The sequence below is a fragment of the Thermobia domestica genome, chromosome 10 (genome assembly GCF_964235325.1).
Source record: "Thermobia domestica chromosome 10, izTheDome1.hap1.1, whole genome shotgun sequence".
Taxonomy (NCBI): domain Eukaryota; kingdom Metazoa; phylum Arthropoda; class Insecta; order Zygentoma; family Lepismatidae; genus Thermobia; species Thermobia domestica.
In genome coordinates, this window is record NC_137463.1 from 63,608,138 (window position 1) to 63,680,226 (window position 72,089).

Below are 72,089 nucleotides of genomic sequence, written 5' to 3' on the forward strand. Positions count from 1 at the left end.
GGATAGTATGAAGAATTTTTTTATTAGTGCTACATTAATATATACAGGATATGAAGCAAGATAACAAATAACTTCTGGAGATGTAACGTCTTTTAGGAATCAAGATACCTCAATCAGCAGTATTCCCCCCTTTTCCCCTCGTCATTACCACATAGTGAAAATCTTAGCATAATACGAAGAGTGAATATATAGTGCTAGTGATATTCAAACAAGGGCTATATTTCTAGTGTTCATATAGAGTGTGTGCATATTTACATCTACCATGCAGTGTTAAAACTTTATTCTTTATTTTGCTTATTCGATTGCCGTAGAGCAATTTCTTCTGTTTGAGCATTTAGCTCTGCCAAGTGAGAATTTTGTGTGTTGTTAATATATATATATATATATATATATATATATATATATATATTTTGTTCCGTACCCACATATATCTATACTTAATAAATAGGAATTTACCTAAGTAAATATCACCATCTTCATTCATGTGTGTGTTAATTCCTGCGAGCAGACGGCTTGCCAGTTACGTGTATGTATGCGTGTGCATACGCAAAAGTAAGTATAACACAACCTGAGTCTCAAAAGCATCAACGTGGCTCATGTCAAATCACTGTTCACATTTCAACATTATCAATCTGCGCCCAACAGAATATGAGCCTGGATTAGGATTGTTATCAGCTGTTTTCTTAGGGAGTTCTTCGTGAGCCAGCACCCAAGGGAAACGGTAGGTAGCAATTTTAATGGCGCCCGAACAGGGTCACGAGCCAAGACCGCCAGTTATTTATGCATGGAGACAGTAGTTATATATGAATAAGTATTAATAATATTGAAACAGGAAATTTTACTAATCATATTTTCTTTTTACAGGTTGTAACAATACAAACAATAATAGTAAAATTTAGCATTTTCGTACCCATAGAGTGTTCCGTAGTATATGTATTTTATTTGAATTTCATTTACATTTATTATTTGCGACTAGTAATTGTATTTTCATTATGGCTCACCAACAAGTTGATTTACTTAAAATACTGCAACAAATAAAAGCAGAAAATAGAGAACATTTTAAGAAAACCGAAGAAAAATTAGATAGTCAGGAAGTAAAATTAGATAGATAGGAACAGGCACTGAATGAGAATAAGGAAAACCTTGCAGAAATAAGAGAACAATTAGATAGGCAGGAAAAAAAATGGGATAGTCAGGAAGAGAATCTTGTCAAATTACGATCACAAATAGAAGCAGTCGAAATAAAATGCGATGAAGGAACCACAAAAATAGCTGATAGAATACAAGCGTTAGAGAATAAAGTAGACCAACATATTGAAAGAGTTCAGAGGGGAATCGAACATAATACAACAGCTATTCAGCAGAACAGAGATAACATAGAACTTATAGTCCGCGACGTACATTCAATGGGAATGAAAGTAACCAAAAACACAAATCATTTAATGGGTATATCCGAAAGGTTAGAATTGACACAAGGACAGATAGAGGCTAATCACACCATTTGTAACGCTAATAAAGAACGTTGTCTCGTAGCGCACAGAGAAACGGAAAGTCACTTAGACGAAATACACGACGAAGTCGTAGATTTGAAAGAACAGGTTCGAAAGAACGAAGGGTCACTTCAGATGTGTTACCAAGAGATTAGACAGTTAGATTATCACATCAAAGTTAAAAATGAACAGACTTTCGAGAACAACGCTGAAATTGAAACACCACAGCGTGAAATAGGAGAAATTAGGCACGATTTGGCGTTAGTATACCAAAAAGTAGAAAGAATCGAAAACAAATAACGGGAATCGGAACCTAATATCGATAGTGACATCCATGTTAGAACTGGATACCAACCTAACAGTGATTCAGCTTATACTGAACATAGTGAAGTTAGCAGTAGTGACGAAACTCATGTTAAGCTCATTACTAATAGAAATTTTAGACGTAATAATCATGAAACTAGACACAGGGAAGTAGAAACAAGTAAATTAAAAGACCATCTTACACCGAAAATTATTGCGTATTTACCTAAGTTTAAAGGTGATCCCGCTAATGAGTCAGTACACACATATTTGCGTAAGTTAGCATTAGCTGCGGGAGTTGCAAAATTGTCAGAAAAAGCCTTAGTACAAGCCATACCTCATGTATTAGAGGGTGTAGCCTTAAGCTGGTACTATACACGTAATGAGGAATTTAAAACTTTAGAAGAAGTTAAAAAAGCGCTAGTCGAATCTTTCGCTGGAGACGCGACGATACAGCACAGGCTGTCAGCTTGTAAAGCAACTCGATTCAATCCCAAGACCCATGATTCAGTACATGCTTTTGCTTTAGATCAGTTTAATAAACTTAGAGAACTGACACCGAAATTACCAGAGAATTTGATATTAACAGACATCATACATATGCTACCTCAGAGATTTCGTACAGAACTTTATTTACATTCTTGCACTAATATTAGGGAATTTTTAGCGTCTATTCAGAAATTAGAAACATTGTATTTCCAACAAACTAGAGAGGAAAAACATTCACAGGGTAACAATTCTAACAATAGACAGAATCAAACTTCTCAGAATTATCAGAGATCTTTCGGTTATGGTAACAATAATCAGAATAGGTATTACAATCAGAAAGTTAATAATACCAAGGCTCAAAGAAACGGTAATTGGAACAGGGGACATGCAAATGATCGTGACAACAACGATCGACGACCACGTTCTCGTAATCAGAACACTAACCACGAGCAAAATCGGAATTGTAACCCCCACGATTACAATAAACGACCACAACCACGTAATGGTAATACCAAAGATCGAAGAAATGACAACCGAAATAAGAAAGGTAGAGGTAATAAACCATTTTACGCTCGTAATAATGATAAGCAGAATAGGAATAACGAACATGATTATAGAAGGTCAAATCATCGTAACGAACGAGACTCTGACTTTCAGGAAAACTAGATTTAATGTTCAATTTTCGTTTTCAGGTTACTTAGGTATTATTTAGTGTATTTGTAGATTCTTAAACTTTATATTAATACTTATTGATCCACAACAGGTGAATATATAGGTTTGCACTCCATGGACAGGACAAAACTTTGGAATCCGACGCCTGAAACCCGCAAAATTTGGTTAACTTTGGCACAAAAGCAACTCCCAGAACACATCTTGCGAGATTTAAATTTAGTAACACCTGACACTTCCAATGATCTTACTTCGCTTACTCCTAGTGGGAAATTTCATTTATCTAAACTCAATGAGGAAACAGAAGAGGAAAGTGTGAATGGTAATCCGAAAGATGATTCCCAAGTAAAGCAAGTTCATACCAATAATTTAACATCCACCCGTTTGTTATCTTTATATTTAGGAGATGCTTTGTTGAAATATTATTTCAACACTTCTTACTGGCAACCTTCATTTGTCAAACTGATCGTTCCGAACTTGACTGGGGGACTTTTATTGAGAAGAGGCCTATTTTGAAAAAAAAAAAGAAAGGGACAGATTCAGCAGACTTTTTATTAAAGTTTTTGACTTTTAATATGATTAAGCGTGTTTGCGGAATATGGTGCAAATGTGTCTAATATGGTACATTGATGTTCTATATCGAGATATGTCAAACAGTGTAGACTGTTTAGTCTTAAGATGTTTTATATTAAGATTTTACGTAGTTTCTTCCTTGTCATAGGAAACACAAGAAGATATGTATTCAAGACGTACGGTCGTATCCTTCGGTTGCGGTATTCACCGTAACTAAACATTTCTTTTGGAATCTATCCAAACTATTTGGGTTTCTTATTAACATTTCTTTTTGCTTCTTTAGCATCTTGATACGACCGATCCTTCGGGAGGGAATTTTAGGGTACATTAATAAGGGATGATTAAATTTATTTTCCAAGCTACATTCTAGGTAGACATGGCGTGGTGAACCATGAAATACTTGGACACCCCAGTAATTAACCCATCATTCGGTAATTACTGGAAATTTTCTCCTTCCTTGATGCACACATTGAGATTTCGTTGTAACCTGTGTATTCATATCTTGTATTTTAGACATATGTTTCTGTGTATATTGAATATTAAAATTTAGTGATGTTTCATTGTATTACTTTTATAATGTATTTTATGCTTGATGAATATTTCAATATTTGTGAATTTACCATACGTATTGATGCTATTTTCATATTTCAACAGATTTCCACGAAGAATCTGAAGTATTTCTGTGTAACTGATATTTTGATTTTGTGAAATATTCGTGTATGATATTTTGTCTCATGTATTTTAAGACTATGTTAGCATGTATTGTGATATATTTCAAATATTTCTTTTATTGCATTTCAGTAATCGTAACTTTTGTCTATTTAGTGGAACAAGAACGCATACAATTTGAAGAACTAATTACTCATACCATGCCAACTAGTTTCCATTAATTTTGTCGATGCCGAAATTTAAAATCTATCTAGATGAAATAATATTCACGTTAATATTCTTGTTGTTAACCATTTATTTAGATTTACAGCTGAAAAGTCAAAACAAAAGAGAAATATTATTAGAAGTCTTTATCTTATTTCAATGTTTCGACTTACAGCAACCTATTTTCATCGATAATGAATATTTCAGGAATGTTTACATCTTGTGTCTTTATCTTGATATTCTAAGGAATTACTTGTTATTGTACTTCTATACAATGAATTGCTAATAGGATTTTGTTTTAGGCATACGTTAGTTAAATCACGATTCGAGATGGCGAATGTGTGAATGTTACGATAAATATACATGTGTCGTTGATGAACATGTTGAAGTATACTATTGCAGACTTTGTGGACATTATGGAAGTGCCGATGAGCATCCATTACGCCCGGGCGAGGCGTTTGCTTACGATGGAATTTTGCATCATGAGAGATGATTGCATTTATAATATGCCTATATATTGTTGTCATGCATTGTTGATTTTGTGTTAATAAAATTCCATTATCCTATTATAAGCATTAGGGGTTGGACTTCAAGAATTTCCTTGGAAGTATTCAAGATCACTATTCCTTTACATTTTTATATTTTGTTTTAAACATGATTATGTTCTACTGACGTCTTGTGTAACATCTCACTACCACATAAACACTAATGAATATTCTTTTATATGTATTTTTCGATAATGGTTAACTAGTTTACTTTAATAAGACTAACGAACTGTTTAGATGGAACCCGGCATCTTCATCAGTTAATGGATGAGATTAGTTAAAACGAGTCAACGAGATATCTACGTACTGGCATGCGAACTCGTAGAGTGTTTTGGATACACTTGGATGAAGAAATAATTCGTAAATGTTTTTCAAGAGAATTCTTCTTTGTTGAAGGTATATATGTGTGTCTTACCCATATTTTGGAAATTTAAATTTTTTTGGTTCATTAGTATGCAAGATTTTGTGTTCTCAGTTCACACAAAATTATCTCACGAATGTTTATTCGTCTCAACCTTCAGGATTGTTACGATTTACAATCCGCTTACAGGTGAATTAACCTATATTTTACGATTATTCATAATCAGATTAATAAATCGTTTTTTTAAATTCTCTTTGAAGTTAACATATTCACTCGATATATTCCAGTATTTTGAAAATATTTAGCGTTTTCCATTATTACATTTTATCTATACTTGTCAATTTTTATTTAAATATTTTAACTATTCAAGCATGAATACTTTTGAAAAAAAAACTGACGAACTAAATATATATATAAAAATAAATAAATAGAAACAAAGCTATATAGCCCTATAAACATTTTCACACATACAGGTGAAACCACGTGTTCGTTTTCACGTAATCAGTTTAGCCCAAAGTGTTATACGCATCACAAACAAATAGTGAATATACCAAAGCGTATTTTAAAGCTAATGTTCACAGTGAAGCGAGAATATTTATTCTCAGTGTTGAAAAAAAATAGAGGTTTTCACTTATGTGCTATAATTGTCTTCGCACACCATAACCCCAATTGTCAAGAAGACTGGATTTCACCGATTGGAACTTTCCTCGCAGAAGAAAGAAGAGAGAAGACATCTGGATATGGAATTTTCAGGAACATCTCAGGGAATCTGGAATCAACTGATAGTCATGCATCTGGATCAACAGTGTTCTAAACGAAATAAATAGCCCTAGTGATTCATAGCGAGAAATCAATATTATTTTCGTTATTCACTGCGAATAGTGTTCATCGAAAACAGTGTTACCAGTGTTTTCCCCATAATCCTCCATACACGGTGAACCAAGAACAGTGTTGCCAACTCCGTATTTTGGAAAAGAAGCCACAACCTCCAAACTTGTTTTCCCATGTGTGTTTGCCCAGAATTCTCAACGCATTACTTCGCTAACTCGTAATGTATTGTTCCCTTGCGGATCGCCAAGTTGTGACCGTCTGCCCGGCCACAAAACTATGTTTTTGGACGACCAGTGTATTTCTTTTTAACTTTTATTCATGCAACGAAATTATTATTTTACTCAACTAAAAGCTATTTCTCTTTTGGTGAGAATTTCAACTCGTTCTGTGTATGCAGGTGTTCTTCAGTCGTTCTTATCGCTTCTCACGATAGAACAAAGAAGTTGTTGTTTTCCAATGCAACGCTCATCGTCTCAACAGAGTATTTCGTCGTAGCGAACTTATTTTTTTCTTTCTGTAAAATAGTTTCCAACTTATAGTCTTCGTCACCATGACCGTTTTGCATATACGTTTTTTTAATTACATTTATTAACATTGGGAATATTTTTGGATACGAAGTTGATATTGTGTATGAATGATATTGTATTTATCGTGTTCTCATGCTTTCGCATTACGTCATCCGTCCTGCCGTGAGAACAAACGTTCCTATCCTGCAGGAGTCGTAGGTGGGATGACTCATACACACCGTTACCATTGTTCGCTTCTTTCCACTGAACAGTTTTACCTATAACAGCAATGCATAAAAATCTATAACCATGGGAAGAATTTATTAGTTAAGACTGCTACACATTTTCAACTATTATTTCCAAGCTTCTTTCCCACGGGATCAAATTAAATGTTGCCAGTATTCTTTATTATAAAGTCGACACGTTGGCAATGTCTATGAATGCGGCAAACATCAACATTCTCTTTATAATTTTACATAGTGCATTGTCAACCCTGAGTATCGAAACGGGTTATTCCCAAGTGTGAGCAGAAGTGAGGAGTTAGCAAGGAGAATCCGTTGTAGCGGGAGTGTGGAAAAGTTTGCCGGAGGAATAGGCAGTGCAAGACATCGTAAAGAAGGATAGTATGAAGAATTTTTTATTAGTGCTACATTAATATATACAGGATATGAAGCAAGATAACAAATAACTTCTGGAGATGTAACGTCTTTTAGGAATCAAGATACCTCAATCAGCAGTATTCCCCCCTTTTACCCTCGTCATTACCACATAGTGAAAATCTTAGCATAATACGAAGAGTGAATATATAGTGCTAGTGATATTCAAACAAGGGCTATATTTCTAGTGTTCATATAGAGTATGTGCATATTTACATCTACCATGCAGTGTTAAAACTTTATTCTTTATTTTGCTTATTTGATTGCCGTAGAGCAATTTCTTCTGTTTGAGCATTTAGCTCTGCCAAGTGAGAATTTTGTGTGTTGTTAATATATATATATATATATATATATATATATATTGTTCCGTACCCACATATATCTATACTCAATAAATAGGAATTTACCTAAGTAAATATCACCATCTTCATTCATGTGTGTGTTAATTCCTGCGAGCAGACGGCTTGCCAGTTACGTGTATGTATGCGTGTGCATACGCGAAAGTAAGTATAACACAACCTGAGTCTCAAAAGCATCAACGTGGCTCATGTCAAATCACTGTTCACATTTCAACATTATCAATCTGCGCCCAACAGAATATGAGCCTGGACCAGGATTGTTATCAGCTGTTTTCTTAGGGAGTTCTTCGTGAGCCAGCACCCAAGGGAAACGGTAGGTAGCAACGTATTGATGACGTGTTAGCTAGTGTGTCTATTGGGAGAATCTTCTCCGCCATGATATAAATAAAGCTTAATTACATTTAAGATTAGCCTAAGGATCTTATAATTATAGCGCGTTTATGACGCATCAAGGTTATTCGAATTCATATATTTATATTTCGGATTTTCTTCTGGAATTTTAATGTTCTCGAAGGTGTTTTTAGATATTCAGTATCATTAAAACATGAGAGACTAGAATGGTTCTACAATGATATATTGTTATAGAGTTAAGATGTGAAGAATCATAAACATTTGTTTGATAAGATTTTGAATAAATTTGAATAATGTGGAATAACAATTTATTTAAATAAAACTAAATTATTTCAAATAAAATTCCATATTTAGGATATATATGAGAAGGTATTAATATGTATTTAGAATCTTCTAGGATTCAGGTTATACGGAAGTTACCGGCTCCAAGAAACAGCAGCAGCTTAAAGAGTCGACTTTTTTCTCCAATATCAAGCAAAAGTAATACATTATTTTCAAGAAATTGTGAAATAATTAAACAGGATGACGTCTCCTAATGTCCCATCCATTTGGGGAAAAGAAGAACAAAAGGCATTGGACTAGGTTAAGGATTTATTTGAAGCTCATGTAATTAAAAAATACCCAATATAATCGTGAAGTGCTACAAAAGCTCAATGCAATATTAACAGTTTTTCGGGGGAACGATCCAGCGATATGATAAAGAAAATATCTTAAGACCAATTGGGTTCTTTTCTAGACGTTAACGTTAGTACGAATTAAATAAACCAATTATTCTACTTGAAATGATGGCCGCGGTCGAGACCATTGAGCGTTTAGAACATATTTGCATGGAAAATTTGACACTAGAAAATCTAGGATTAATGTGTGTCATAGAGAACATTAAACGAATTTTAAAATATCGGAGTTTATGATATCGATTGTTTTCATTCGATTTTGACGTTAAACATGTTCCATCAAATTCTAATATCTCTTCAGAATATATTTCAAAGATCCATGATCGGGAAATATTCGAAACTGTGGATATAGAATAATCCCATAAAATGAAGTAAACTAGCTATTATTTAGTGAGTATGTGGGATATGTCTTATGCTCGTTTGTCCATCAAGGAGCATCTGAGGTAGGATACAAATTTGAACAGTATTATCAATAAGTTAGGGAAGAAAGTAAATGTTGAAGGTTAAAAACTAATAAAGGGTATGAGGACTATTAAAACTCCTTGGATATTATGTATTCCGAAATAACTTGCTACACCGGTTATGGAATTCTAACATAATTCGATTTTACCCGGAAATCACATAGAGACAAGAACACCATTGCGCGAATCTCTAGTAGATAAATCTCTTTGGTGGATAATGGAAGAGGATATATACATTGTTTTAAATTGTGTCAAACAAAATCGATAATCAGAAAATGATGGGTCAATTAGTGTCGACTTATGACAAAATCATAAATGGAAGATAATGTACTGGATCATTAGTTACGTCTCGTTCAGGCAGTAATTTTCTTATTGTATTGGACTCTTGTCTTAGCGTGTTTACTTGGAAGCAATAAGACAGTTTTAAGACATGCTACAATTAAAACATTGTATAATATCTCGTGTAGATTCGGATTCCCGCATGAAACCAATCACGACAAAAGGTCTGTTTATGTATCAGCAATGTTTAAAAGGTTCTCTATAAAACCATGTTATACAATACATCCTGAGTTCAATGTAACATTGTGGATCGAGTAATGCCGAAAGATATTTAAGGGAAATTGTGGACTCTTGGAATATATTTTGATAATAAGGAGACGATGTGAGATAAGAGCCTACATGAGATTGAGTTTGCTAATTATTCAACTGAACACTCTGGGTAAAAATGTACTCGTATGGAGATGACCTTTAATTATTACGTATGAGACTCTTTGGATGTTCGCTAGACAATAAACGAATTAGATGTACGCAACAGAGACCCAAATGTCTGGGAGAATGCTATGAAGAACACGGAATTAGCTTCGTCTAGACGAAAGCGCATGTACGATAAGACCAGAGTTCAAAATCATACTGTACAGGGGATCAGGTCTTATGGTAATCTTAGTTTAAATCTCACTTGCTGACAAATTAACTCGCAAATTGTGTCCATGGAGAAAGGGACCATTTATGATCAAGGGTTTCTTGAGAAACAATACTGTTCGCTTAACCTTTCGAAATTTAAGTTAGTGCCGACCTGGGGTCCGTGCGGACCCCAATCTATATTATTGTTAGTAATAACCTTTTCATTATATTTATATTTTATTTTTTGTTGAAAATAATTTACCAGCACATACAGGGTGGATTACGTAGCTGTTTCACATGTCCCGGGAAAGCTGGATTACCGGAATTAGTACGGCGTGTTTTAACTTTTGTATCCTTATCTCGTGGATAAAGAATGCATCTATGGCTCTTGTCGTGGGCCATTTCAGATCGTCTTTTAATGTACTTCAGAATACTAATCGCAGTAAGAGCCTGTTTCGAATTACTTTGCAAGCACTGAGGATTTTAAAAATACCTCTCGATCTCTTTTTTCACTAACGTCCAAAGTTCTTTAGGAATATTTTTCTTTTTTTGAGTTGTTGTAGCAGTCTGCGAAAGCACCTTCGAAACAATTCCTGCACAATCAATAACATTGGAAAGAAGAAACATAGGCCAATATCTCACTTCGTTTGGCACGTATAGAATCTCCTGAGATGATCGACTGTATTCACACCCTACTTAAGTTCAGTTGTGCTTTGTGATATGATGTCCGAATTGTTCTTTCCGGGAACTACGGTCTTATCATAGTGTATAGAAGAGTGCTGGATCAGTCTATCCTCCTTGGGACATAGTTCGCAAAGATAAACTCTCCTTCAAAGCTCATGAGTGATGTATTTTCTGGTCACTAGAGGATTTTAAACTTTCCGCACTGATGTCCCTTTCGCACTTTCTCATCACCAAATTCTGTAATTCTTTGAAGAAGTAACTCTTCTGTAAGTTCGGTGCTTTTACATGATTATATTTGTTTCATTTTCTTAACCATAACTTCACAAGTCGCTTCTCAAGGTCTTCTACTTTGCCTCGTTCAAGTGTTACTTTCTGGCCAACATATTTCTCCATATATTTTTCTGTCTGCTGAATGAATAAGAAAAGAAAACCGTTGGGTCCGCACAGACCCAAGGTTGGCTAAATACTTTTTGTTTCTTAACTGCTGTTATAATTTCTAAATACAAAAGTGTACAATAATTAAATTGTAATTGGTCAATTGAAAACACCTTAAAAATAGATGTTCTGACTCATAGACAAGAATGTGTGACAAACAGAGAAAACATATGATCGCAATGAAGCCTGGGTTCCGCAGGGACCCCAGGTTGCCGTCATAACGTTAAAGTCACTGACCTATCTTATGTTCGTAAAACCCAAGTTTCTAAAAAAATGTACTAGGCACCGCGTAATTGGCTTATAACTTAAGAATACATTCATATTGTAATTACAATGGATATTTTTGTAAAGCGTAGCCTATTAAAATCTTGTATATTGTTAAAAGAGCTGGAATAAACTACAGTCATTAAATTCTGCAACTGGATTTTGTTGGACATAATAACCTGTTTTATTTGTTCCTTTCTAGTGAAACAGATTTGAAGATTTAAAGTTTTAGTAATTTTTTAGAGTAATTCCTAAACAAAATGTTTATTTTGTATATTGTTATTGTTGTTGCGTATTTGTGTTATTTTTGTGCTAATGGAGATATTTTTAAATAAAAAAAACTTTGGGACAGAAACAGTATAAGTCCAAACAATGTAAGTGTAAACATTCAAAGAGTGACACGTATTTTTGTGCCCTTTCTGGAAGTAGGTTAAGGAGGCAGAGGTCCCCTTTTCAAAAAAGGGTCCCCTTGATTAAAAGGGCCACTATAAAGAAAGGAAACTCTCCCGATGCAAAGATGACTTCAAAGTATTAAATGAGGGTTTTGTCGTTTTTAGCGAGAAAAGAGTTTAAGGGGCAATGGCTCCCTTCGAAATGACAAAGAACCTGCACAATTTTTACGGAATTAGATAGCATAAAATTGTGATATGTTGTAGATATTGTATACTTGAGAAAAGTATTAATGGTCACAGAAAAAAATCACTGACCGTTTAGCCACTACACGTTCACTTTTTTAAAAACAGACAAAAATAACGATATTCTGGATTTAAGTAAAAATGATTAAAACCGTGATATATTCTACATATTTTGATGCTGAAAAAATTCTTAACGGATACAACCACCAATCACTGAACGTTTGGTCACTACACGGCCACTTTTTTGAAAGCAGCCGAAGATAGTGATATTCTGGATTTCGATGAAAATGACTGAAACTGTATTGTTTTGTAGATATTATGATTCTGAGAATAAGTGTCAATAGACACAGCCACCAATCACTTAAAGTTTGGCCAAATGTTTGAAAACAAAGAAGGTAACAGTATTCTGAATTTCGGTAAGAATTAAGAAAACGAGATGTTCAACGATACGTGTATTCTTACCTGCATTTTTATACTTATATTTCAACATCTTTGGTCAGAATGCATACTTAATTTATAAACAAGCTTTTTAAGAAAATGAAGAAGAAATATATAAAAAGGATACATGAAAGAAGTAGTTGTTTTTGCTATTGATATACAGTGCTGTTTTTTGTTAAAATAGAGATTCGTTGTCATGCCAACTAAATATCAATACAATATATAATTCCAGAAGGATCTTCTAAAAGGCTATGGGCGTGATCTTTGAGGTATATATTTAATTTAGTAATTACGTGCCATAATAAAAAAGGAAAATATTAAATGTAATATGAAGTTTTTATGGTAGTTTCAGTGCCTAGTTTAGGTATAAATATAACCGATGACCTTTATATAAGTGTCGTCTTTATGTGTTGTAAATGTTGTGATCCTCAGAAAGAGTCTCAATTTTTACAACCATCCATCACTGAACGTTTATCCACTGCAGAACTTTTAATTTAAAAATAAAGATCAGAAGGTAACGGCATTCTGAATTTCGGTGGAATAGCTTGCAACTGTGATGTGTTGTAGATATTGTGATCCTGAGAAAACGTCTTAAAGGACAAAAAAAAAAAAAAAAAAAACAATTTCTGGTAGTTTGGTCAGTATGAGGCCACTTTTATGAAAGCTGCCGACCCAAACATAGTGATATACTGGATTTTGGTCAAAATGACAGTAACAGTGATATGTTGTAGATATTCACATCCTGAGAAAAACTCGTAATGGACGCAACCAGAAGTCACTAATCGCTTGGTCACAACATGGTTACTTTCTTGAAAACATCCAAGTATAATGATGTTCTGGATTTCTGTAGGAATGAGTACATTTGTGATATGTTGTAGATCTTCTCATCGTGAGAGAAAGCCGTATTGGACACAACCATCAATTGTTGACCGTATGGCCACTACAGGTCCAGATTTTTTAAAACAGCCACGCGAACGATATTTTTGATTAAGGCGAAAATGAATGAAACTGTGATACGTTGTAGATGAAATGATCCTGAGAAAAATTGACTTCCAGGGTTTTCATTTTTCCCTCAAGATGATCATCAGAATGTAGTCTATGCTTAAATGATGTTACACGCTACTCTCCCCATCCCTTTTCCGGGTTGTTCTATAGGACTTTTTGTGGCTTCATACAATTTCATCTAACTTTCCAACAATGTGCATTTCGTCTACATCGGGGGTCCAGCAAGGTGAGGGTAGGGGAAGAAGTTGGATGTACAAGTTTTCCCTCCTCCTCAGCATTTGAGGGAGAGACTCTCCCTCCAAAGGAGCTACAAGAATAAGGGGGTTTCAATAAAGATAAACTAACATCCTAACTAATGATAAACTGTGTATGGTCATTCTTGCGAAAGACAAAACAATGTTGCCAACTTCGGGAAAATGTATATTTTATTTCCATTTTTTAAATTTCTTCTTCAACTTCTTTTACGGATTGGACACGAGGAGCAAAGAATTTACCTCCTTCAAATCCGTGTCTCACCAGCTTTCAAATTAGGTATGGCTTATATCTATGTGCCAATTAGGGACATGAGGGTAGACCAAAATATTTCGAAAACTATGTACAGGGTGATTCTCGTAGAAAGAAAAATCGCAATTTTTTCTCACTTGGTATTGAACTTTCGCCCTTCACTTTTTCATGATTGTACCCAATGCCTGGCGTACACGTGAAAATGTTTTTCCTGCGTACGACAAGTAACAATGTTGCCAGCTTTTTACAAATTCCAAAAACAAAATATCTCATTTTGTTCATAACTTTCGTCTTCTTCTTCTTCTTCTTCATGAGAGGCGCAAAAGTTAGCACGTTGGAATCTGAATTCGATATCCTTTAACACGAGGTATAGCTAATGTCCTTGTGACAATCAGAAGTAGTACTAGGGCCCTCAACGTAAAGGTCTACCAATTTCTTGGAACCCCTATCCGTCCTGTAAAAAAATGTGGCCCTATAGTGGGCAAACGGTAAGTGATGGATGGTTGTACAAATTGAGACGTTTTCTTAGGATCAGAATATCTACAACACATCACGGTTTCTTTCATTTTACCAAAATCTATAATACCATTACCTTCAGCTTTTTACCAAAATGTTACCCAGTACTGAACGAACGGCCATTTATTGATGGTTGTGCTTATTAAGACTTTTCTTCACTATCTCAATATCTACAACATATCACAGTTTCCGCCATTCTCATCGAAATCCAGAATATATCTATCTTCGGCTGTTTTCAAAAAAGTGGCTCTGTAGTTTCCAAACGGTCAGTGATTTTTGGCTGTGTCCTTTGAGACTTTTTCTCATGTACACAATATATACAACATATCACGATTTCAAACAATTCCACCGAAATCTAATTTCCGTAAAGGTTGTGCGAGTCCTATGTCGTTTCGAAGCTTACTTAGGCTCTTTTCTCGCAAAAACGACAAAATCTTTATTTCCTACTTTGAAGTCATCTTTACATCGGCAGAGTTTCGTTTCTTTAATGTGGTCCTTTTAATCAAGAGGGCCCACTTTTGAAAAGGGGGCCTTTGCCCCTTAACTTATTTTCCGAAATAAACAAAAAATATGCGTCGATTTGTTTTCTGTTTATTACATATGTGCCAAGTTTGATGAAAATCGGTTGAGTGGAAACCATCCTTTACATTTTCTTTTTTGGACTTAAACTTTTTTTGCCCCACAGTCTTCAATTCCAACCCTGGAATATCTTAGTCATTTGTTGTGCGGGTATCCGTTAGTCATTTTTTGTATGGAATCCCATACTCAATTGTTGTATGGGATTGGCGTAACGTTTTGTTATATAGAAACATTTAATGTAAATTCAAGAAAGGCTATGTGTTTTTCATATTGAGATTGTACAAATTTATGTATTACATTGAAGATTGTATGGTAACGACAAATGTAACCATTGTAAATCTGATTCGATTCTTTTCCATTACTTTTCTCAACATATGAAGTAAGTGGCTTACTTATTATGTTTACAAAATATAGAAGTATGGATCTTGAATAGTTTAAATGTATGAATTTCCAGGTTATGATGTAGAGAGGTCTTTAGTACTAAAACTGATGAATGATTGTTGGGTATAGTTGGTTGTGGTTATTAGCAATGATTGGTTGAATGATTGGATTATTTGGAGGAATATTTTTACTTTCTTTTTGTTTCTGAATAAATGATTGTATGTTTGGTGTACTAGTATTTACTTATGGAGGTTCTTGGAATACAGAATTATAAAGTGCAAACAAACTAATATATCTCATCGGAAAATAATAAAATTTTAAAGAAGTTATTGTTGTAATGTGGTGCATTAATTTAGGGTTCAGAGGGAAAAAAGGAGAAAATCTCTATGAGTCGTATCGTACGAGGAATTACTGGCGCCATTAGTGGCCACTGATAGAACTACATTAGTACATGTAGCACGCTACTGACCCAACTGAGAAGTTAAATGGAGGGGATTTTTTCTAATACGTCGTTATTTCATGAGTTACTTGCTATGTGTTACGTCGCTATAATTCTGATATATACCAAGGTTCAGTTTGGAATGTTCAGTACCAATACAAATTGAAAAGATATGCGCAATTTATCCAACTAGATTTTTGAAAGAAAATGTGTTGTTAATTGTTCCAAAATATCGATTGTAAATGCTTGTGATAAATCAAATTGATAGTACCTCGTGAAAGTTTGGAGTGATTTGGTTAATGCCCTACATATAGAGTATGTGGTATATTACTTCCATTTACCAATTATTGAATGAATTTGATTTTCATACTTTATCTGATATTAATCATATAGATTCTGCATTTAGTACAATTGATTAGTACAATTAGTACAACGTATTGTTCATTCTGCATTTCAAATGTCCCGATATTACGTACCAGCGTAATTGAATTTTGTATGACATATAGCTGGGTTGGAGTATATATATATATGGAAATTTGCTTTATGCATTTAATGAATGTAGACTAAAGCACTTCAGATAATTTGTAAGGTCCAATTCAAATAATCATATATTTACTGGTTTTTGCTTCAAGTTTTCGTCGCATTATTTTGTTTACAAACTTACATTGAAAGATTACGAAAATAAGATCCAACTCATTCTCGTGTAATCGAAGAACTGGGTTCGATGCTTTTACGAAACGGTAATTTCGAATTTTAATGCTGTATCATTCCAATGTACATGCCTTTATTATAACTGTTTAATGGAGGAACTTCTTATACTATCTCTTTTATTGGAGATAGTGAAGTCTAAGCAGTTAGGTAGTAGGTACATTACATTGTGTAGAAAGTTTATGTTGGTCTGATACGTTCTATTATCTTGCCCTATTCAATGTCATTAAAGAGATTGTATAACAAGAGTTACTAATGATAGGGAGCGACTTAAGAGACTCTTTTTAGACATTATTTAATAAAATGAAACAATAACTGAGAGTATCGTTTATGATACTTTTTGAATGTCGAAAAGAAACTATGAATTATTAGAACAATCTCTAGAACTGTCCCGCATTATTTACAAACTAGAAAACTATTCCTACTAATGTCTTTTTTTACGATTTTGCGACAGCCATATACTCGTGTCGAAGCACGTGTAATTATGTGCGAACAATACATATTTGTACCTAGTATATATTTGTCAACGATTGTTGGCATTTATTTTATACATATCTGTCTCCTGTTCTAAGTACCTCAATGTATAGAGTAAAAGTTGGTTATTCCGATCGATTTCGTAGGGCGGGTGTTTCCAGTCGCAAGCAATATCTTGGCGCCAAATGTTGCCCTTTGTCTGGGATTTAATTTGACGTCAGTGTAGTAAGGAGTGTCAATAAATATGTCCTTGTAGACTTTGGAGTTATATGTTTGTAATTACTGTTTAAAACTAATTTGTGAGAATGTACGCCTTTTGATACGGGTGGGACTAATATATTGGCAAACAGATATACTTGTGTGAACAATGTGCAATATGACGCATAACCCAATGCTGAAAGCAGAGTTACCAACCCAGTGTTCAAATGTATCTATCAATGCCGTGCGATTCCAATCCATTTTTTTTTTCAGATGCTTTAGATCGCGTGTGCTAAGTAGTTTGTAGAATTGTTCTCTTGGAATAAGGTATTCCATCATAAAATTTACAGGGGAAATCTATTTTTCTAGTTGCAGATGGGAAGTTCATCAGAGAAAAAAGAAAATCGCTGGAGTAACGATGATATTCAAGGTGCCCTTAAGCAGTACGGTGTGGCTTGGGATTAAAGACAGCTGTCATTAAGTTTAATATTCTTTATAATACCGTCCAGAATATATTTGCTGAAGTAATGGGTCGTAAGCATGGAAAACATGAAAAGGCTGGGTCCATGGAAGTGTTTATATCTGACCAAGAGTAAACGTTGAAGCAAGGCATAATCGTGTTTGCGAAGTTCGGGAGTGGTCTTCCACGAAACTACATTAGGAAAAGGGTGCATGTGCTTTTACGGTAGCTAATGATAACTATTACAACTGGACATGTTATTGAAGACATCCTGCAGACTTTTGTGAAAGAAACACTGCCGGCGACAATCAGTCCAGCTCTATCACACCATCATCAGACGAGTCATTGAAGAACATTCTTCCATTACCCAAGAAAAGGGAACATGAATATTTGTCACCTACGAAGACCGATACAGTGCCAATATCTTGACATCAGCACATCATATTACTTCACTGAAATTAAAAACTGGTCGGAAGAGTTTGGTTGCTGTCACCTAACCTAAATCAAAGGAATAATCAGGCAAGTCTAAGTGGACTAAAAAAGGTTTCAAGACACCCTTGATGTCACGAACAATGACTCCGATTTTTCTTACGAACCAGCTGCCGCTAAGTCCACATTTACATCATCGCAACGGAGACCTGCACATGGCTTCTACAACTTCTGCTTATTGTAATATTCTGAACCAGGATGTGGTAAAGTAAGGGACTGGATTCAGTGTCAAGGGCAAAGCACGCGAATTGTATCACAAAGGCTGTGCGGGATCTAAAGTGAAAAAAATATTTGCGGTAAATTTCGTATCCAAGATCATTCTTGACATTATGAGATCATTTTCTTCTTCATGTTATACTATAGCTACGTCTATAATTAGCGCATTACATATTGTGTTTTGTGCATTTCCTATGCTATCAGTCCTATCTGTTGTGTGTTCTACGCTATCACTTTCATTATTTGTTTGTTCTCTGGTATTTCCATGCTGTATGCTTAATACTAAACATAGTAATCTATTATTTTTCGTTTTGTGTATAGCAATCGAAATCATCCACCTACGTGTCGAAATCATACTCATAAGGCAGGTATTTCCGATCAGCAATAGATATTTACAACATTATATAATCTATCCTATGTATAGCGTGATGGTGTACCGCTACTATCTTGATAACTTTTGAGAACATAATCATAATCTGCTTTTGTAAATTGTGTTCTTTATATTCAGCTGAGAGCTGTTTGTCCCCAAAACGATCGGAATTAGCCTCCTTTTAGCTATTCCTGATAAGCCTTGCATTATTTTTATATATTGTCGTTTAACAGTCTAGACTTTAGAAAGTATTTTATTGTTTTGATATCCTGTTTCACTAATTCACTGTATGAAATATCTATCTGGTGATTCGATTTAAAGTTTTAGCTTTCACAACAAAGCCAAACTTGATTTTTTTATGAACTATATTTTTAAGATCAGCTTTCTTTCAAAATACGCTATGGTATGAAGAAAACTCTGTCACACATATTACACTTTCTACAATGTTTCTTTCTTCAAAACAAAAGATGAATGATTTATAGTATTTATTGAGAAAACAATTATATGCATCAATGTTATGTACAGTGCTCAAACACATGTGCATATAAAAGTTTCGGTGTAATTTTACGGTTTACTGTTCGTGATAAACGCATAAGTGTTAATTCTTTTACTATAGTTTACGTAATTAATGGGAAGGAAATTATGTAAGTAACAATGTTTACAGAATTTGAAACGTAATTTGAAAATAAAGTAATAATTGTAGCACCTTGGCGAGTATGATAAAAGCTACATTTTAGTGATTTCCAGAAAAACGAGAAAAAGAAACTTTTATACTATATTTCAGAAGTACAATAGAAAATCATAAAACCAGATGAAGCACTGTGCTTGTTGAGGAACGCAATCTCATATATATATATATATATATATATATATATATATATATATATATATATATATATATATTTCTATAGTTGAGTTAGTCAAACCTATTCTATATACATCAGAGAAAATACGAGATGTAAGTTAAAAACATAGCAATATGGCAGGGTTCAAACCCTGCTCCCGCCAATTGAACTTTGTGGTGGACAAACACCGTGTGCGTTTGTTTTCTCGGGGTTATCCCGTTTCCTCCCACTTTCTTCATTCCACTAATTCATTCATCTCTCATCATCACCGTCTCCTTTAACCTAAGCGGTATATGCGTGAGACGTAGAACCCAAAAATTTCATTTCGTTTATAGCAATATGGCAAACGAAGTATAAAAATATACACGATGTTAAAAACGTTCATCAAGTATTATGAAAACTTGTGAGGTTTAGACTTTAGATCGTGTTATACAAATTCGAAGAATGTTACTGTAGAAGTATGCATAAGAAATCGAAAGGAAAGGCCTCACTAGAATATTTAAAACTTGTTCCCATCAGTTTCTTTTCTATGAGGACCTGTCTCGGTTGCATGATTTGAATGAAATCACCCCTTGTACTACACTATCACAACTATAATAATATATTTATTTTTGCATTGCTAAGGGCCAACGTTTTACAGTGGTATAACGCTTAATTCACGTGAATGACGTAACACGTGTGATCCCAGACCAAGGAAGGTAACAGTAGTCAACATGATATTCGTGAGCTCTCTCTGCTCATAATGTTCCGACTCCTTTGCAATCAAGTTAATAAAAGTGTGACGCTAAACTGAAATATTTTCTTTCATCTTTAATTTTAGAAAGCGTTGGAAAAAATCTTATAGTTACGAGTAGGTCCTTCTCTGATTTTAGTGTGTTGATCTCATAAGTATATTAAAATGTAAGGAAAAGCAAGGAAATCCATCAACATACTAAAAATTAACATAAATTAAGCGGAACAATTCTTAGGATGAATATAAAGTATTCAAGATTTCTCTAGTTCCTTGTTATATATAAGAACAGCCTATCAAAATGTTGGATTAAATTAGGAAATAATTTTACACCAAGGAGATAATTGCTAGAATTAATATATCAAAGACGTTAGAAAATTTTTAAATAATACTCGTTTAACTAAATAAATAAAGATTTCTATTATTCAAACAGAAATTCGTATTTATATAGTTAAACAAGCGTATTTTAAAGATCTCAGACATTCTTTAGATAATAAGCAGCTAAATGCTCTTAAAATTTACATTCCCTTTTTCTTTGCTATGACAACTTTTTTTATGTAAAGCGCTCTATGAATTTCTTTAACTAATACGGTGATCACAATTTTGAGAATTGTATATCAAATTCATTTTTAAATGTATTTGTCTTATAAAATAAATTAACACTATTTTATGTTTGTCAATTTTACTTAAGTGGTAGCTAAAATTTCATATTTAAATTCAAACAGAAATTTGGAAGTAAATTGCACAGACACTTTTGATGTTTTTTCTTCGAACATTAGATCATTATTTTGAAATATGTAATTACGACTGACAATATTATGAATATTTAGCATCAATATTGCAACGTACTCAGTTTCTTACAAGGAAACAACACGAAATCAACAGCAACCTCTCGGATCGTAACTTAGAATAATCGTTATTAAGAAGTTAAACCTTGTCATCAAAACCAATTTTTAAAATTTTAGTGTTTTATTCAATCTTTACTTGGAGAAAGTACTATCCAGTAAGGAATATTAATTAAGTTAGCTCAATCTTAGACATTCAAAATACTCATACTGCAGTGTGAGTAGCGTATGATGTCGAACTTTCAATTTCAAATATGTTGATAGTAATGTATCAATGTTTTTAAAACTCAAGATATAGCTACGTGATTAATATACTTTTGTGCTATCTAGATTGTGGGTCAACAACATATATCACAAACTGAAGAAAAAGAATATATCTTGTGTCTAAAAGTTAAAGATATGAAAGTGCAAAGATACTTAATTAATTATAAGATCGCTTAAAAGTAAAGGGTTTATTAATCAATATAAAAATAAATCGGCTGTTAATTAGTCACAGTACGGAAAGTGGTTGCGTAGTGATCTATCTTTTGTATGTCTCACAAGTTAAAAAACCTCTCATAACAGCAACATATAAATTGGGAAAAAACTTCAAGTATATGGGTAAGTGAACAGTGAGTCCGATCTATATGATAAGAAAGTGCGAAGACGTTTCTTTGCACTTTTATTATGTGCAGCAAATAAGACGTATTATTGTTGGTAGTTATGTAATATATTACGTATTTTAAGCAATATTCTGTAGAGTTTTTTAAAAAAATAAATTTAAGTCGGTATATAATTATCGCAAGTTGGTGATACGTGTGTGTGACTTTGTTTAATTGTCTAACAGTGGTGATGAGAAAATTTCGTTAAAAATAAAAGAATGGCAGATTCCTACGCAAAGGGCAGACAATTCTTTGAACCCTATAATCCAGAGAACGGTGATATAGAACTTCGTTTGAAAATATTTTAAAATATTACATTACAAATTATATTCTGGATAAAAGAGAGTATGCGTTTTAATCTCGGTAATACGTCAGACAATATATACAACAATCACACAACTGGTGTCAGCAAGGAAGGTAGCAGATCTAAAACATGCTAATTTAATAGACGTATTACTCAACAATACTAATAATGTACAAATTATGCTATAGAAATTTTCAAATTTAATAATCGCTGCACAGAATAACACTGTATAGTGACTTTTTCCTACTTCCTTTTCATTGTCCAATTACCCATATCCTTGAAATCTATTTCCCAATAATATTTGCCCCCATTATTTTAGATTAACCATATCCTCCACGTATCATCATCGTCCACCACTTTCTTCCCACTTTTCTATTTTCGTGGTTTATTATCTAGTCACGTTTTCAAAATTTCTTCCTCGTTCACCTTTTCTTCGTTTTCTTTCCCCATGTTTTACTATCCACTCACATGACCAAACTTCATCGCTGTCCTGAATCACATCTCTAGTTCTGTCCATATTTGTTCGCCCAGTCTATTCTCTTTTTCTCATTTTGTTTTTTCTAGACCTACTTCATTTCAAATCGAATTGGCATTGATATATTTTGTATACAATCGTTAGATTATGGAATGAATTTTTGAATTCTTCTCTCCATTCGGGATAGTTCAGGTTAATCCAATAAGTCCTACAATATTGTTATTCCATCTGCATTAGTCGCAATAATTGGCGACTCTTTAAAACCTATCCTTGAATTCACCCGATCTTTGCCCCATAAACGGAATCATCCTTTTATCAGCCGTAACAATGGTATATGGGCTTGCTTCTAATTTATTTTTCATACATGTCTTGATATATGTTTATTTAGGAACAACAATAACAGCGACTCTAGTGTCCAACTGAAAATTCCTTTCCCAGAAGGAATGGATACCCTACAGCATTTACTTATTCCAGAAAATAAGTTTTTGTATGTCAGCGAATTTAATCTTAATAAACCTAACGTCTAATTTACATTTTCTTCGTATATTCCTTTCTTCCGTTTGTTGAATTTCTCTTTGAACTATTGTCAACCAGATGCTGTGTTACATTGTTGCTTGATTTGGTGTGTTCATTACGAAAATTGCTTTCGCAGATGACCCAGTGTCTGGATCGCTACTATTTTTGTTGATATGTAACTGCTGAGATTCTGATGGCAAATATTTATTACATTTTTTTGTTGGTGACACACGTTATCAAAATGGTTATACATTATAAAATATATTCATATGAATTTATAAAGGAAATATTACCAAGATACACAAGGTTACTTTAAGGCGAAAGGATGACATGGCGTGGTGTTCCTTATAACATGTTAAATTCAATCTTATGTATAACGATTTTCGCTAAGAAGTTCCTTGATAAGTATTCATTGTATTCAAATAGTAAGTGCTAATTTCGTTGAAAGGAGTTTCTTAAGGTCTTATTAAAATAAATTTTAAAATATCACACTACTTCAATATCTTTATTATTAGCCATTGCGTCGTACAGATAAGTATAGTGCCGCCTGTATGGCGTGAATACAAATTCTGTTTTACTAGTTAGGCGGTAGTAGAATATCTATTTTCTGTTTACCCTTGTTTGATCCCTTCTGGTGTTGCGTATTCTCCGCATCTATTTTACCTTCCCTGCTACTTATTAGATAAGGGAAATATTGCGGCGATGAACCATACATCTGAAATTGAAAGATGGTGTGTGTTATGCTTTCTCTATCGTAAGTGTGGTAAAAAGCTAGGATTTACTTCTCATGACTAACAATTGATAAATAATGATTTCAGAAATAAGTGAAGTAGAATATGTTTTGTTTGGAGAATCGATACTAGATTTAATATTATTATTCACTATTTATATTAAATATTACATTTTATTGAGTACTATTCTTATTACTACGGGTACTTCTAATATTAGTCACAATAAAAGTGAGCTACGTTCACATAAGTTCAATATGCTTTACCTAAATAGTAAGAGGGACGTATATTCAGTTAGATAATCATTAAACTAGTGATATTGAGTTAATTTTATTAGGTTTTAAACCATTCTGTCGATGTGCTTTTAATGTTCTGAGCGATTATTTTCCCATTTCACAGAACATATGTATGTACATTGAATACAGAAAAAGTATTCGGCAAGAGCATGATGATTGTGTACAACTTAGTTAATAAATATCTCTTTATATTACTGATTGTGTCAGTGTGAAGACCACCAGACAGTCCAGTTTCTGAAATATTTCATTCTGCCTCTTCGGCAACTTATTTATAATAATGTAAGTCACAGGAATGATTCTTGTGAGAGACCATACTAATAATAGGCATTTCCGAGGCTCCTAATTTATAATTCTAATGGACAAAAGTAAACTGACTCAATTTTTTCTCTCTCTGCCTATTCTTTTTTAGAACACCTAGGATATTAGTGCAATGTTAGTAAATACACGTGCAGTTATGTAAAGGTGAAGGTGGCAATATTAAACACAGAAATTTTATGACGTTGATTTGGATATAATCTACATTGATTTTAGTGTTAAAAGAACTTCAATGCGTGGCACGATTTTCCCACCGTAATGTGTTGTTATGATGTCTTGAAAGTCTTTTCCTATCCCTGCAGTAAAAAAGGTACAATGACTATTCTGACCTGTGAAGTCTTTAAAGTTATGTTGGTCTGACCTACAACTGATCCTCTTGCCCTATTTTGTATTTCGTAACTCATTCAATGTCATAAAGAGACTGTGTAACTAGAGACTTACTAATGATACAGAACTACTAAATAGACTATTCCTTAAATAGTAGGTAATGAAATGAAACAATAACTGAAAGTATCGTTTATGTTACAATTTTAAACGTCGGAAAAGAAACTACGAATTATTGGAACTGATTAATCTAATCAATATCATAAATTGTAATTAAAATCAGCAATTGAATTCCAATACTCCTACTAATATCAATATCAATAACGTTTCAAGTACATGATTGTTAAAGAAATGTGAATTCGGTGTCAATAACTAAAACAGTTAACAACCTTGTGTTAATGTTATATGAAGATTAAAATATTATTTATTATATATTATTTATTATACCAATACTTTATTTAAAATATTAGTAAAATATAGGCCTATTAGTCAAGTATTTCCCGTGTATGTGATACTTTTTATGGCGCTTGTACCCACTACAATAAGCTTTCAGGTAGACTTCGCTACAGTCGTTTAAAGGGCTCTAAGCATACCCCAAAATAACAAGTTGTACGCACATTTTAACTCTAGGAAACTTCATGCACTAATGGGTTAATTTTAATTATTTGTTTGCTTTGATAACTTTTGCTCGTATTTCTAAAAGGTCTCTTAATTTCAGTAACTAATACAATGATCACAGTAATTAGAATTGTTACTTTAATTCATTTTGAATTGTAGTTGTCTAATAAAATAAATTTGCAATAACTATTTATAATGTTTATATGAGAAAACAAAGATATGTATTGTTATTATGTACAGTGATAAAGCATAAGTGTATATAACACATTCATTTTATTTTTATACTTTTTAATTCGTGATAAATACATATTAGGGAAAAGGAATAAAGGAGTTAGCAAAATTACAAGGTAAATCTAGTTAAATAATATTTCTCTACTGTCTATATACTTGAATATATTCTTGCACAAAGGAAACAATGTAGTAGCAACAACTTTAAAGAATTTGAAACAATAAATGTATAATTGAAGTAACAATTTATGTTCGAAAATTTATACAATATAATAAAGTAAGATCTCCTCTTTTCTACAGTCTAGAATGCTACCAATTATAGTAAAATTTGCGAAATACTTTATTGGGAAGTAAGAACTGTGGAAAATATAGAAAAAGGATCAGTAACCGTGAAGAATCTCACAAAAGGAAATTCTCTCTCAAAGAGTGAATTATCTTTAGCAATTAGAAGAGAATGGTAAATATGTAACACGGGTTTATACAAATTAAAGATTTGGAATGCTCTTAAAGTACAATACTGTATTTAGTGCAAACAATGAATCACATTTTTAAAGATGGATGCATTTTTTGCTGAATCTTTCAAACGTATATTTTCTATGAATCATGTTCGGTTATTTGCTCTTCATACACTCTGTAAAACTTAACTTAATAGAAGTGTTCGTTGCAAGTGCTATGTATAAAGGAAAACATGAATTATAGCTTATGGAAACAACATTAACTATCTATCAATGAAATTAATCCCAAGAATTTTAGTAGATGAGATTCTCAGACATATTCTATAGGTTTCAGAGGTTAGACTAACTGAGTAAGTTGAACGTTAAGCAATGCTATTAAAATGTTAAAGTAGTAATAAAATGTTAAAGTTTTACAAAGATTTAAGGAATAATCTCTAGAATTATTTTTTTTCCTACAGTAGTTTAAGTCAGATAAAAACGAGTTGTAACAAAACACTAAGATAGTCATTTTGCGAATATGCATAAAAAAATCGATATGATAACATTCAACAGATTATTTAAAATATACAGCAGTTATGTACTTAACAACGTTGCATAATTTGATAAAAAAACACCTGACTCACTACACTGTCACAGCCATAACAATAAGATGTTCTTTTTATTTTAGCGTTGCTACGATGCATGAATGCTGAGTGGTACAGCACTGTGTTATGATAGGACTTCTGGGGTGTGATCCCCGACCCAGTAAGTTTTCCGTGTTAAACATGTATCCGTAGATTATCTCAAGATGCTCTACTTTTCTTCCAGTTTTCCATTTGACCACATTTTCATTCACTTGATTTAGTCATTCGGCACATTTAGCTTAAAGCTGTAAATTGGGTAGGTAAACTTAAATATTTCATTTCATTTTTGGTTCTAGCGCTGCAAGTATTTCAGTTAGTAATAGGATACTTCCTATGATGTGGCTGTAATAATCCAATCAGTAGCATATAATGTGACGAAGAATAACACATGAATCAAACATACTAAAAATTGAAATAAATTGAAGAGAGAAATTAATTACGATTATAATGTATTTTAGCTTTCTAATTTCTTCTTATCTAAAACAAAACACACGATCAAAATGACGGATGAAAATACATGGCCATGTTATATTAACTAGATGGTTCCTAGAATCATGATTTCAAAGAAGAAACATTAAAATTTACTTGTCTAATTATGTTTTATTAAATAAATAATTCTTTCGGTTTGAATAATCAATTAGTGTTCTTAAAAATTCTTATTCCTCGTGAACATAAACTGAAAATATCATATTTATTATTTTTATGGACCATTCAAATTTAGTATCAACGAAATGTCTTAAATTCAACTTTTTTGCTATGACCACTTTTGTTTTTGTACTAAGAGCTCTCTAAATGTCAGTAATTAATACAGTGATCATAATTATGAGAATAAAGTTCAAATTCATTTTGAAGTGTAGTTGTCTTATAAAATAACTTTGCATTAATTTATGTTTGAGAATCTTACAGAAAAATTATCCCAAATTACAATTTAAATTGTAAAGACATTTGTTATTTTTTTTCAAAAAATAGCGTATTATTTTAAATATTTAGTCTGACTAACAATATTATCTATAGTGTATGTAATATATTTGCCGGGAAAATGTGACATCAACACCTCAGACGTTAACCTGGAGAAATAATCATTACGAAATTAATCATTTTGTTCACACTTATGTAATCAAACTCAATTTCAAAATTTTAGCCTGTTATTTACTTTTTAGTAAAAAGTAAAGAAAAAATAAAAAGTACAAAATTAATTTGGAATTTCTATTTCTCTCCGTTTGGGAACTCTTTATATCTATATAAAATTATAAAATCTAATCGAAATTCTTTATCACCACTCAAACAAATGGGTCTTCCATTTCAAACTTACCACAAAAGAAATAAATTCCTTCAGAAAATAAATAATCCTTTCCCTGTCGTCTAGGTAACAGGTTCTAAATACGATTGAGTTAAAATGAAAATTCTAGGAATTTATGATGGAGAAATTGTTTATTATAACTAAATAAGGTGAGTGACTAGGGTTTTTTAATTCTAGGCACGTTATTTGCGCTTGTGAAAGAACTTTTATATCTTGCTCGGCTTCCCAAAGAACTCAAAGAAAGACTTTTATTTCATTATCTCTGTACTTAAACACTAAAACTTCTCTGAAATTTCTTTCGGGAACTGCGGTAATATGGAAAGTGTTACTCCCTCTACTCCAGGCTATATTCCTTGCTTTCAAAGACTGCTTAATTTATTGCAGTAACAGTCTGTCCTACACCTGGTTTGGACCCTCAACACGCAGAGAAATTCAGGTAAGGAACTAACTAAAAATCTTAAAGGAGAGGAAGATTTAGGGAATTAGGAGTAGCAGTCGTCACTCATGGCTCAGCTATTATATTACGACTATCATTTAAAACTATAGATTAGAAAGGTAAAACCCATACTCTAATACTTTCGTACACGAAAGTCGCAGTGTGAAAATAGAAACACCAGCCAGGTTTCACTACCGCCTGACTGTACGGCGATAGAGCGCAAATCGCAACCTGGATTCAAAAATGTCATGAGAAAACCTTCAGCACCTGGAAATTTCAAAACCTAGGTATCCTGGTTTCACTTTCTCCCTAGGATCACCCCAAAATGAAAACAATGTTCACTTTTTCTAGCCATTAAACTAGAGCTAATTTAATCCATTATTCTGACTTAGAGCTCAAAAATACTACTTATTTGTTTTAATTTCTACTCTTATCTCGGGAATTCACCTAAGTTATGACCAGTGACAACTTTCTCTAGCGGGACTGGAAGCCAACGACTTACTTCTCCAGTGGACATCCAGTAACTAAGGTAAAATGCAACTCCCGGAATAAAAGCTTACATGCTTATTTCCTTCGGACAGAACAGCCACTAGTATAGACCTCTACCCTATAGACCTCACTAGCTGAAACGGCGAAAGCCATTTAAAAAATTCGCCTTCTTATATGTTTTGCCAGGGACCGAAAAATGAAGAAAAAACTTAACTCAGCAACGGTTCTGGAAAATTCCACAGCAATGGAAAATTACTTGAAAAGCAAGCAACAAAGAGAAATCTTCAAAAAAGTAGAAACTCTACCAAGTCTAAAATCAAAGTGGGGCGCGAGAGTAATAGTCGATCTAATTAACTGAAACTTAATCTTAGAAAATTCTTGCATATTCGTGTATATATATGTGATTTGATTAATTCTGTAATTGAAATTTACATACATTTACATATTACAAACATAGTATATATATATATATATATATATATATATATATATATATATTACGCTATACTTATATTAAATAAAAGCGTCAGATAAATGGGTCAGACATTACTTACTAATTAATATACAAATCATAATTTTTTATAGATTTAATATTAAATTATATCATGCATAATTAAGCAAGATAACGAAGTGCCTCTCGCACATATCCATTCCAAAAAAAAAAGAAAAAAGAGGGAGAAAAATTAATTGCCTTCATCTGCGCATTTGAGTTTATAGTCTCGAACTGTCATTTTGATATTCTCACTAATCGAAAAAACACAATTACACTGAAAAATCAAATCAATTAAAACTTAATTAAACTTTTAAAAACTACCTTAATTCACGTGATGGATAATATTCATTCACTGTTTATTCCCTCGTACCTTTCTTAAAACTTTTTATATTTTACGCATCAGAATTAAAAAGCGAAATTTTGGAAATTAAAAACATTTTACATAATTTTGAAATATTATTGACAAACGTTACACTTCACTGTTCTCTTGAATTCCACATAAGCATCACTCGAAGTATCACTCGATATTTTAGTTCAACTTCTTCATAATTTTCCACACCTTCAGGGGATTGGAAAAAACAGATTCTTACCCGGGGTGTCGAGGAGTGACTCACAGTCTTATTCTTCCCCATCAGTAAGAAAATTTATAACGTACTCATCCTCGTTATTGGCTACGTCTAAACGTTTCTCCATCTGCAGCCTTGTTATCCTTTTCTCGCAAGAAGTTTTAGTAGTATATCCGAACCGATTTTTGAAACTGAACAGCTCTTATTTCCTTTAAGATATATTCGTGATCGTTTTTCCTAATTCTTTTGTCTGACATTTCACCAGCTTTATTACTTAAAGGTAATCTTCGTTTACTGTTCTTTGGTGCATCAACGTCACACAGAAGGTCTAACTCAAAACTTGAACCAGCTTTAGGGCGAGCTGCCACATAAACATTTTTCGAAGATGTAGATTTTTTTAGTACTTCAGCCAGTTTTTTTCACAGAAAAGAATCTTTCGGTTTCGACTCCAAACAAGCGACTGATCGACTGGTGGACTACCACGCTGGATCCCTAACATCTAACTAATTTCAAAGAAAAATATGAAAGGAAAAATGTATATATAACAAAACATCGATGAAATTACTTTAAACAATTTCATTTGTAGGTTTCTTTATTTTCCCCTGCCCTTGCATTTTTCATCTGGAAAAAAGTGTTCTCGCAAACTCAGGTGCTAACAAGATTGCTTTACATGCTAACAAGATTTTGGGTGCCATAAAAATAGGTTTGAGCATGTCTGCATTAGTCTTTACTATTCTACCGCTGTTCTGATTACTTACTAAAAACGTATTAGCAGCAATCTGCTTCAGAATTATCCAAGGGCCTCGGTACTTTGGCAATAATAAAGCACTAACTTTGTTTGTGGATGTCGATAACTGTGTTCTTCTCAACCATATTCTCTGACCCTATTTTTCCTTTTCCCGTGAGGTTCCAAGATAAGTTACTTAACATTACATCAAAAATTTGTTTGGAAGAGTTCTCAACAACTCCATAACCGGAGTATTCCGCTCTCCGCTTCTTTGAGTTTTCGCACTCACAAATGGACATCTTCCCGTCATCAATACATCAGCAGTTCAGGGAAATGAACAATGCATTTTTTTAAAAAAATAGGAAATCCCTACTAACCAGATATTTTTTCAGTGGACTTCTCAAAACGTAAAACTTCTGACTAAATATATGTCCATAATATTCTATATTTACAATCAACTTTCTTCCGCATTTGTGGTGCCTTTTTTCTAAAAAAAAAAGCGATAAAAAATTTCTTTCTGAATTTGGACCCTTTATTTTTACATATTTTTGCCTCTGCCTCGTCAATAAAAGAGAACTGACTGCCCGTGTCACAATAGAGAAGAACGCCTTTCCCAAGAATTGACGTTTTTATGAGGGCTTCGGTGTCCCTTCCATAAAATGCCTTTTTTCTCGTAGCGTTAGAAATTGATTTCTATCTTAGCTTTTACTTCTTTTTTTTCTTTTTCTGCAACAGCTAGTGCATTGTGCTTCCGTTTACAACCAACACAGAATTTTTGGTACAACGTGTCCTTGAAAATTTCTCAACTTGAGCATCCACTGCTTTTGTTTCTGGTTCTATAAACCTAATCAGACGACAATCATTTTGAAAACACCAAGAATTCCTTGAGAGGAAAATATCAATTCCAGCCTTAGCAATAAAATCTTAACCTAATACATATTCAATAGATTGGTGTTCCAAAACGTAGAACGTATGGGAAAACTTCATTAGTTTGATAAGAAAATGTAGGATACATTATCTGCCTAATCTTTACCTCTCCCGACACTAATAAAACAGTTTCATTTATTCGCTTTCATTTCACTCTTTGAGAATCCACTGTTTACAAGACTGTTGGTTCACGAGCGATATAAACAAGTCACTGTGAAGAAAACAGTTCTTTATCTGCCCATAGAAACGCCAAAAAATTAAGGTGGACAGTTTCTTCGCTTCGCAGTTTTCCTAGGAAATTTGATTACTGACGCTGTGATCTGGCGCTTATTTTCGTGGTTTATAACTCTTTTCCTGCTCGGACACTCAAACCGTTTGGAACCTAACCTCGAAAAAGCATGACATTTAATTAGTGGTTTTTCTTTCTTTTCCTGTTTAATTTCAGTCCGTTCATTTGTCCTTCTTCTAAAGTACGTTGGATTTAATGCCTGAACTTTAATCTCAGGTTCTGTTTCTACTTCTAAAGAACATCTTTTAATGCGGCAATCTCAATCCTATCTTCTTTCCCAGCATAATTCTGTGTGGTGTAATTGAAATTTCTAGAAAAATGCTTGCACCTTCAGAGCGTATTCTACAAGTTCTCTCAGGTTTCTAAATTTTTTTTTCATGCAAATACTCCTTCAATTTCGGATTCGCTCTACTTACTACCTTTTGAATTTGTTCAGCTTCCGGATATTTGCCTTCTTAGATAGGAAAAAAGTAACGCCATTCTCCTTAAAAATCTAGACAGGGATTCGTCTGGTTGCTGGATCCTATCCGCTAATTGAGTTTAAATCTCACTCTTATAATTGAAACTGAAATATTCTTTTAGAGGACTGGTTCTAAATTCTGAAAATCTAGAGGACTTATTGTAACTAAGCCATTTTTTGCGTCTGCCTGCAATAGCTTAGGAATGACCTCTAACCTTTCCTTTAATTAAATATTTTTACTTTTCGCATAGTCCACAGCATTTTCAAGGAAATCGAAGGGGTTCTATGATACTTCAGCGGAAAATGTAGAAAGCGTTTATTTAACTTCATCTGAGCTTCTAAAGTTCAAACTTCGTTCATTGCTACTTCCTTGGTTTCCCTCTCAGAGGTTTCTTATCTCTTCTACTACATCCTGCAGAGGTATCTGCGTCTGAAAACCTATGCCAAAAGACGTCTTATGCAAATTTAAATCCACCACATTTTCCATGTTTCCCCTATTCTTTTCTCACATTTTTAACTCAATCATATACGAGAACGACCCCCAATATGTAAGGTAAAATATAAAAAAGATTTTAAATTTACATTTTTCTCCGTTTGGGATCTCTTTATATCTATATGAAATTATAAATCTAATCGAGATAATATATCACCACTCAAACAAATGAGTCTGCCATTTTTACGTTACAACAAAAGAAATGAACTCCTCAAGAAACTAAATCGGCAGCCCGCTGTCGTCTAGGTAACAGGTTCTAAATACGATTTAGTTAAAATGAAACTTATAGGAATTTATGATGGAGAAATAGTTTATTATAACTAAAATACATCTAATTTAGATAATGTGAGAGACTAGGAAATTTTGATCCAAGGCACGTTACTTTGCGCTTGTGGAAGAACTTTAATATCTTGCTCGGCTAACCAATGAACTCAACGAAAAACTTTAATTTCAATATCTCTGTACATAAAAAATAAAACCTCTCTAAAATTTCTTTCGGGAACTGCGGTAACATGGAAAATAGTACTTTATATACTCTAGGTCTATATTCCTAGGTTTCAAAGACTGTTAAACTTTATTACAGTAACAGTCTGTCCTATACCTGGTTTGGACTCTCAACACGACGAAATTCAAGTATGAAACTAACTAAAATCTTAAAGGATAGGAAGATTTAGGGAATTAGGAGTAGCAGCCGTCACTAATATCTCAGCTATTATACCTGTATTACGAGTATCATTTAAAAATATAGATTAGAGAGGTAAAACACACACGCTAATAGTTTCGTACACGAAAGTCGCAGTGCGAAAATAAAAACACCAGCCAGGCTTAAATACCTCTGATTTTCCGGCGATCGAACCCAAATCGGAACCTGGATTCAAACAAAAGTCTTGGGAAAACCTCCAACACCTGGAAAGTTGAAAATCTAAGTGTCCTGGTTTCACTCTCTCCCTAGGATCACCCAAGGATGAAATTACTTTTTACTCTTTCTAACCATTAAACTAGCCATTTAAGCCATTATTCGGACGTAGAGCTTAAAAATCCTACTTATTTTTTTTTAAAATTTCTACTACTATCTCGGGAATTCACCTAACTTATTGCCAGTGACCACTTTCTCTAGCGGGACTGGAAGCCTACGACTTACTTCTCCAGTGGACATCCAGTAACGAAACTAAAAGGCAACTCCCGGAAAAAGGCTTACTTATTAATTTTTTTCGGAATGAACAGCCTCTAGTATGGACCTCTACGCTACAGACCTCCCTGCCAAAAAAAGCGAAAGCTATTTAAAAATTCGCCTTTTTATATGTTTTGCGAGGGATAAAAATATGAAGAAAAAACTTAACTGAGCAACGGTTCTGGAAACTTCTAGAGCAATGGAAAATTACTGGAAAAGCAAGTAACAAAGAGAAATCTTTAAAAAAGTAGCCTCTCTATCAAATCTATAATTAAAGTGTGCACGAGAGCAATATTCTGTCTAACTAACTAAAACTTAATCTTAAAAAAATAGTATATATATATATATATATATATATATATATATATATATATATATATATGTGTGTGTGTGTGTGTGTGTGTGTGTCAAAGATTGGGATAATTCTCTAATTGATATTTACATACATTCACATATTATAAACATAGTAAAATTATATATATTATGTTATATTAAGTAAATAGTGTCAGTAAATGCGTCCGATAAATAAGTCAGGGCTGACTTACTAATTAATATACACATCTTAATTTTTTTATATATTTAATATTATGTATGTATCATGCTTAATCAATTAAGGTAATGTTGTACCCCTTGCAAGTAGATGAAAATACTACGTACTTAAAAATAAAGTTAATGTAATATTTCAACATAATTATTCTTATACACAAAGTTGAGTCGCACACTGGTGTTTAATGTTCAAATTCAACTGTACAGGTAGTAGTGTATCGTACCACTTTTATTGAACTCAAGACAGCTACCTTGTTATGTTTTTCGGAATCTTAAATTGTGGCATCTTCATTATAGGTCAAAATTTGAACGACAAGGATATATCGTGAGAACTTTTGTTTCTAACTGAATCTTTTCTATGAGGAAACTTTCCACTACTACTTCCATATGTGTTTATCAGTATCTATTAAATCCTACAAATCATAACAATGTTCTTTGCATTTTGTGGACACATATTCAGTTTTCAAACTAATACCTTATTCTGAGTATCTATCCCTTGCTTAGCCTCGTTAGTTCTCCTTTGACTTGAATGTTTTTTTGCGGTTATGTCACTAAGGCAGCCATGTATATCAAAGCAATACGATAACGCCAAATACATCAGAAATTGAAAGATATTATTTGTACGCTTCCTGTGCTATAAATTTCATAAGAAAGATTAGGATTTATTTCGTAAAACTAAATTGTGAGAAGCAATATTTCACAGATAAGAGATTGATATGTTTTAGTTTAGAGATTCAATATTAATTATCCCATTGTGCTTTTCTATAACCAACTATTCCTATCGCTACAAATATTACTACTAATAATCAACTACTTTCCTAAAGTTCATTGTGGTCTTCCTAACTAGTAGAAAAACGCTTATTAATTTGACAATCATTAAATTGCCTGACATCAAGCTAATTTCGTAAGGCCTTCAGCATTTTGTAGATGAGTTATTATTGCTTTAAGGACACTTGTAGAATTAAAACTTACTTCAATTGTACAATACACATGAACGTGTGTTGGATATAGAGAAAGTAGTCCTCGACCAGAAGTGTGAAACGATTATGAACAACTTAGCTTCTAGCGAACTATTTGTTATATTATTGATTGTTTTGGTGTGATGCTACAAGCCAGGGAAGACTTTGGTAACTTATTGAAAATAGTGTAACGAACGGGAATGGCTGTTAGAAAAGCTCAAAATAATAACAGCCATTGGCGAGACTTCTAAGATTTTTATTGGGAAAAACGAAAGTGAAGGAAATCGATTTCTTCTCTCTACCGCCAATCTTGTTTATAACACCTTAGATACCTGAGCGAGGCTTCTTCATACATCTTTAGTCCTCCTCTAACAATGCAGGCGGTAATGTTTATCACAGAGGTCCTATTAGTTTCTATTGGAGATAATGTGCATTGACGTTAGTGCTGAAAGAACTTAAAAGATGTGACAGTATATCCCGTCTGTAATATCTTGCCAGGACGACTTAGAAGCTTTTCATACTACTATAGTACAAGATGAGAATGGTTAGTACATTCCGTGATATGGAAGAAGTTATATTACTTTTATCTACGTGGAACATTTTCGCATGTATAGTTCATACTTATTCCCATTTCTTTGAGCCGAGTTATGCTACATAACGATTACTCTGGTTGTGAACCTCTTCTGGATGAAGCCACTGTTTGCGCAGTTTCTGCCTCTGTTCCAATACTGGTTTCCGTCGTGTTTTTCAAGTGTCCTCAATAGTTATCGGGTCTTTATTCAAAGTTTCTAGTTTACAGGATTGTTTTTTGCAACTGCTCTTCTAGTAGTGCGCCTCATATTCGAACCTTAAGTGGACGGGAATGTATTATTCTAAAATTTTAGGTGAACAATGCAATCCATACAACATCTACTTTTATAAAATATCTTCTTCGCACTTGTGTGTGTTGCTCAGCGTTTATAATGGGCAGTGGAGAATATACATAAATGTTCCTCTTTCAAACTTTGTGAATTTCATTTTTATTCACACATCATGGTTTAATTACGTTTTTATCAGGTAGATTCTCTGTTCGGCATACTCTGAGATATAATAGCGGCTTTATGCTTTGCTGAGATTCGCTACTGAAGCATTTTATTTTATCGCAGGTAACCTTGTTAACTTATTACTTTACTTTATTAAAAATGCGTTAAGAATGAAAAACAGTTTTAGCTGTTAGTTCACCAATAATGGAGTACTAAACTTAAATGTGTAGTATAGTGTCGCCACATGTGTCTCAGATGTTATACAACTCTGTTATAAAACTACGTATAACAGTAATTTATATTGACATCGACTTATGAAGAAAATATAGTTAAAACACAAAGGGTTGCATCAGAGAGAGGAGATGAGGTGGTGTATTTTTCTTAATGTAAATTCAGCAACAACCTTGCACACGTATATTGAACTCAATTTTATCTATTTAGAACTTCGCAAGGAATTAAATTGCAAAGTCTCGGTTTTGTTCAATAATAAGTTTTCATATCGTTTAAAAAAATTGACAGACTAACTGAAACGAGTTTTAATACGTTATTACAATAAGATATTTTATCACGATATTCATAACATCGTACAAATCATAGCAATGTTCTTTGTACGATGTTAATACTTATTTATATTTAAACATATTACTTTTTCCCAGTCTCTATTGCTTATTTAACAATGTTTTATCCAAGTTGTTTTAACCCTAGAACGCATGAGTTTTTCTTTTCTGTGAAAAAATAGTTTTGCAATTGAAAACAAAAATGAGTAACGGAAGTAACTTTACCCTTAATAGTGTCACCTATACGGAAATTGTGGAATTACAACCAGCTTCGAACGTTCCGAATGTGGTTCAAAATTCAGTAGTAACTACAAACCGTTATGTAGGAAAGCACAGATTAATTACCACTATGACTCATATCTGTCCCACTATGCATTGTAGGGTTAAATCATTGTTTGCGATTACGTTATAAGAGCAGCCATGTCTCGGATCAAGGCATTGCAGTCATGTCTGAAATTTAAAGATTTTGTGCTTTATTATTTTTGTACTGTAAGTGTGATAAAAAGGCTAGAATTCATTCGCTATGAGTTCAATGTGACAAATAATTATTTCACAGATAATTATAATAATAATTATTAAATAATTATGTTTGGTTTGGAGAAGCAATATTAGTCTTAATGTTATTAACTATTATTATTATTAACAATCTTATTCCTAAATAATATTAATACTAATACTAATATTAATAGCAGTAAAGATACACTATGTTTCTAAAGTGCAATTTGATCTGACGTATTAGTAGAATGAATGTTTATTTAATTAGATACTCGTTACAATCCGTGATATTGAGTTAATATCATAAGGTTTTCTGCATTTTGTCGATGAGTTATTATTGGTCTAAGGATACTTGTACCCTTAAAACTCTCTCCCATTGCACAATACATTGGAATGTGTGTTGTATGTACAGAAGATTTCCCTCGATAATAAAAAAAGGATTTTAAATAAACTAATACAGTGATGGTTGTTTCAGTGTGATTGTCAACAGGAGGGGTGGTTTCTGACCGTTTTGGCAACTTACTGAAAATCATATTTGGTAGAGGAGCTCAATACACATTGGTGAGACTCCTGAATTTTCATTTGGAAGGACGAAACCAGAATAATTCGATTTTTCCTCTTTCCGGTCATTCTAATTTAGGATATCTTTTATAATCGTGCTGTGTTGGTACATCCACTGATATTCGTGTAAGGGTACACGGGGCAATGTACATCAATAATGTTCTATGTCATCCTTTTGAGAAAGAGCTTCAAATAATGACAGTATCTCCCGGGTGTAATGACATTTCAGGGTGCCTTGGAACATATTTTGTAGTACTGTAGTACAAAGTGAGAAATGGCCTGTGATATGGATGAAAATGTTTTGGTCTAATATATAATACATTATCATTTTCGTATCTATGGTAAAAATCTCTTCCTATTTTTCTGCAGTGGGGTATGTTACTTATAGTTTATTAGTGATTGTGTACCTTTACTTGGTGAATGTGGTGTTTTCGCAATTTCCACCTATGTCCCGATGAATTCGTTCTTCGAAGTATTTTCAAATTATCTTCTTCTTAGATATCGTGTGTTTATGCAATGTGTTCAGAGTTGCAGGACTTCTAATGGCCCGCCTAGCACTTGAGTTTTGAGTGGACTGAGGACGTATTCTCCTAATAGTTAAGACGGGTAATGGTACACATACAACCTCTGCTTTCGACTAAACTGACTTCGTTGGACCGTTTGGTCTTCTCTCCACAGATCATACTGAAATTCGATTGATATCAGGTACGGGATACTGTCAAGGGTATCCATCAGGGGGCGCAAGGTGGGGCGCTCGCTCTCCCGCCCTTAGAGGAAATTGCACTTCGGAATATCGAAAATCCAATAGAATTTTTATATTAGTTACAGCAAAATTTGGAACTATTCTTGATACGTCGCTTATACTTGCCCCCCTTTGAAACCACAACATGGGCGCCCTTGGATTCTGTGCAGTCAGTAAGCTTTGGGATAAAATAGTGGATATAGGTTTAGCTCAGATTGGTTACTGAAACCTATTTTATTTCGTATCGTAGGCTACCGTCTTTGCACAATTTCTGTTTCATCAATAATGAAGTAAAAGTTTTATAATATACACTATTACTTAGAGCAATGCTATAATTAGAAAACGACACAGACTTGTTTTTCTATCTACGTTTTGCATTTTCTCCGCAAAGTATGTTTGATTTTCTCCGCAATCTCTCTGGTAATAATGAAAGTTTGCTTAACTTGGAATCACAGCAAAAACTCACGAACTCGGCCAGTTGAGAGTGTGGTGTGTAATATAGCAAGGTATAAATTCTTATTGAGATATATCTTGTCAATGTTTCAACAAAACAGAATAAGGAGAAAGAAATTTCCTTTCACACTTCCGGAAAATTTCCTAGGAAGCATAGAAAAATGTGGAACCAATTGTGATGAATTGCCTTGACCTATTGTATATGGTGTATGGCATTCAAAGCTATTAGGAAGTATTACGAGTGCCAAATATTATAAGTTGGTCTGTTAGCATAAATCAGATGGTTGACATAGTCAGGGTAAAATTTGGACTGGCCGATATGAATACCCTAGTACAATATCACAGTCCATCGAATTGACTAAAGAGACTGTTCCATAAATAGCGAGTAATAAAATGAAATATATATATGAGATTATTCAATTGTTACTTATTGATCGGAGAGAAATAAATTATGAATTATTTAATCAAAATTGCTAGAACGGTCCGCTCACTATTTAAAAATTACGAAATTATTAAGAATAGTCGCATTTTGATGATTTTTAAACATCCATATATTAATGCTGAATATCTTTTATGATTGTGTGTGAAAAATGTATTTCTCTACTTGCAATACATTGATGAAAGTTAGTTGATATTCATTTTCTACAAAGGCACCTCATTTTCTTATCCCCACAATGTGTATTCCGATAATACTTTAATTATTTTATAACTTGTGGATAAGAAGTCTCGACTGAAGGAAATACTCTATTCTTTTGATAGGTTGTTTATTTGGTTATTTTAGTGGAATATGAATCTGCGTATTCTATTTAAAGTCTTTCGTGCAAACCTATACTTCAAATGAAATTATTATATATCATGAACATGAAAAAAATAGACTGTCTTATCTATTACGCTCTTTCTATATTTCTTTTTTCAGAACAGAAGCATAAAACTATTCATAATATTTATGTAAGAAAACAATAACATTTATTGATACTATACAGAGGTAAAGCATACTTGTATGTAACGTTATCCGTGTATTTTTGAAGTTTACAATTCGGGATAGATACTTGTTTGTAGAGGAGTTAGTAAAATTAAAAACAAAACCAAATCAAATAAAAGTTCTATCCTCTATTCATACATTTGAATATTTACTAGACGAAACGTTAGTTCTTCATTTAGAATAGAAGTGCAACCATCGCGAAGGAATCAACGTAAGCAGCAAAATTCTTAAAGCATTTGAAAATGTAAATGTATAGATAAAGTGATAGTGTATGTAAAATGTAACAATCTATTCTACAGTTAAAAATAAAAGATGAAAAATAAGTTATTAGGAAGTTAGAATAATCCTGAAAAAAGTCGGAATTCAAACAGTATAGAAGAATGTGAGATGTAAAGTTCAATCTGAAAGCGTGAAATTTCTGAAGCAATTCGAAGAGAATAATAAATATAAGGTCCGCTGTGCACAACGAAAACAGGATATATAAAACTTAAAGATTTGTGCTGATCAGAAAGATCCAAACGGTTTACTTACTATAAAAATGATAAAATTATTTATACTTGTGGGTATACCTTTTCCTTTTTGCTTAAACTCTCTAGAATATATTTCCTATGTACTATTTTCTCTTACTTAATCCAATTCTGATCTAGAAGTCTTACGACTAATCGAACGAAGATTCCCTAAGTAAGATTGTTATCATATTTTCTTAATTTTTAGATGGCGGATGTATAACCTTATTGGTCTCCTGCACATTACTCCGTTAGATAGAATCCTGCAGTTGCAGTGCATAGTATTACAAACCAACTGACATTATAATTTAAGTTGCTGTGACTTCTTGCGCCCTAAGTTTTATGTTGCATATGTTGTAGGCTTCGGGTCCCGTAGTTAGTAATCGAAAGAAACACGAATTTGCGTAATAATTTGAATTTGCGCTTTAAATATTATGTGCGTCCCATGCTTTTGATAAGGGGTCGTTACTCCTTATCAAAACTGTTATTTACCTTATAATAATTTCTTGTAACTGAATATCAACTCTATAAGGCTTAATCGTAATTAAAATATCAGTGAAGCTGCGTTTTAAACATAAATGACGCTAGAATAGATATGGCTTACATTTAAAGTGTTGAATGGTAGGGAAATATATCTTGCTTCGTACGTCTATTTATTGTTTCATTCCTTCTCAATATCATATTTATACATTTTATCTCATCTAAATGTGTATGTTTAATTAAGGTTTTACAAATTGGAGTTTTAAAATAATGTAATAAGTTGTATATTGTTGTGAAAATTAGGTAAAGTACATTTACTCTGTAAGCCTTATATAATCTTGCTTGGCGTAGGTAATCTCCAAAGAGTTTATATAAAGTTCTTTATTTAGTATTAAGGTTTTAATGCAAACGATATCTTTTCCCATTGCATTAGTTCATATTTTCCATTTTAGCGCCGTACCATAATATTGCAGTTTTCTGTTTATCGATATTTATGGATACATGACCAGGAGTCAAACTGGATAATTTTAGTACTAGATTAAATGAGGCTTCTTATGTCACCCTTTTTTTCTATATATTTTTTGTAACTCGTAACGAGAACTCAGTGGTAATTAACAACGGATAACCTTTATGTTCGTGAATACCGTACCGAATCCTGATGATGGTACAAACATATCTTCTATCTGGGTTTTATTTTCGGGTAAGTGAAATACATTAGTATTTGGTTGAATATATCGGTTTTCTACTGCAAAAGCTACATATTTCTTAAACTACGTTGAGCCGATGTTAAGCACAAGTTTCAAGTCTTCGACCTCCCTCCAAATGGAAAGAATATTTTCTGTCAATTAGATTGTTTATATATTAAATTTATCTTTGATTTTGGAGTTAGTAAATACCATTACAACTCTTAAAGTTCATGTTTGTGTTTTATCGCTGCAGCCCCTGATCATGTCTGGGATAAGTCCATATTATTCATTGTGGAAGCGCAACTTAAGGAAGTGACAGCGGTGGCTTAGTGGTAGAGCATTCACGTCTGAATTTTGGGGTCTCTGATTCACTCCCAGCTCGCGCGAATTTACAAAGTGTGCATGGGTTTCCATGGAATTCTCCTATTTCCTCTTACTTTCATTGTTACAGAACTTTATTAATTTGTCATCATCACCCTCTCCTTTAGCCCACACATCATAACGACAATGAAATACTTCATTTCTTTTCATTATGCTACTTAAAGAATTCCTAACTCATCATTTTCAATCGATGATAAGGTAATTCAAAATATTTCATCATGACAAAAAATGTTATTTCAATGTTGTCACTACACTGGATATTATAACCTCCTTATATTTTGCACTTTTTGTATTTCTTTCCACTACAAGAAAATTACTTCCTTCGTACAAGAAAAATAAACTAATAATATTTATTTTGGAAAAACGTTTTACACGCATCAATGTGAATTCTTTTTCCGAAAAGAGGCGTGGTGGATCAGTGATATAACATTTACCTCTGGTGCGAGTGGTCTCTGGTTCGACCCCTGCCAAATTAAATTTGTGGTGAGCAACATAGTGTTCGCGGGTTCTCGGGGTACTTGCGTTTCCTTCCACTTTTTCGTTGCACAAATCTCCCATAATTATTCGTTTGCTTTAACCATTGCATTGTTTAGCATAAAGAGCATAAACATGGGACGTTAAACTAAATGCTTTCATTTCCTTTTTTGTATGTTTTCAAAAATTATTTTATGATCGTGAACGTCTCTTTTTCTGAGCATAAATATTTAGTCAACCATGTTGCCTAAAAAAATAAAAATCTAGGTTCTTTATCAATTTATAAAACTAAAACAAAAACATATCAATAAGAAAATTATTTCTGCATTTATGCGTAGAAAATAAAGAAAATTATCTGGCATACGCATTGCTGAGCGATGTTCAATTAATACAACATAGTGCAGTAAAACCACTGTAGGTTATAGCTTAGGTATATTTTTCTTCGTTTAATCACTGACGTCCTCAAGTCATCTTCAAAATCCTCCACCGCACATTTCTTCACGCAATATTTTGTTATGATCACACATAATATATTCTTGACGATTTGCGAAAACTTTTCGATTCTGAGTTTTTTAGGATTCAAATAACTCGTATTTTAGTTTCGTCAAAATTTTCTCTTTAACTGAGCACTCTATTCTTTCTCTGCTCTAACATTACCACCATCATTATCATACGACGCACTATATCGTAAATGATTTCATCTTCTTCAAACTGGACTATATTTTTGGGAGTTAGTAAACCTCTGCTTTTGTCCACTTTAAATAAAAAATATCCTTAACATGCCAATTTTTGGATTATTTTATATTGCCTAAATTTAGGCCATTTCTACCTGGTTCCATATATTCGACCTACTAATTACGGTACCTGATACCCAAAATACGTCTTCATTCAAGCGGTATTAGATATGGAGAAGTTAGTTGCCTGTGATTTTTCAAACATATTAGTCGTGGTTTATCTGTTCTCTCTTAATCATTGTGAATAAAGAATGCTACGAAATTTTAAGGTAGTGACAGGTAGGTTATATTGATTATCTAAATTTAATTTTCTATAAGTACTATATGAGTTCTTCTTTCGAGGTAAATTTAAAAGTTTTATTCACAAAATCACTTGTTTGTGCCTTGTCCGTTTATTCATCAATCCATCCGAAAGATAAACATCTCAATAGTTAATTGATGGGTCGCCATCGATTATTTTCCGAGAGTAAAGAATCGAGATAGATAATAGAGGTACTATTTAGATCGAAAGTAGTACCTGACAATCATTTCCGGTGAAATATTGATCACATAGATTACAAAGACCACATAGATTACATAGAGATGTGGATTTCTATAATCATTTAAGAACATCTTCATTCTTAAATCTAGTCAAATTTGGAAACAGATAAACGTTTCAGCTATAATAATGTTTTACATGGAACTAAACCGGTAAGACATACAGAAAGAGAGAGAAAGAAGAGAGACAGAGAGAGAGAGAGGTTATTTGTGTTGAATTAGCGTTCTCAGAATAGGAATCCAGAACCTTTGGCGTGACAAACTCGGTTTAAAACCCAGCGGGAGCTCATGTAGTTTGGATAACACGTTAATCTACAGGTGCATATCTCATATGACCTTGTTGCTGAAAGGGACGCTAAACTAAAAGTCAAATTAAAATCAAAAAGAATTAGACTGATCGCTTTACTAACACTCTATTCAACTTTAAATTGTAGCAATCAATCTATTCCGGCTTTAACATTCATTGCAAAAGAATAGAAACTGTAACAAATAAAAAGGATCAGTTTTCTTGAATCTATTGACAATAATAATAATAATAATAATAATAATAATAATAATAATAATAATAATAATAATAATAATAATAATAATAATAAATAGTAATAATAATGTAGCAGAACAACATAGTTGATCCAGACTTTTCGTACGAATCTAGCAATCCTGCTTAGTATCATATCTGTAATGCATGTATAGATGTAAAAGTTACATACAATTTAACTCTTCTTCTTTGATCATCCATACAATTGATTGCTTTAATACATATGAAAAACCAACAGACTCTTAATTTTCATTTACCCTTTCATTTTTTACCTCTTGTTACAAACTCTCAATGTTACGAATTTACTGGATAACTAATTTAAATGAATTACAGCCTAAGAGAAAAATATCCAGCATCAAGATTAAAAATAATGTAGTTCTGGAAAATGAACAGAAGATAGAGAAGAGCTGGAAGGGTTATTTCCAGAAACTACCCAATAATGAAAACCCAAAGATCTTTGACAATGTCAATCGTAGAAATGAATGAGAAAGCTGAATAGTGCTAAAGCGCCAGGACCGGGTAATCTTTCTACCGTAGCATCGAGACGTTTAGGTAAAGAATGAATGCAGTGGTTTACTCGATTTTTAATAGGATATTTGAAACGGAAATATGCGAAAGCACCTACAGCGTACCAATTTTTAAGAACAAAGAAGAATGTGACAAGTACAGAGGAATAAAAGTAATGAGACATGCAATGGAGCTCTGGGAAAGAGTGATAGAAGAAAGATTAAGAGAAGAGACCGAAAGAGCATAGCCAAATTTGTTTCATGCGAGTGCGTTTGACAACGGAGGACATATTTGCTCTTAGGATGTTAAGAAAAAGTACAGAAAATAAAAGAAAGACCTTCATATGGTTTTCGTCGACCTAGAATAAACGTATGATACAATGCCACGAGATCTTATTTGATAGACACTGAAAAAGAAGTATGTTCTGAACACATACATCTGTATAATTTAAGATATGTATAATGGAAGAAGGAGAGAAGTGAAGAGTGCGTGTTGAATAACAAAAGAGAACTGAAATCGAGAATATGAGAACACCACCGTTCAAAAAAGATATGGAAATGAGGAAAAAACCAAGCACTTGCAATTAATTTTGCAAGTGGAAGTGCAGGGTAGTGGAGGAAAGCGGCAGGAGTGTTGTGTGACCATAGGGTACCAATACACGTTAAACAAAAGGTTTGCAGAAAGTAGTGTGACCTGCTTTATTTTATTGAACGGAATGTTGGAAGACAAAGAAAAGAGAGGAACAGAAATTGCATGTTGCGGAGATGAAGATACTGCAGTCGATGTGTGTAGTGACGCGAAAGGATGAAATTATCCCAGGAAGAGTAAGAGTAAAATCAGAAATGAAAAAACTGCAATGAAGTAGATTGGGATAGTTGAGGGATGTTAGAAGAAGGGTTTCGGAGTACGTAGCCCACCGAGTACATGCTATGGAAGTGAGTGTGAAGATATAGGGAGATTGTGTTAAGAACTACATGGTGCAAGAATGGTGTCACAGCGAATATAACACTTGATAAAGACCAAGTGAGTACAACGGTCCGATTAACCGATTCCAACTAACTGGGAAGAAAGACTTAGAAGAAGAAAAGTACACCCCATTTTAATTCTTTGAAATTATGATCAGTGTTTGTCATGTTATTTACATTTTCACTAATAGGTTACTCTTAACTATACAAGAAAGAGAATTTTTTCTAATGACTACATAGATGACAGAGTTCCTTAAAGGATTAAAATAATGCCGAAGTAACTCATTTCTTAAAGAATCAGTTTAATGTAGAAAAAAGCATTTATCTGTTCAAGAAAATTTTCAGTTTCCAATTTTAATACTATATATATATATATATATATATATATATATATATATATATATATATATATATGTGTGTGTGTGTGTGTGTGTATGTGTGTATGAACGTAGGGGTAGTTGGGGAGTACCTATATACCTATATATGTAATCTGCATTGATCTCTTCAGCATACAACTTTAAATGCTATCATAAATTAGGATGTGAATGTAGTATCATATATATATGTATATACATATATATATATACTGCATTATATATTATTATATACTGCGTTATACTCACAAACATTAAATTGAAGGTGCCGCGGTGGCTCAGTGGTAGAGCGTTCACCTCTGGTGCTTTTGGTCCCGGGTTCGATCCCAGTCCCCGCCATGTGAACTTTGTAGTGGACAAACACCGTGTGCGTGGGTTTTCTCGGGGTTCTTCCGTTTCCTCTCACTTTCTTCATTAAACCATTTCATTCATTACTCATCATCACCGTCTCCTTTAGAATAACCGGCATAAGCGTGGGACGTAAAACTTAAAGATTTCATTTCATTTTCGAATTATTACAATATTATGATAAAATGCATTTATTTGATATGCATTCTATAATACACAGCAGAAATATGCTGTGTTTCTGAGGATACAGACATAATTTTTCCAGCTATGAAATGACTACCCATTTGCAGATATTGCTTGAATAGCTTGGTTGTTTCCACTCTGATTTAATTCATTTTCTGCCTTTACATTTGACTTGCATCCGTGTGATGGATCAAGGCAAAGTGGTGAAGTTGCATTCATCTGAAATTCAAAAATGGTGTGTATTGTAAATGTTATATGTAAATGTTATATGAAGTGTATTTTCTTTCAGTGTAAGTATAATGAACTATCTAATATTTAAATAGCCAAGGAAAAAATAATGTATTTTGGTTTGGATGTTGAACACTACATCCTAATGTAGATGAGCATTGACTACTAGTGGTGCTATTATTACTGTTAATATAATGTTAATGTATCAATAATAAGTAGTGTTTCTACAAGATTTTAGAATAGTGCCTGTTATGAACTTTATGTTTATTCAATTGATTAATTATTAAATTGAATGAAGTTTGTTGTTGTCGCTAAAATATGCCTTCCATATTTCTATAAGAGACTTTATCGTTAAACAACTTACACACGCTTATAAATTCGTTTGCTAACACGAGACATATGAAAGGAAATTAGATACTTTATGAGTTTTTTGTCGCGGATAATAATGTAGCAGTTGAACTGAAACTATTGTAATGTACTTGTATTCTTTTGATGTTTCGTTAGTACCTAAAATGTTTTATTGATATTTGAAGTTAAAAAAAGAATACTTATACTGACTAGGATAATAAGAGTTATATATAATCACAAAAGTGGTAATAAAACGTATTACCCGTAAAACTTCCATTCTACCGAAAGTTTGATTTTGTAAATTCTAAAAAAAGAATTATAATATTAAAATGCAATTTAAATATGTTTGGTTCACCGAAGGTGCTCAAGGTTGATTAAAATTGGAATAAACGAAACTATTATTTTTTAAATTGAATTGCGAGTATTTGCCAACAAACTGAACTACACATATCCTTGGATATTTAGAGCGCAGTATAGTGTGTGTATTAAAATATACGGGGGTGGAAAGTGGTAAATGCAGACAAGGCACAGTAGCAATGACCTTTGTATTTCATAAAGATCTGTTAGCCCGAAACAAATACTTTGTGTCACACATTCACTTATTAAACAATTACTAATTACTACTACTACTTCTACTAGCACTAGGGTTACTATTATTATGGCTAATAATAATAATAGTCACATAGAACATTCAGTTCCCGACTTAATAAGAGAGGAACGTTTATGACAAGTTAGTTAGAAGTTATCGCTTTAACTTTAGAAGGATAGTGTTCACAATTTCTAGTAAAATCTCAAATTTTAGTTCTGCTTCACTTTCCCTCAATTTATATTGATTACTCATCAATTGTGCCTAGGTGTCAAGGTGCAACTTCCACATTTAGCGCTACTGTTACTGTAGGGTTGATTTAATTCAATAGTCAACCTAACGATCAGTATATTTGTACTAAATTCTTGTTCGCTTATTTTACGAGTACTTTGTACCAATATACATCATTTCTAACATATTCGTATATATAGTACTTGAAGTATGATTTCATAGCTTCTTTATAGAAATAATTTATTTTCAGAAACTTTTGCTTCGTCTTGATAGCACAAAAGTTAATGAGCAGGTCTGTATTAGTATAAACCATAACAACCAAGCAATATACTATGTAATTATTTCTTGGGTTATGATTAATGTTGATATAATGAAAGCATGTGTGGTTCATTCTCACGTATGTTAAGGGGAGGGTATCATAATTAACATAAACTCTAGATTTCAAGTTTCCCTTCGTTTGACTAAAAAATGACTAAATCACTGAGTTGAGCAAAATTTAAAAGTCGAAAAATATTTAAGATCTATTAGCATCAGTATAATTTTTTTAAGACAGCACCATATGATTTTTTTCTATATAATAACGATATCTTCTGTTATTCTTATGCGTGTAGTACATGAGAAAATAAAAGTTTAAAGTATGTGTGAGGATTGACAACAATACTATACGTTTTTAATCTTAAATATTATTTGAAGTATGGTTTAAAGGTTAATATGCAGTCCATTGCCATAAACGTGTCTTTTGGTGCTGACAAACATTAAAGGTGAATCTAAAGAAAAATGTTTATATGATATCTAAGATAGACAATATATATAATCTAAGACAGACAAATATTTGAAGGACTGCAAATATTTGGGGAAGCAATCCATGCATTGTTTCAAATAAGATGTTAGTAGTATCCTAATTATTAAGTTCAGAATGAATCTTCTGTTGTATCAAGCAGTGTTCGTTTATGAAAAATACTCTCTTATAAATGTAATTCTTAGGTACGAGAAAAAGTATTTTTTCAACATTTATGTTAGGAGAATACTTCTGAAATTATTGTTTAGAATAAACTAGATATACATTAAACTGTACTTTTAAACACATTAAGGAGCGCGAAAACACAAATATGTATTTAATGAACCTAGTGCGTGATGAGCAATCCTGCAAAACTCTCTCTCTCTCTCTCTTTCTCTCTCTCTCTCTCTCTCTCTATATATATATATATATATATATAACGTTGTGAAATTTATTAGTTGCACATTACAAGGATTAGCATTCGGGACTTACAACTTTATTTTCGTGTTCAATGCTTGTGAGGGGATGTTAGAAACTTGTGATTTTAATTGAAGTCAGGTAATGGTTGAAAAGTACATTATAATTTACTATGTTTTAAAGGATATGTGTGAACTAGAGTTACTCAGTAGAAATTAGTAAATATAAAATAATACATATAACTTTTACTGAATATACTTCAGACCAACTATTTGTAAAATATTAGTCAGTTATTTTAGTAGGATGCAATATATGAACATAGTATTACAGTAAAGAGTAATAAATATACTTGTTTTAATAACTATAATTATAAATAAAATTAAATTATTAATGAAGTAGATAAGAAAAATTTGGTTTGGGAAACTCTATTGTTATTTGGATAATGGTTTTACTTATTTTCAAGAAGCTTCATGTATTTGTAAATTGTGTAGAAATGAAAGTTTTTTTGTGAAGTACTTTCTAGTGTTATTATTGATTTATAAAACAAAATTTGGAAATAATACCTTAAAATATTTCATGTGATGACTGATAAAATAATCTATTAATTTTTTACATACCTGCTTTATTTATTTGTGTACAGATTGGAGAAGCGAATTTAAGTATTTTCAATAGAATAAAATATTAACTTGCCACGATAAAGTATGAAGATATAAAAGAGATGAAGTGTATTTTCACATTCTATACTTTCGAAGATTTTCTTGATGATAAGCAACATGTAAATCTCCAATAACGTTCTCAGTTATAAAACATATTTAAAAGATAAACATAATCTCATATGAACAAGAATGTGTTTGGAAAAAGATAAAATTATCCCTAGATTTCTATAGAATGAGTTCAAGCGAACTGCCGTAACTATCTACATTATTTTAGGAATTAAAAGCTAAAATATTAATAATGTAATATTCGTATAAAGTTCAACCATATTGAGGAGCAACACAAAATACTATATAATGATCATGAAACGAAATATTTTAAATCTAATATTAAAAAATGCCATTTAGGAATTGAGATATTGGAACGAAGAAATATAGTTGCATATTGATGCTATATTAAAATGATAGAAAATCTGACACGAGTAAAATTTGTAGGATTCGAAAATCTATTGCTTAGAGTTAACGTATAATATATATTTTTCTACGATATTTACAGCTAAGGGTGTAACGTACCACTTTCACTTCTTCTAAAAATATACATATTATTGAAAAAAGTGTGCTTAATCTTTAAATATATATATATATATATATATATATATATATATATGTGTGTGTGTGTGTGTGTGCGTGTGTGTTGTGTGTGTGTGTTGTGTGTGTTTCATATAGTCACTTTTCTTGACTAACTCCTTTTTTCAATTGAATTTCATTGTGAAAAATAGTTTATTTGGACATAGAACATTATCTTCATTTTTAACCTCTAGTTTTCACAATCCAAATATTATTTTTGAAACGAAATTTTATTTCTGCAAATTTCGACAGGAGTGTGTGATTTACGTAGCATTAGAAATAAAAAACTAAAAGTTAAAATTACCCTGGTCGGCATGAAAATCCTCCCACGAGGGTGAAAGGGTGTAAGGGATAGATTTCGAGAAGCTGATTACGAATATCTCATCAAGAAAGTTCCAGCGCATAATTTTTTATTGCACGGTGATGTTTCCATAATTGACAAAAAAATCAAGTTTGTCGAGAAACCTCTTGCATTACCCATAAGTCAGTGAATGGTGATCAAGATCGCTTCCATCCTAGATCTTCCGTTGACTTAGAGATGATTTCAACAAATGTGGGTAAAATAGAAGGTAAGAACATTGTGAAGGATGATTTGAAGTGCGACACTAGTTATGAGACTTTTCCACATTTAAACCATATAGAGATGGATTCAAATGTTAAAAAAACAGAAAACTTCGAAGAAGAAGGAGCCAAAGAAAAAGACGATATAAAACATCATAGATGGTGCAAATGAAAAACAGACTAAGAGCGGTCATAGTGTTGTGGTTGAAAAGGAAAAGAAGAACGATGTTTCGGTTGCTTCAGCGACTTCTAAAGTTAAGAACAGTGGTCCATTGAGTTCTTCGGAAGCTTCCGACGTGGACGTCGAGCAGTCAAAGAAATTCCACGCGTTGATAAAGAAAAATAAGAAGTATATCACTTAACAATTATAATCGATTCCCACAGGTGAAAAACCCAGAATACATACAGGTGAAAAACTCTCATCGAGAATCATGAAGTTTTCGGAATCCTGAATAGATTTTTTCATGGGTTCGATTAAGGATTAATACTCAGATGTAATAACCAATAGAATCGGATGTATTAAGGGTTGTGTAGGCAAACTTCATTTAGCTGAAAACAAACCATTGATGCAAAATCCGTTCCCTGTTTCTAAGGGTAAAGAAAAAGAATTTAATGATCAAATCTCAGAACTAGTTAGGCAGGGTATTCTAATTGAAGTTGACCATTCGAATATGCCAGTAGTTGCTTCTTAGTGAAGAATAAAGATAATAGTTATCGAATTGTAGGGAACTTCGTTAAAGCTAACGAATTGATTGTAAGTTATCTCTTTCCGTCTCCGAACATTGAGAAATATTTAGCTGGCCTGTCAGGTAAGCAACTCTATACGAAAATAGATCTAAAGTAAGCATATTTCCAAATTGTTTTGGCTTCTACTTCACGTGACATCACAACAATTGTTACTCCAAAGGGTCTTCTTCATTTTACGAGAGACCCAGTAGGTATAAAAACTGGTTGTAACATTCTTAACCCTGTGATGCACAAAATACTCGGAGATTTGGAAGGGGAAGGAGTATGATCATATTTTGACGATGTTCTTATATTTTCTGATACTATAGAACAACATAAAGATACTATAATAAAGGTACGAGAAAGATTCCGAGAATTAAATGTTACCATATCTACGGCTAAATGTTTGTTTTGTCATTCAAAAATTAACTATCTTGGGTATATTATTTCCCTCCGACCCGGCTAGGGTTTCAGATATTAAAAACATACCACCTCCACGGAATAGGAGAGGTCTAATGAAGATCTTGCGTCTTTTCGCGAAATTTGCTCCTGACTTCCAGAAACTAATGGGACCTCTCAGTGAATTAAAATCTCCTAAGAATAAATTTGCCTGGAGTCCGGAACACCAATGGATTCTAGACAAATTAAAAGAAGTTTTAGTTGACAACATTGTAGTAAAGACCCCAGATCTATATACGCGCTTTATCTTACATGTAGATGGATCAAGAAAATCATAGCTGCTTGTTTGTCTCAAGAGAATAGTAACGGGGAGCTTCAACCTGTTTGTTTCTTTAGTAAGAAATTATGAGAAGTAGACAAACATAGAAGCATATACGAAATAGAGTTTATAATCCTAGTAAAAGCTATGTCTTGATTTAAGCGCTATTTGGTTAGAGAATTTGATGTCCTGACAGATAAAAGGCCCTTACTTAGATTTAAAGCAACTCAAAGCGTCTACTAAAGTACGGTCCTCTTCTTGAGACTTTGTGTCAGTTTTCGTTCAAGATTAAACACGTTAGATCAGGAGATAACTTTATAGCTGACACTCTCACAAGAGTTTACGAAACTTTTGAGTTTAGCTTTTTAGACGGTCCTTTGGGATTAGCGGCCTTTAATAGCAACTTGGGATTAGCTTATAGGTGGAAGTTGCCTCTGATAAAGTAACCCATCGAAGATCTTCAAAGAGATGACCCTAAATTGAAACCAATAATATATAGAATTGAAAATGGCGACAACATTCCAGGTTTTGTTTTAAATAAAAAGAACTTATGAAGAGAACTAATTTAGTCCATAATCCTTTCAAGATCTTAATCCCTAAGGCTTTAAGAAGAGTTCTGATAGAGTACTACCATTAGCATAAGCTTGTAGGAGGTCATGCTGGTACATATCGGACTCTTAAGAAATTAATGAAATGCTTCACGTGGGAAATACGAAAGAGGAAGTGACTGAATTTGTAAGATGTTGCCATAGGTATCTGCAATCTTAGGAAGAAAATAAAAGGAAAATGGTGTTACTAATATCAGAGTACAGTACAAGAATCGGATCACACTGGTATTTTGATATTATCAGTGTATTGCCTAATTCAAAGGGATTTAAGTACATCTTAATCGGGGTTGACAACGCTAGCCGCTTTTTCGTGCTAGAGAAGTTAAGATCGTTGTTTTCAGCCTCGATAGTGGACAAAATGTCAGACATCTTCAGTCGACTAGGATATCCAGAAGCTATTTCTACCGATAATGCTTCTGTGTTTATATCAGAATTGTTTAATAAATTCTTGTTCAGACTGGGGATAAATCACATTAAGTCCTCACCACCCTGAAGCGAACGCAGCGGAGCGTTTTATCAAAACGCTAAAATCGTCCATCCGAGCTTAGTTTTCAGACAAGCAACACCTTTGGTCGTCTCTGATACCAGACCTTCAATATACGGTAAATATTAGCGAGCAATCCGGAATTAAGATGTGCCCAATCGAAGTATTCTAAGGACGTCCTTCTTACACCCCTCTGGAAAATCGATGGGACATCTCAGATTCAGATATTGCCGGTAAGTCAAAAAAACCTTTGTGGTTGGAAGCCTAGAAGAATATGGAGAAGAGCTGGGTTAGAAGAAAACGACTAATGTTGCAGAGAACAAGAGAAGTAGTATTCCAAGTAGGCGATAAAGTATTGATTCGATCACATGTGAAATTTTCTTTGAAAGATAATGTTGCTAGATCACTCAGTGATAAATGGCAAGGCCCATTTATAGTCAGGAGGTTCTTGATACTAAATACAGTTTTAATATCAGATGAGAACGATACTCTTGATTAAGAGAAGCAGAGTCACGTCTCCGAGATAAAGATTTATCGGGTGCAAAGGAATTGAAGTTCTAATGAAATGCTGGAAGTGAAAATGGAAACAATGGTAAAAGAAAAATTGTATGTATTAAAAATTGTATATAATAAAAGATTATAGAATAAGTGCTACTACTTAATTGTATATATATTTTTTTCTTAAATTTTAATCACGGCTGTGATTATAAAAAAATATAAATAGAGTGTTGTAAAAAAAATTAATTTTATCATTTGTATATAATGTAGTTTAGTAGTTCGATTTATATTCTTGTATATTCATGAGAATATTTAATTATATTTTTTGAATGCTAATGATCTTTTTCTATATTTATAGATTTCCATTAGTAAAAATAGTATATAGCAGATCTTTTTTGTAAAAAGGGTGGTGGATGTAACATGTCATCTTCGTGCGGAATGAGGAAGACAAATATGGACGAGTTACAAGAGTAATAAAACTAAAATTGGAAAATAATCACTGTAAAATAGATTGATTAAATCCTAATAATTTTTAAGAGTCACTACTGAATATGTTAAAATCATTGGTTTGGTTAAATATCTTCTTCTTTTAAAAAAGAAAACGTTAAAAAAGTAGGAAAAAATCTTAAAAGTATGTGGAATATTTAGGTAATAGCACTTGGAAAGACTGCTGGAGGAAATGATATCAGTCGCGAAAGGGGTCGTGTTTCCGTTCACCGACTCAACAAGCTAAAGAAAATTTCGCTGCTTCCTTACTTGTTATTGGCTTGCTTAGCCGGGAAGATTCTCCTTTCTATTCGACAGGGTTTCTCTATTTCGCGGAATGTTTCACCGTTGCACTTTTTGTTAGTGTGGTGTGTTTGTTAACGACGTGCATCGAAAAATTCATATTGGTGAAATGTCAGTAATATATTATAAAGTGATCAGTAAAAAAAGGAATGTTTTATTCCTTGATTTTACAATTCTCACAAGCTAACTTAGTGGTAAGTCAAACGAGCTCTTTTTCTTTCCTCTTTTTGTGGCTACTAAGTTATGATAGTGAAACAGAATGTTGAAAGCTTTCTTTCAAAGTGTGTTAAATTGTTGTGAATTGCTAGCACAGTTAGTGGTTTGCGTGATAGCTTTATGTTCTCTCTTTCTTTCAATTCTGTGCAGAGAAATAGTGCAATTAAAGGGCAGTGAAGTGAAGGGTCTTTTTTCCCACGATAAAGCCCGATTCGATCACGTGAAAAGTAATTCCTATTGGGCATTAGCTGGTTTAGTTTGCTTGAAAACCAATTATAACTCTGTGAGGAAACTAAGGCACGGAAAGCTTTTTGTGGGGAATTACGTTATATAAAAATACTGACGTTTTTTTACCAATTTGATTTTATTCGATTGACAGAATTGCTCAGACTGAATCCATATTACCAATGGAGAGAGAGGTTAACACAATTGAAGGTGAATTACATATTTGCAACAATTAAAAGTGAGCGAGTTTCCAACTTATTTTCAAGTAGTCATTGTGACTTGTCAAATTTGTGTTTGTCCGGTTGTCAAGCTCGTTGTCCACTCCAATTCGAATTGCTAATGCAATTTCAATGTCTTTTCACCCTTGCGTTAAATTCCAGAATTTTCTTCATTTTTGATTTTTCACGGAGTGCTAAGTAGTCAGGGGGACGATTCTCGCCTTATTGATAACATCACTAAATTTCCAATATTTCCAGATTAAATTGGTTTCAATCTACAGTTTATATTAGTTATAGATTGATTTTTCAGAGTATTTTTATCGTAAAAATTCTAGATTGCAAATTATTTTCCTCCAGCACTCTCATTCTACATTTACCAAAAATTAATGAATGAAAATAGTATATTATTGATTAAGAGTTGATTGAAATGCGATTAAGGTATATTTAGTTGAGAATGCAATTATCAAACATTATCATTCTACTGTTCTGGATTAGAGACTGAGAGTTATGGATGAAAGGAATATTATTTATTACAGATTAAGAGATTTGACATATACTTAATTTCTTGAAATTGAATCTAGAGAATCGTCTCATTAGCTTCAATATTGTTAGTGTCTTCATAAAGGGAAGAACTAAAGAAATTAGAAGCGCGCTAAGAAAATTGTTAAATGTTCTCTTTACTTTATGAAGTCAGATTTAAAGCAACGTTAATAGAATTAGTATACTGAGAATAATATTTGAAATTAGGAGGAAATTAAATTTCTAAAGTAATATTTATTCAAGAAACATAATTAATTTGTTTGAGGAATTATATTCAATTAACATTTTACATAGAATTCAAGAGAATTAAAGAAAATTTATTGCATATTAAATCATTCAAATTTTTTCATTAGTATTTCCTTTTTTGTATCTACATATTTTCTTGTTATTTTGTTTCGTTAGTGTATCTACATTATTCCGCCGCAAAATTGTAAATACACAACCCTAGTTTCGTTTTATAAAATTGTTATGTAAAATTGAATTTATTTTGGTGTTATTTATTTAATATATTATACTTATTTCCTATATATGTTTGTTTTTCCTATTGTATTTTTAAATATTGGAAAAATATTTAACTGCTACACTTACGAATTGAATGATGGGGAACTGAATCTTCTGGCCCAAGTCCCATCGACTAGGTGTCATCGGATAGCATCCGGATTGACAATTATTATTATTATTGTCATTATTATTATTATTATTATTAGTATTATTATTATTATTATTATTATTATTATTATTACTTTGAATAGTAATGGTTCCAAGCTGGAGACTTTGTCTAGATACCAGGTGGAAGGGGAGTTACAACTGAAAGGATGTTGATGACTGTACTTTTGCAAAACGACAATACGCAGGACATTTCACAAGAGCTTTAAGATGATTACTTAACGAGTGTTTTATCTTATTTTTAATTATTTTCTCCATTCAATTTGTAATGACTTTTCAATGCTCTGGAAATTAACATTTTTCTGAAATTAAAAATATTAGGTTTAATAATAGGTTTATCACAAATTTTAATTTGTTTTTTTTATTAAATATTTTCTGTAATGTATCTGTATTACAGCAGTTTTTTTCTCTAAGGAAACTTTTATTGATTTAGCATGCCATTTAAATCATCTCAAATCGTTTATCCTTTACAAAAATTAGTTTTATGAAGCAGTGTACTTATGGGACATTTAATTATACCTTTACTTCTATAAGTATTTCAACTGATGTATCAGTAATTTTTTATAACATTTGTAACGCGGAAGCAAACAAACAACAAACTTTCAGATTATATTACAGGAGTAGACAAATATAGTCAAAAATATGAGTAGAAGGTTTCCTATTGTCGAATATGTTATTATTAAAATAATTATGATATATATTAATTTTATACTAATAATTAACTTTAGACATAATTTTTTTATTTTATTTGGAAACAATTGCTACTACAATATGTTTCCGTTGGCGAAAACACATCAGTGTTCAGTATACTTTAGTATTAGTAGTGTGTATTCTGACGCACACGGGCTCCGTGTAACGAATTACAATTTTCTGCAAATTTATCTTAAATCTTAATCAGAATACTGTATATTATTATATTTAATATTTTTAGGATCACTTGTTTAAGAGAAAGATTGATCTTAGTTTTACGTTAAAAGTATAAATGATATTCACCATTCAAAATTATTAACTAGTTATTGGTAAGAAGATCTATTTTTTAAAAGATATAATTAACTGGACGTAGTTCTTTTGCCACCTAGATGAAAGTATACCACTTATTGAAACTTTTATGATGGCTAAAAAAACGCAAGTTAAATATTAGGTTAATATATCTCTATTTCACTCAAACATCTACCTTCATATGTTGTTATATATGATTTACTAAGGATTAAAGAAAATTTATTAATAAGAAGATTAGTTAATTATATCAAATGTTGCTACAATATTAAGTTTGAAATATCACTTAAACCAAACATTATCACCCAATCGTTTGATATAATTTAATATTAAAATAAAATAAGGGACCTAAGATAATAAATGATCAAGACAAATGTATCTTAATTTTCAGGTAAATTAATTATCTTGAAAATATATTGCAATGTGTTTAGTATATATTATAAAAATTATAGACTATAAAAACGTAATATTTACTATTTAAAAAATAGGACAGCAAATTCTAGCTTTCAAAATGCACGTAATAATATACATAATTGAATTTTCTATGTTACAGTAAACATGAAAAATTATTAACTATATAGTAGGAATCTTATGGAAGGAATATTAAACTCTTTGTCAAGTTTTAACAACTCAACATCTTATTATATTTCCAAAGTCAAAGCTTGAGTTCCGCACCAGGTTATTTAGTTGCAATTACTAGAAGAAAAAGCATTAAATTGAAAATTTTTATAGATAAGTTTTAATTTGAAATTATAAAGTTTGTATTGAGTTCTCATTTAAGAGATGAGTATTACGGAATTGAAGAGCTTAGTTTTAAAATGATTTAACGCACAAAGTTTCAAAAAGATATTTACAAATGTTTTGCTGCTGCTGAAATGTTTTACTGCTGCTTCATGTACTTGCGTAATTCCATGAATCACTCAACAATATTAACTCAGATATACGTAATTCAATGAAATAAAACAGTGTTCTGAAATTTGATAAGTAGAACAACGTACTATCAGCCTTCTACGTTAGCAGTAAAAATTTGTCATTATTATGACAAAATGGAACATTGGACAGGACGAGAATTAAATTAATGTGAATTACTCGTGGCAGAAGATAGTCAGTCTTCACAGCTTTATACGTTCTAGTCAGTGTAACTAAAATACGAGTCGTTATCCACGCAACTATTTCTAATACAAGCTATATTTATGGATAATATTGGTCATTCTAATTATACATTGTATTCAAATGCTTTTACGTTACTTAACGTACACACATAGTCGATATATTACACAAACGTTTCTCTTCATTCAGTACAAATGTAATAATTTCATGTAACTTCTGTGACTTAATTCAAATGTACGAATTTACTAATATTGTGAGAATCGTTAAACCTAAGACATTAGTAGAACGAAGATATGTTAGTATAAATATTGAACATTATTAAATATAGATATTGCACATTTACGACAGTACTTGTGATTTTGTAAATTTAAACTAGAATTGCTGCCTACCCTTGGTACTTTAAGTAGTACTGACTTCAATTTTTTGTTATAATAATTCACATAATTTGGGAAGATATATCAAAAATGAATTTTGTAGTAGACACTATATAAATTTGAAATAACTTTTATTATTCTTATAATTTTAATTTCAGATTCCATAAAAATTATTTGATGTAGTAAATATGTATAAAAAATAATTATTTATCTTATTAACTCGGTAATAAGTTTTAAAGGTATTTGAATCCAAGCTTTACTTTTTAAACACTAATGTTATCATTAATATTTTTATCCAAGTTCACCTTTAGAAAGTATGATTGTAAAAATATATTTAGGCTTCACATTGATTGATCTCACTTTAAAAATAAGTGTTTTATTTGTTATCGCAATATTCATACATGTTATATGATACTTGTATGGAAATTTATTAGATCATGTAGTTAAGATTAGTTCCATTTTACATAGTTTATCACTCCAAATAATTTCATCATTTATAGAGAATAACGTATCCAGAAGAAAATGTCGTATATATATATATATATATATATATATATATATATACGTGTTTGTGGGTGTGTGTATGTGCGTGCACTTTACTCTACTTAGAAATTCCTTTCAAAAAACTTGTTTATCCAGTATCTAGCAAGTTCGAAAGTAAGGTTAAAAAGCATAATGGAACGAAGAAGCGATGAAATATGGCAGATATAATGTGTATTTACAGTCAATATATCCATAGAAATGGAGGAATTTGCATCTCATTACTTTAAAAGGAAATTCCTATTAGGGGGACGTTTCTCATGCACATTTGGAGTAAGATACTTGCAAAATAGTTCATGTGCGAAACAAAACATTTACTAAATAATTTGTAACTTAGTCGAGTACACTGACCATATTGAATAAATATACTGAATATAGTTGTTATTTAAATTATATCTCATGTTATTTTTAGTAATATATCTCTTCAAAAAGAGAAAAACTACCTTATTCCAGTACTGTGTGATTTCATCATAGCATTCTCATATTAATTTTACTAATGAATTTAGGAAATTGGCTTCACTTTACATGGGAATGTTATTTCTGAGAGTGATAAGTAATTTGTTCCGATTTATGAAATATAAATCAACTTACCTCGAAGCACACAGCAAAAAGAAGGATCATTAGAAGAATTTTGGCAACCATTTCGATGCTGACAAGGTGCTATTGGAAGTCGCACTTTTGTTTCCTTAACGGCTATTCGAAACAAAGTAAAATGTATTGTGCTAGTACAACGTTTTTATATCTTTAAGTGAGAAAATTTCTAATTTAATCGTAGCTGCTATTATCATTGCTATATGTTTCCTTAATTTTATATTGTCATAACATTGTATCAAGTATGCATTGTTCTTTTGTTTTCTGATTTAATGTGAACCACTTTTGTTTCGTAAACAAGAGTAAAATCTTTAGAGTTTTAGATCTTCACGGTATATTCATGGATTGTATTGTTAAATGTACGATATTTGGTTTTCACACCTCGCTGTGAATAATTATAAATAATGCCTATAACAGAAACACCGCATATGTTATCAGGTTCGATCAATTTTTATGAGAAGTGTAATTGACAAAAATATATATCTAAGCACTTTTAAAAACTCAAAACAAGTTACTGATTTTCTCTATGTCATCATTCCAACTTGGAGGACACGAAGTGACATGTTTAAAACAGGTTTCGGGTTATTACAGATCATTGTTTTAGGATTTGGAAAATCGTATTGTCCATGAATGTTATTCTATCAAAATGTGTCCAGTAACAAACTATTAGACTGAAAAAAACTAATATGGTAATCTAATAACATAGAACTATAGCAAATGCAAGATTAATGGAATCATTACTACTATTGTCTTTATTATAACTTATTCAGGTGAATCACATCAATTCGTTCTATTTGAGCAGTTCATGATATTTTTTCAAGAGTCACGTCCTTTCCACTTCATTTAAAACGAAAAGTGAATCAAGGATTTGAACAATAGAAGGATTTGAATTCGTGTAAAAATATTCTGAATCGGAGTGCATGTAAATTTTCAGTATTACTGGAATAGGATTAACAATTACGATTTTCAATGATTTATTAATATCTAATTAATGAACAGGCATTATAAATTATTCATGATTTTGATATTAGATAATTAAATATATAAAAGTTTTCGAATTGAATGAGAAAATGTGGCTGATAATTTAAAATATATATTAACAATTATCCGTGGTTCTTCAAGCGTAAAGCATTTAGGCTCCGTAAGCCAGATATTTAGTTACGTGTTGCAAATTTCCTTGCAAAAATAATAGACTGACTACAAATAGCTGTAAAACGAATGTAATTCAATTAAGGTTTCTACCTTATCACTGCGTATAATACAAGTTAATGAAGAAGGTCACAAAACAAACTTTAAGCAAACAAAGCAAACCCATTCTTTAGCATTCTTCAGTTTTACTGATATAAACTTTAGTTTTCCTAATCCAGTTCAAGATGGACTTGAGTAGCCACTTCCGCAATCGTTCCATATAACCCATGTGTCCTTCTTCCGCTATGGTCTAAACATATCTATAAGAATATGAAAATATGATTTAAAATTTACACTTTGGAACGCTGTAGAGTCAGAAATTCTCATACAAATTATGAAATTAGAAAAGCATCAGTCACTTTGAAGTCAAAATTACTGGCGCAATTCCCAGTAATATACAATTAAAATTATTGCGCATTTTAAACTACATGACCGCGACTAATACAGCATCGATAATCAAAAAAGAATCAATATATTATTATTATTATTATTATTATTATTATTATTATTAAGTATTCGGCTTTTCTTCAGGTCCTGGAACTAATACGATTTTTTTCTTTAATTTTTAGGTTTGGGTGTTGAAATATTTCTTTACATTACATGATCTTCTCTCCTATCTGTTTCGAATTATCCTGATTTGTTACTCTCTCCGTCCATTCTATCGTCTCCACCTTTCTCTAACACTACATTTGCAAGTAATCTAATTCTTCTATAACCTCCTTAATGTACAAGTCTCTGAAACATACTGGCCAATGCTCCATATATAGCACTTGACAAACTTATTCGTTTGTACAATACTAAGCCTGTTAGTTAAGAGTAACTATTTCTTGTTTAATACTCCTTTGGCTGTGGCAATTCTTAACCTGACTTTTTTTGTACAGTAAGACTCTCCAGAAAAATACTTCAAAAACAGTTGAAGCGATCACTCTTTTCAAGTTCTCTTACTTCGTTATAGGTATAAAATAAAATATTTTCAAGTGCTACTAGTAATGTTAACTGACAACATAATTACTGTTTTGTTAATAGTTTCCCTTTTAATAAAAAAGTTGACTACCCTTAGTATTGTGAAAAAAATTAGATTTTATCTTTTTGGGTTTGAATATTAAAACAGAAAGTCCAGGGATTGAATTTTCCGGTTGCAACAGTGGGGTAAGATGGAACCCTTTTTGTAACGCTGAATCCACACGAAAGAATTTACTCTATCTATAACAATGTTCGATCCAAGAGGATTAAAGTTGCAATGAGAAGTTATATAGTTTTCAGCCTCTTCTCTGTAAATATAAGGGCGGAAGTAGAACCTGTTCTTACCATACTTAGTCTATAGAAATTTTGCATTAATTCGCATTGATCGGATGCCATAGAGAAGTTAGCAGATTCTATTTAACACATACCAAATACTATATTATATTCTTATAAAATTACTTTTATTATTATAGTTGTTATTAGTTATTAAATATTTAGTGAGACATAACTGTAATTTATACAGGTAGTTAGCAAGCACCAAAAGATATGATCGATTCACAAGGCTCTAGAATTTACTTTTGTCCCAAGCGAAACAAATCGATAGAATTGCGCTGCTAATAAGCATGACCCAGGAATAGCAAGCGAAAGAGAAGCGCTTATTGAGTACCTCTAGTGGAAGGATGTGACCAGAGGAAAATGAATCTTGGTATGTCAATCGCTGAGGAAGTCTAACTTGTAATGCTAATGTGAGAAATTCAATTGCAGATTTTCAAAAAGTATGAGATATTCGTTTATGATGAACTTTGCTCTGATGAACCTTAATCAGTAATGTCTCAGAAAATGTTGATGTCATACAGAAGCTCTATAGCAGAATAAAACCCTCTGGTGTGTTATAAAGTCTATAGACATTTCGTATAAGAGGATTAAAAAACACTCTGACGAACTGCTGAAAATTTAAATCTCATGCAGAGCATGAGGAAGATGTTGACGAGACAGGCTTCCAAAACTACATGCTGAACTCAGTCTGCAGCGAGTTCAGAATTCTTTCTATTTATACTTCTTCCTCTCTTCCATCGCTGTTGAAACATCGCCTTGCACCAGAGCTATAATATATCAAACAATTTTTGTAACAACGAGTCATTACGATTTCTCGCCAGACAAATGTTTCTATAGAAAAAAAAGAAGTTGGCGAGTGCCTGCCTGAGAACAAATCATTTGCCTTTAGAAAGAGGTAACAAACAAATTTACGTAAAATTCTTGTATTTGATACGAATACCAACCACCACTTTGAACCTGAGACAAAACAGGTTTGAAAGCAGTAGAAAATATACTTCCTATAAACTCCCAAAACACTCATGTGAGATACTCTGATGGCATCTTATGGTAGACTCGTTAGCAATTGGTGAAACTTGGCTAGAGCATATTATTAAGTATTAATAAGGTATTTGTGTGAGCCATCGCCGCAAAAGCCTGTCTAAAAACGTCTGATGAACGAAGACTAGATGAAGCTCATAAATATAATAAGAAACAGAAGAAATAGAATTTGTCACCAAATTTAATACCCTACACTCTTTTTTTCGTTTCCTACTTATTATTATTATTATTATTATTATTATTATTATTATTATTATTATTATTATTAGGAGTAGTAGTAGTAGTAGTAGTAGTAGTATTAGTAGTAGTAGTATACAAACTGGCTGAAGCTTTTTCAATTTTTTTTGTTTCAATTTCAATGCATACTCTCTGTGATATGCAAGAACTTTTCCCCTCCAGAAAGAAAAAGATGTTGGAGTGAGGAGAATTGTAGAAGGTCTTTCAATGGAGGCAATCATTTACAAAGTTGTTTTTCCAGTTCTTCAAAATTTGATATTTTCAACTACTTTCAAGCATTTTCTGATTCATATGTGATCAGTATTTTTATTTCTTTGATTATAGAGTATATAATGAAAAATACTTTACATACACATCTATATTGGGATTAGCATATGATGTTCATTGGAGAACATGCTCTGAACCAGAGAGATTGATCTTAGAATGGAGAACGTCTTTGTTAGTTAGCTTCTTTACAATTTTACTCGCATAAACACCTGGATCAGGGCTACCAACTGCTGTCAGTGCCCATGCGTGTAAGTTGTTATCCCATTACGTATAAGTTGGATTGCATCTGTCTAGGCGTTCTCACAACTGTAAATTATCTGGACACCAAGTAATGGAATTAGAATTCTTAGGGAGGAATTACTTTTGTGGCTGGGTGTACAATATATATGATAGTTTCATTGTATTTTGTAGGTTGCAACTAGGGATAAAAGTAGTAAAAGTTCAAGATAAACATAAAATAATTTTTATACCATATCTATTAGTTTGAGTATTTAGTTGACTAAACAATAATCCTTTAGCTAAAATTGATGTACAATAAATGCTAAGAAAGTAACGTAAATAGCAACAATTTTGAGAATTTTAAACAGTAAACGTATAAATGAAGTAATAACTTATGATTGCACAGTTATAGATTACGATGCCTTTTCGAGGTTTTGTAATGATATTTAACAAACCAAAATACAATGCCAATACATAATTATATATAACTTATATTACTGTGACTTCTTCGTCCTAAAATTTTATGACCGACATATTATAGTTTTCGACTTTCGTAGTTGGTACTCACATGGAATACGTAATCTCTTAAGAATTTTAATTATATATTTAACGTTAATTACGTCTTACGCTTTTGAATTTGAAGGGAGTCTTACCTCTTTTCAGAATAGTTGCTTACCTCATAAAACGTCTTCCCTTCTAAAACTAACAATAGACATTTCTAAGACATCTGAAATTGTCATTTTAATGGATAAAATAAATAACTAAATTACTTCTCTCTTTGGCCACTGTTATTTATAGTACCTAGGATAATCGGATGATTTTGGCACACTACTCAAAGCACCGTAAAGTAGCAGGTGGCAACGTTTGTCACATTGGTTTTATGACATTCTCTTTGAAATACACATCACTTACAGTAGTGCTGAAAAACTTTCAACGAGTGATAGTATTTTCCGACTGTAATAACGCCTGCCAGGATTACTTGGAAGCTTTTTACAGCATTATAGTATAAAGTGAGAACATCCATTTAGACAGCCACCATTACCATCAAAATTTCTCAAAAATGTTCTCAATCGTTTCTGCAACGTTTGTGCAGAAATGCGCAACACAAATTGTCGTTTGTGCAACAATCAACAATGAGCTAAAACAATAACAAAGTTAGGTATGTCTAAACAATAGCTCCCACCATATATAATTGGTCTAAAATGGTGTCAATAGTATGTGCATTGTTTGGGCAGAATTGTGAAACACAAATGTTCGTTTGTGCAACAATCAACAGTGACGTAGAACAAAAACAGAGAAGGAACTGTCTAAACGGTAACCCCCACCTTGTAAAAATAGATTTGACGTTTTATTTGTGCAACAATAAACAATGAACTGCAACAAAAACAAAGTGGCCCCCCACTTGTAAAAATACAGCAGCCCCCACCTTGTAAAAATCGGTCGAAAAAGATATCAATCGTTTGTGAAGAAATGTGGAACACAAATTGTCGCGTGTGTAGCAATGAACAATGAGGTAAAACAAAAACAAAGTAGGGATTGTCTAAACGGTAGCCCCCATAATGTCAAAATCAGTCAGAAATGGTGTCAATCGTATGTGCATTGGTTGCGCTGAAATCTGCGACACAAAGTTTCGTTTGTGCATTTTGCTACTTCTTTTTAAATAAAGTGCTTGCATTTCTCCGACATCTGAAGCGCAAACGATGGAATTAGAGCAGTTGCATAGTGCATTGCATGTCCTCCTTTGTGCAAGGAATTCAATTGTTTCTGCGTTATTAGTTGCAGAGATATGAGCGAAAAACAGGTAGTGGCCCTCGCTTATATGTCCGCAAAGTGCACAAATAAAGTATTTTCAAGCACAAATAAAGTAAAGTAAACTAGTAAAGTAGTTTCTAGCACTTTGGAACACAAACATTGAAGAGTAGATTGTCACATTAGAAACACTGTTTCCCGGCCAATGATGCGCCAAGTTGACGGGGACATGTCAAAATTTATTAATGCCATTTAATTCATTCCGATAGCAAAAAAACCCGAGCACTTTCATGTACAAGCGTAGTGCAAGTGATCAGAATATTAAAAGTTACTCATTAGATAAATAATGAAATGTTAATAACATTGTTAGCCCTTTTTTTACAAAACATTAAAATTAGAGCACATTTCAGGACGAACGAATCACAAAAGATTAATGCCTTTAAATATGTTCCACCTTCAAATGCTCAGGTCAACTTGACGGACATTAATTTCGAAATGTTTTTAAAAAATTCCTCATTGCTGCTAAAAACGAAAATTTGTGTTGCATAATTCTGCACAAATGATTTACACTATTCTTGAGTTACTTTAATGAGGTGTGCGGACTCTGTTTAGACAGCCCCCTTTGTTTTTGTTCTAGCTCATTGCTTAGTGGGCACAAACGAAAATTTGTGCTGAACATTTCTTCACAAATAATGAATAAACTATTGACACCATTTCCGACTGATTTTGACAAGGTAAGAGAAACGGTTTAGAAAGTTTGTTTCCGTTTTCGATCGTTGTTCACTGTTACACAAACGAAAAGGCGTGTTGCACATTTCTGCGCAAACCATTGACAGCATTTCATAGTGATTTTGATGAGTTTTGGGGTTCCATTGAGACAACCAACACATTGTTTTTGTTCTCTCTCAATGTTGATTGTTGCAGAAACGAAAAGTTTTGTTGCACATTTCTGCCCAGACGATGGACACAATTATTGACCGATTTTGATGAGTTAGGAGTTCCTTGTAGGCAGCCCCTAGTTTGCTTTTATTCTCGCTCATTGTTGATTGTTGCATAAACGAAAATTTGTGTTGCAAATTTTAAACGAACAATATACAAAGCATTCACACCATTCTCGACCGATTTAAAAGTGGTGGGGGCTATCGTTTAAACAGCCACACTGTTTTGTACTTGCTCATTGTTCATTGTTGTGAAATCTGTGTTGCGCTAACGAGCGTCTGTGTTGCGCTAACGATTGACTCCGTATTGGACCGATTTTGACAAGGTGTCGGGGGGCTACTGTTTAGTCAGCGCCACCAATTGGTTTCTAGCTCTCAGTTTAAAGTTATTTCTCCACAAATGATGCACAAACGGTTGATACCATTTCCGACGATTTTGACACGGTATGAGGGACAGACCCAATGTTTAAATTTTGTTCTACTTCATTGTTGATTGTTGCAAAAACCTAACCTAACATCGTTCTGTGTTGAACATTACTGCACTAACGATGCAGAAACGATTGAAATCATAATCGACCGACTTTAGCAAGGTGGGGGCTAATGAGGTGTGGGGCTCCGTGTTGGCTGTCCCACCATTTCTGGTTGCAGCTGATTGTTCATTGTTGAACAAATAAAAATTTGTGTTGCACGTCTCTGAACAAATGATTGACATCATTTTGAGTGATTTTCATGAGTTGGGGTGCTCCGTGCAGGCAGTACCCACATTTTTTTTTAATTTAGCTCACTGCTCAAGGTTACAGGGGTTGCAGTTTAGGCAGCGTCACCAATTGTTTTCTAGCTCTGTGTTTAAAGTTATTTCTCCACAAATGATACACAAACGGTTGACACCATTTCCGACCAATTTTTGACATGGTATGGGGCTACCGTTTAGACAGATCCAATGCTTAATTTTTGTTCTAGCTCATTGTTGATTGTTGCACAAGCCTAACCTAACATCCTTATGTGTTGCGCATTTCTATCTATACGATGCACAAACGATTCCGCATTTCTGTCCTGAAAATATCCGTTAAAATGATAAAAGAGTACGTCACTACTTCACACAAACTTGAGTACTACAGGCATAATGAAAATATCAATTACAAGTAACCATCATGAACACACAAAAAATTAACAAATTTAAAAATATCTATAAAACAAAGACAGAAAGAAAATCGGAAGAACTTTCATAGAAGTAGAGTTATAGACTACACATATACCGCCTTCATACAGAAGACCCTTGCAATCACTAGTAAAGATTATGAAACATGACAAGTGGGAGTAAGTTAGAAAATACATTGTAAAATGATCAACGTAAATGACATAAACGAAGCTTTAATCTACATCGCAAACCTTTAAGCCGTTCTCACATTACGTCCATTTAGACAGACCCCAACATCATCAAAATCTCTCAAAAATGGTGTCAATCGCTTGAGCATCGGTTGTGAAGAAATGTGCAACACAAATTTTCTTTTAGGCAACAATAAAAATGAGCTAGAAAAAATAAAGCAGTGGGGCTATCTAAACGGTAACTCCCCACATTGACAAAATCAGTCGAAAATGATGTCAATCATTTGTGCATCGTTTGGGCAGATATGTGCATTACACATTTGTGTTTGGGCAACAATCAACAATTAGCTAGAAAAAATAAAGCAGTGGGGATGTCTAAACAGTAGCCCCCTACCATGACAAAATCGATCGGAAATGGTGTCAATCGTTCCTGCATCACTTGTGGAGAAATGTGCATAACAATTTTTTGTTTTATATGTGCATGAATGAAATGTGCATAACAATTAGTGAAGCTGCCTAAACACTAGACCCCAAGCCAGCTTGTCAAAATCGGTCGAAAACGATGTCAATCGTTTCTCCATCATATCCACGGAAATGCGCAACACAAATTTTCTTTGTGCAACAGTGAACAATGAAGAAGTACAAAACAAGTGGGGCTGTCTAAACGGTAGCCCACACCATGTCAACATCGGTCAGATGGTGTCAATCGCTTATTCATTATTTTTGCAAAATTAGGAACACAAGTTTTCTACTGTGCAAAAGGAACAGTGATCTAGAATGAAAACAAAGTGGGGACTGCCTGAACGGAGCACTCCATCTCATGAAAATCACACAAAAATGATATCAATCATTTGTGCAGAAATGTGTAAAACAAATTCTCATTTGTACAACAATGAACAATGACATACAACAGAAACAATGTGTGGCTGCCTGCACGGAGCCCCACACCTCACCAAAATCACTCGAGAATGGTGTCAATCATTGTGAACAAATGTGCAACACAAATAGTCGTTTGTACAACAATGGACAATGAGCTGGAACAAAAACAAAGTGAGAATTCTGTAAGTGGCAGGCCCACCTTCTCAAAACCGGTCAAGAACAGTGTCAGTCATTTGTGTCGAAATATGTAAAGCAATTTTTCCTTTCTGCAAAAATGAACACTGTGCTGGAGCAAGAAACAAAAGGATGACTGTCTAAACGGTAGCTTCTACCTTGCCAAAATCGGTCGGAAATGGTGTCAAGTGTTTGTGTATCATTTACGCAGAAATGCACAAGTTTTCAGTTGTGCAACAATGAACAATGAGCAAGTACCAAAAAGTGGGGCTGTTAAAACGGTATCCCTCCATGCCTAAATCAGTCGACAATAGTGCCAATGGTGTGTGAATTGTCTTTGCAGAAATCTGGAACACAAATTTTCGCTTCTACAAGACTAAACAATAAGCCAGACCAAAAGCAAAGTGGTGTTTGTCTAAACCGTAGTTTTCACTTTCTTACAATAGGTCAAAAATGGCGCGAATCGTTTGTGCAGCACGAATTTTAGTTTGTGCAACAGTAGGAAATGAGATACAAGAAAAAGTTGGGGACTGTCTACACAGAGACCTCACTTCATCAAAACAAATCAAATATGCTCTCCGTGGTATGTGCAGAAATGTGCAACAGATTTATGTGTGCAACAATGAACAAATAGCAACTACAAAAAGTGTGGCTGTTTAAATGGTAGCCCCCACCATGTCCAAATCGATCAATAATGGCGTCAGCTGTTTGTGTATTGTCTTTGCAGAAATCTCCAACACAAATTTTCGTTTCTGCAAGAATAGCAATCAGTCAGAATAAGAAGAAAGTGGTAACTGTCTAAACGACAGCCTCAACTTTGTCAAAACCGGTCCGAGACGCTATCAGTCGTTTGTGCAGAAATATGTAACACATGGGGGCTGTTTAAAGGATAGCCCTCACCATGGTAACAATCGGTCCAAGATAGTGTCAATCGTTTGTGCACAAGTATGTAACACAAATTTTCTTTTATGCAATAAAGAACAACGAGCAAGAACCAAAACAAAGCGGGGACTCTCTAAGCGGTAGCCCCACACCTTGTTAAAATTGGTCGATAATGGACAGAAATGCGCAGCACATAAGGATGTTAGCAACAATCAACAATGAGCTATTAATAATAAGTAATAAATTTCCTTAATAATATTTCTTAAATAGCAGGTGATGAAATGAGACTATAGCTGAGAATATTCTTTATGCTACTTCTTGAATGGAGGAAAGGAAAGTGTTATAAATAAAAGACAAGTAGTAAAAACACTGTTCTACAAATTTTTACTTTCTTTCTGTTATAGAAACGAAAACACTTGTTGTTATCTAATTTGTAGGTGGTGAATCGGAAAATGAAAATTAAAATTTTCGATTGGCTCTCGTTTGGGCGTAACTGGGGGGGGGGGTGATATCCAAGCATCTCAAGTTCTTACTCATGTGGCAACACCTCGGAAGGTCTGGAAACGTTACATTCTATGTATATTACGTCACCATTGGTGACGAAGTATAACCGAAACACACGCCCATAATTTGAAACGTCTATGGGAGGGCCAGTCCCCCTCTGTTCTAGAACTTTTTAGGATTTAATATTTATGTGCTAATGAATACATTTTCTTTATTGTTTTTGAATGACATTTACAATCAAACGTTACCTCTTTTATTTCTGACATACCAATACTTGAATAATTACCTATGTATACAATACATATTAATATAAATATCAATCTTGATAACCTCTTTTGTTTGCCTGTCTCCTGTATTGTGTTTTGTTAGTATCCCTTTTTATCATCCAACAAAAATCACTTAACATTACTGCAACCTATTTTCCTTTCTACCTGTGCTCCATCACTGAAATGTCCTGATGGATGTGTTCTCCATTCTCGTCACTGACACTCCCACAATTAC